Source organism: Apostichopus japonicus, chromosome 9 (assembly GCF_037975245.1).
Source record: "Apostichopus japonicus isolate 1M-3 chromosome 9, ASM3797524v1, whole genome shotgun sequence".
NCBI lineage: Eukaryota > Metazoa > Echinodermata > Holothuroidea > Aspidochirotida > Stichopodidae > Apostichopus > Apostichopus japonicus.
In genome coordinates, this window is record NC_092569.1 from 30076765 (window position 1) to 30137712 (window position 60948).

The window sequence follows — 60948 nt, forward strand, 5'->3', positions numbered from 1 at the left end:
TGGAGACTACCATACTCTTCTCATTCTGTAGGATGATACTTAGGGGCTAACATACTTTTATGCTGTTGGATGTTACTTGGAGACTAAGACTACAATACTCTTCTTTGCTGTAGGTCGATACTTGGAGGCTACCATACTCTTTTATACTGTAGGATGATACTTGGAGGCTACCATACTCTCCTATGCTTCAAGATGATACTTGGAGGCTATCATACTCTGCTTTGCTATAGTATGATAATGATACTTGGAGGCTACCATACTCTCCTATGCTATAGGATAATACTTGGAGGTGATAGATGTTAAGAATGTCTCGTTATACACTGAGTTGAAATGTAACTTATTAATTCTAACAACTTGTGTCATGCAAATATACACTAGACTGTACACAATATTTCACATAGATGGATAGATCACACATAACCTCCCTCCCAAACAAGGTAAAACAAAAGTTCCAAAAAATCGTTAAAGTTCACAATCAATTTATTATTTCACTTTATTGAATCTATATCAAACCAAAAGCCAATGTTCAAGGTATTGAAATGCAATCTTTCTGTTTAAGCTCACAATCAGAAAATTACTGCATTAGGGCCTAGATTTCACTCATACTGTAGCAGGTGAACCAAGGCAATGAACTGACTACAGTGTTTACAGTAAATAAAACAGCTCTTCTGGATTTTGGTTACCAATTTTTGTGACACAGTTTTACCATACTTGCCTTATTTAACTCAATATAATAGTGCAATATTGACCCTCTATGAATAAGACTAACGATACCACTAGTGTATAAAGCCTTTTGACTAACTGTACCACATGAATAAACGACTGCTTAGAGTCATCAAATCGATAGTTTGGGATTTTTACACAAAAAAAAACGTTTTTGCCTGTTTTAATGTTCCATGTGTTTTGAGCCTGGATATTGTACTTCAAGGTCATTCAATTCAATACTGTGCACTTTTTAATTTCATATAAAAAAAAATACCATTTGCAATGTACTTGTGTGCTCCTGGTTGAATTCATTTAATTAGAAGACAATATAAAATGGATTTCAACCAGTACATACATATGTATGTACAGTGTGTACAGTACATACACTGTACTGGGTGTACATGTACAGAGTGCCATGAGTGTCAGAAAACTATGTTTAAACCTAACACTAATATACATACTGTACATATACAATTGGTTGAATTAGAAGACTTTACTATAAAATGAATTTTAACCAGTACATACATGTATATTTACAGTACATACAATGTAATGGGTGTATATGTACAGTGTGTATAGTGTGTATATTAGTGTTAGGTTTAAACACTCATGGCACTCTGTACTTATACACCCAGTACAGTGTGTGTACTGTACACACTGTACATGCATGTCGTCCCCGTTTTAGCGTAGTAACGAATGTGCAAAAAGTGACTTTTGATTAAACGCGCTCTAAAGATTTCAAACATTTTGACTTTAGTATATCGTAGTTAATAAAGGATCTTTGTACCGAAAGTTGTCAACATATTCAATATTACAAATAGAACTTTGAGTTCTCATATTTGTTGCTGATCGGAAACTTACTTACAAAGTAGTAGTTTGAGTGAAAACATATTCGTCGTTATATGTCTTTTCACTTAATTTTAGACATTCGTTACACATTCGTCACACATTCGTCACACATTCGTCACACATTCGTCACTATGCTAGAACTAAATAATGAAGTTTCGTCCTGTCACAGACTAGTATTCGTCACTTTAGTGTGTAGTAGCCATAGGGTACACCGTGAATGTTCATTGTCACACGGGGAGAGGTGGTGGGGGGGGGGGGATTAACATAAGATAAAAAGAAAATAAGAAAATAAAAGGGGTGCTACAGTGGTCTTATTTTTTGGTATTATTTGGTCTTGTTAAAAAGAACGCCCAAGCTTTACTACAATGTATAAAATAGACAAGGAATTTGCACGTGTTACACGCAGGTATCAACATACGTCTTTTAGTTTGTTTTCTTGGGTGGCATGGATGGGGTCGGATATGGTGAGGGGAGGGGTTAAGAGGACAAGGAGAGCCGGCTGATGAAAGGGGTGGTATATGGGTCGTACTAATTTTTAAAAGAACGCCCACGTTTTGTTACAATGTATACAATATACAAGGAATTTGTGTGGGTTATGCGCGGATATAAGTTTTTTAGTATGTTTATCTTGGGTGACATAGATGGCGTCGGATAGGGGGATATTGGGGTAGTGGGTTAGGGAGGGCAAAGAGGGCTGGCTGCTGAAAAGGAGTGGTACATTGGTCTTATTTATCTTAAGAAGAACCCCAAGATGTTCTACAAGGGATTTGCATAGGTTATCCACATATATCAACATATGTGTCTTAGTATGTCTTTCTTTGTTTGCAGGAAGGGGCTCTGATAGGGTGAGAGGAGAGGTTAGAGAGGGCAAGGAGTGCCGGTTGCTGACAAATAAATGAAGTTGAAAAACATGGATTTAATTTAGAAATCATGTTGTTCGTGTTAATTTAATGGCGTTGTAAAATTCAGCTAGGGCTATACTTATGACAACTATACCCTAACATCTTAAAAAAAAAACCTCAGTACTGTATCATTGAAAAGAATCTCTGCAGGAATTCGTAATCACTTATGTAGGTTAATGTATCCATTACGAAATTAATGTACATATCCGAATGCGGCTCAATGGTGTTATGTAATCGTTCTCGACCCCATTCCCCACATCGACTGGATCTACGTCCCAGCTCTGGGCAAAACCTAGGTCTTAACCACACTGTTAATGAAATTGTTTCGGAAGTCAATTTGCATGACATGATTGGACGGATACTCTTTGGTATAGCGGTGTGGATTCTTAAAAAGCTCAGTAACCATTATATTGGCAGGCGTCGTGCCTTTAATGATGTATCGCAAGTCCTGTATCGTTGATATGTTATTAGTGTTATAATTTAAATAAAATAAAACTGTTATATATATATTAATATATATATATATATATATATATGTGTATATATATGTATGTATTATAAGATATATATATATATATATATATATATATATATATACATTCATCATACACACACATATATATATATATAATTATGTGTATGAATGTATATATATATTTGTGTGTGTGTATGTATATATATATTTGTGTGTGTGTATGTATATATATATATGTATGTATGTGCGTTTATGTATGTATGTATATATATATATATATATGTATGTACGTGTGCATGTATGTATGTATGTATATATATATATATATATATATATATATATATATATATATATACATACATACATACATACACACACACATATATATATATATATGCACACATATACACACATCAGACAACTGTTATATATATTTATATATATTTATGTATGTATGCGTGTATGTACGTATGTATGTGTGTGTGTATGCGTGTATGTATGTATGTATATATATATATATATATATATAAAGATATTTATATACATGTATATGTATATATATATATAAAGATATTTATATACATATATTTATACATACATACATAAACGCACACATACATACATATATATATATATATACACACACACAAATATATATATATATATATATATATACATACATACATACACACACACAAATATACATATATATATATATACATTCATACACACACATATATATATATATATTTGTGTGTGTGTATGTATATATATATATATATATTTGTGTGTGTGTATGAATATATATATATATATATATATATATATATATATAAAGATATTTATATACATGTATATGTATTTATATATATATAAAGATATTTATATACATATATATATATATACAAACATATACACACACATATATATATATATACACACACATATATACATATATATATATATATATATATATATATATATATATACATATATATATATATATATATATATATATATATATATATATATATATATATATATAAATATATAAATGAAAATCGTATAATAATATATATATACAAACATATACACACATATATATATATATATACACACACATATATACATATATATATATATATATATATATATATATATATATATATATAAATATATAAATGAAAATCGTAATGAGTTGGAAAATCAAGAACAGTGAAAAAACTTCCAGCCTCCACCGGGATTCGAACCCGGGCCTCCCGCTTTGTACGCGGACACCCTAATTAACTAGGCCATGGACGCTGATTGTATGTCCAGAGGTTCGAAACCATATATATATATATATATATATATATATATATATATATATATATATATATATATATATATATATATATATATATATATATATATATATATATATAATGAAAATGTATATATAGTATGTGGGTGCCATAGAAATCAGGAATCATTACATATCCACTTTCACGCAATTGTTGATTTCCTTCAAACTTTTTTTTTTTTTTTTTTTTTTGGGGGGGGGGGAGGTTGAGGGTTGGGATGCAAACAAATGGAAGAAAATTGGACAAGATCACTTTTTCATTTTATCCATTTATGAGACTCATACAATAATCAATTTGCACACTATCAAACAACAGTAAGCTGGTAAACATTCACAATTTGACATTTGTTTCTATTATTGTTATATATCTTCTCATTCCCTTAAAAATGAATTATATGTCGAATTGCTCTGGTTGGAAGTTTTGTCGCATTTTCTGCTTCTTTCTTGTCTTCAGCTCGTCCTGCTTTTCGACACTCAAAGATCTGTTTGGATTTTTCCCTACTTTCTAAGTAAAGACTGCACTGTTGGACACTGTGTTATACAGTGTTTTTTCTACACCGGTCGTATTTTCATGTCTGTGTATTGCAGGCTACATCCGTAACTGTCCAAAGTATCACTATCACTATAAGTATACCAGTAGATGTTAGTTCCTTGAGTAGAGCCGTCGTAGTCCCCGTTGAGGTGAGAATAAGCGCAATAAGCGCAGTTGTCTCTGCCATCGGGGAATAATTCACAATTTATACTCTGCTGACAGTAAGACCGACATTCAGAAGCAGAGTAATATTCCCTACAGTGATAATAATAATAGAACCACCAGGCTCCTCGATGTCTCTCTGCACAGTCGTATTTACTCCATCCATCGTTGTCCCGATCTTTTGTACTGAATTGTTTGTTGTTGCTATAATACAAATCATCATAACCTGCAACAAACGAGAAAGACTAATATAAACCGATCAATGTATGAACTTCGAACGAATCAATCATCGGATGCCAGTTAGAGGGCAGTGCGTTTTTTTTTCATACCAAGATTAACACGTCAGTTCCACGTATGTTTTTTTTTTACGTGTGTTGAATATTTAGGATACATGAGTAGGTATTTTGTCTTTACAAGTACGTTATTATACAATTTAGTTTTTGTCCCGTTTGAAATACAGTGCCACAATTAGAGCCACATACAGATGGGCAACCACTTTAAGCAAATGCCGGGGTTTAGTTACTATAGAGTCGCTAAAATCGCTCTTTATTTTACATTTATTTATCGGCATTGATTGGCAATACTACACATTCATTTTGTTTTAATTCTTATTTCTAAGTCCCCATCTGATTAGTCTTCTAGTCTATCAAAACTCGAGTTATATATATATTGTGTGTGTCGGTATTAAATCGTACAATTCCTTGAATAAAATGATGTGCAATTTAGTTTGCATAACCAAATTTCATTGTCTTATTCAATCCTGTGCTTGTACCACACAGGTTAACTTAGGCTTTCATCGAAGCTGGGCCAGGATGGGTTAATGCGGGGGGGGGGGGGGAGGGCTGTGTGAGGTAGCTAAATATATCCTTCAAGTTAGGAAAGCAAGGGTATCATTTAAAGATGTAGTCCTGAGTTATCCAAAGGTCCCTGTTCTACTGGGCAGGGAAAGAAGGGTGTTAATTGCCATCGACTGTTTACCCGATTTTTATATCACGTTGTAATCTTTGTATCTGTGTCAGAAATACATAGAGCCTGGCTACTTTTAGAATATTACTGTAATAGTCCTATATATTGTGTATGACGGTCCCTCCTATCATGTTAGGTGCTTGTCACGTGCAAACACGGCAAGGAGACCTATGTTACCAAGGATTAGCGAATCTTATCGTCTGCTTCTTATGTCTATTCGCATTGTATACAGTCTTGATAACCTAAGTGCGTTCCAACTGCAGTTCATGCGTTTGAAATTGAATATTGCTGTGAACATTAAAAACATATATCATTGCGATAGGATCAAGACATTAGTTGTTGTAGAATGCACATTCAAGGAGTACTACAAAAATTATTGCTATAGGGGAGCACGTCATATGATCCTTCATGGTTGGCATGTTTTTTAGGTCTTCACGCTTCTTCTAATTGACGTAATCGGTCCAGATTTATGTATGAGTCGATGATTAGAATATCAACTACTCACCTGTATTTCCTCTACTGTGTGATCCAATTGATAGTCGATACTTGTCTGCCTCGTTATTAATACTAAAAGTTGAATAGACGGCGTAATACGATGATGAAGCGGAATCCCTTAGATCAATACGAAGCTGGTACGTTTTCTGGTTGGTCAGAGAGTGGATATATTTGTTACCTAGCCAGTGGTCTTGATTCTTATTACCAAAACCGTTCTTGTAGTCCAACCAACCACGATAAAAGTCAACGGAGGCACTCGATCGTCGCTGGAAAACCTATAAAATGAAAACAAAAAAGTAATCCAACTGTTTCATCTACTTATCCTTAAGGGCATGCCATCCAAAGCCGTTAAAGGGTTAATAAAGATGAATATAAGTATAGTGTGATAGTGAGATAGTTCGCAAGAGTATTTTGCTTCTTGATTGGTCAAGTTCAGCTCAACGAGATCTTCAGTGCATCAGTTTGCAAAATGCAAAGTACATTGTGTAAAAGGTAACAATTCAAAGCCTTGTTTACATTACTCACCGTCCATCCTCCCCCGTTACTTTCCATCTCACAGTAAACCTGAATGCCGTGTGGCCAACCATCAGGGTAAATGGTGTAAACTCCATCACTGCGTGTACCGGAAACATAAAGCTCGTAGCAATCTTTTGGGATCAATGTGCACGTCACTCCGTCTCCTTCGTAGCCATCAATACAATAACATTTACGAACACCGTTCCTCTCATCACAGGTTGCGTGTTCACTGCACTGGTAACTCTGATCTATAATAAGCTGGTTGTTCCTACAAGTTGATTTTCGTGTACATCTTGAATTGATGTAATACTTGCCCTCCTAATTGAAGATATTCGGAGAAAAAACAAACAAACTAATAAATAAATTATGTACAGGATTTCAACGATGGATGACCAATGCAGACCTCCCCTCGATTGATCTAGGTATGGATATGAACCATCATGAAAATTTTATGAGGTTTATGACTCCGATTTAGGTGGCCTAGGGATCCGCTCTCAAGAACAAAGGTATCCGTCAAATGTTGCATTCAACGGCTTATTGCGACTTTACATTAGGCCTACAATTAGTTGTAACCGCAATACTGTGGTATGAAGTATCCATGAATTTTGTGTAAGGTTTATAATGGGATGCACACCCATAAGTCTTATCTTCCTGACTAATGTAATACGTCCCTCGACTGACAGTTTTGCCTGGGCTGGCGACGGAGGTCGGGTCCATGCCCCTTTCCCAACCGCGATGCGAGCGCTACTCGGTTATCTGTATATGTGATGTGGTAATCAACAAGTTTAAATAATAAAAGGTTTTCTTCTAATTGTATGGACAATGAATTAAGAGGAAAGCATTAAAAATATTCTGAAAGAACCGTACTGACCGTTAAAACACTTCCTTTTTCTACAACGAAGCAGTTACATTGGTTCAGATGGATGCATTGTTCTTGCTGTCTCAGATAATCACCGACACAAACACATTGCTCTGTTTCTGTGCGAGAGGTAGCCGAGATGCAAGTATCAGGGTCATCGCAAGTCCTCTCGCAGGTCTCATTGCTAAATATCTCATTAGCTGGACACCATTCAATCTTTGATTCTAGAAAACAGGAAAGGAGAACAATAGTAACCTGATACAGACACGACGAATATGACATGTGGCAAATAATACTTTTTTGTCATCACTTCAATACGTGGCTGTCAGAAGGTTAAAGGAAAGCAACACACATTCAGAAGCAGTTCGAATGAATGCAGAAAATTTTAAATTAGGTAGTAGTCTTTCCTTAGTCACATTAATGTTAATAGTTATTGAACATAACGAGATAAAACCCCATCATTTGTTGTACAACTGGTTTGCAACCAAATAATCATAGCTTCTGTTTCAGAGAATTTCCCTCGATGTAAGTATACTGCTTTCTGAAAAAAAATGATAATTAACAACAACATCAAATTTCTCTTCCCTTGGTTGCGCTGATGAAACTGGGAGACGTACCTGTTTTCAGTGTTAACTTTCTGTTGAACATATGTTAGATACGGTTCCTTGTTCAGAGCCAAGGTTAGTGTTGAGTACAAGGCAGTCTTGTAGTGAGTGCGTAATCACTCTTAAGCTTTTGGAGGCATTTTGGAAATCTAGTATAGATACTAACCCAAGATGAAGTATATGAACTCGCGCTAAGAGCTTGTACTCGAACTCATATTCATATCATGTTGCACCCGCCACTATATTTATTGTAGCGCCGTTGTACTCGCTGGTATACTATATGTATACTCGTTCTATATGAACTGTACCAGTTTCTTTAAACTAAGTAAACATATGTGACGTGCCAAGTTTAATTCCAAAAGATCCATTCGTTCTTAGAATAAAACTTTCAGTTTATGCACGTTTACTTTTGACATTTAATACAAAAAAATTGATATTATTTAGGCTTTAAATTGAATAGGAATGTAAAAGTCGCTTACCATCTGATATTACGAATGTACCTAAACTTGATATATAATATTTCCTCCATTCATCTGAGATACGAAAATCGTCGTATGTTACAAAGTAAGTTTCTCTATCAATGTTCTCAAAGTCCATTCTCAGTTGGTACCGTTTTTGATTTGTTAAGTATGCAATTTTCTCATTTCCGATCCAAAACTCACTCCTTAGAAAGCCAAATCCATTTCTGAAGTCTTTCCAACTTCTATTAAAATTGACGGAATCCAATCTTCGTCGCTGTAGTACCTACAACGAATATCAAAGAAGATAAACGTTAACTGGGACGTTATTAATTATGTATTATTCGTTCCATTCTGCATGCGAATTGTTGATAATAAACATTACACAGAAATAAGAACTTATATTCCAAAACTTCAGTTTGAAGTGTGTGGGCTAGAAGTTTACTGTTTTCTTGGGAAAAACTACACTGTTATTAAATTTCAAAATATATAAAACATTGATTTAAACACTAGTTTCGATAACAAATATCATGATTCTATTTCATATTACGATATTATTAAACCGATATATATTACTATATGCAAAATTGTAAAAAAGTAAACTTTTACAAAACTATTAAAAGTTGAAAAGGAAACATCAAGTAATCAGCCATACCGTCCATCCACCAGCATCAAGATCATTATCACAGTAAGCCTCAAACGGTTCCGGATAACCATCTGGTTTAATAAGATACACTCCAGATGTATTGTGGGTAGAGGAACATGCATTCGATACTTCTCTGCAATCTCGTGGATACGCAGGTTGTTGAAAAACGAAGTATGAAGAACCTGGATGGAAAGTAAAACAAAGTTAACATTTTATTGCGACTGAAAAATCATTTTAGTTAAGGAAAATATTGCCTTAGATTCTCAGCCAATTGTAAGAGAACTGGTTTCGTTACAATGCAAATTAAGGTAATGAATCAGTTTAAATACCAATTATTAATCAACTACTACATAGAGGAAGATATCGCGACTACACTTTTATACGTTAATTGTTATTGAATTCTCAGATGTAACTGTTTTGAAGTATTAGTTTTATTTAGTTTCAGCCTGCAATAAAAAATTCAAAGACAAAGTCAATTGAACTTATTTTTCATCACGCTTCCGTAGTTATCAATCCTATCTAAGTGAGATCAAAAGACTCATGAAAACAGCAAATCCCATTTGTTTAACGTACTTGAGAAATTATCGATGTAGCACTTACGACGAGAAGAGATTGGAAATATGCGACTCAGAGGAAATCAATCTCATCATAGATGTTTGGAAATTGTGACACGATTAAAAAAAATATCTAGAGCGAACACTATAGAGAGCCAATATTTTCAGCCATTTAGCTGGCCAACTTAAGTGTCAACGTTTATAATACATAGCTGATATTACTCACAGAGGTTACTTGTTATAATAATGCAAGTCGGATGGCATAACTACTACCCCTACCTGAAGACCGTACCTCGGCACTGACGATAATCTGCGTAATAAAAGAAGGACCATATGAATCTGTTTGATCGGAAGAAAGAACATTTAGGAAAACTGGTCCGATTATTTTTTAGTTTAAGGCAGTGTTTTTTTCCTTTTCTTCTACTAAAATTCATATCTAATCTGCAAGTCAATAAACAGAGAACTGAACGTCATATTACAACTTCCATCCAGGAAACATTAGATGAATGGCATTTTCCCGGTGTTACAGCTACCCTGGTACATGATATGTAAGCTAACGTGAAGGAACAAAGGCAATAGCTGGCTGCTTTCTTAAAGAGCTTTGTTGCTTAATGCAGACATATGTTCTTTGTTCAAGTTATATTTTGACATTAGAACATTTCAGACATGATATGTGACGCATCTGTGTTAACAGTCCTTAACAACCCATAGGGATCCTTAATATCGTCCCAGCTATTCTTGTTGGATTCCGATTACGGTGTCTTGATACTGACACAGCAAAGGGAAACTCTGATATTTAAAAGGTCTCATTTTACATGTAAGGTAAGTTCTTCGCCACAGACTTGTATATCTTACTAAATAAAAACCTCTATTCCAATTATTAAAGCACGAGATTGAGAGGGATGCATATGTAGTACTAAGCTGTAAGGCGTGAAATAGTAAAAATTTAGTCTGCGATCATTTAAAGATAATTTCTGTCTTGATTGTTTTGTCAGTTTCTTGCGAATTTCACAGCATTAAAAGCTAACATTTAATACAATATAGCAGTACGTTATGAAATAGAGAATATAAGACAACCTTGTTAAACGCTAATTCTACAAATCTACGTAATTTAGAAAAAAAGTAGAAATTTAACATTAAAGTTCTGTCTTCTATAACATGATAATGATGACAATTGCAAGAGATAAAGAAATTTATCAGAAAATGGACAAAAGATAATGAGGAAGTTTTCAAAGAAATAAGAAATATTTTCTTTCTCTCAAAAAAGATATTCAATGATAACAAATATATAGTCTCGTATTGTTCTGCTATATATTGTACAAGTATTCGGCTTTAAATATGTTGCAGTTAGAATGATCATTAGCACCATAGACATTTACATTTTGTCTTGTTTGGTAAATTCCGAATACTGACATGTCAGAACAGACGAGTATATGGGAGTTAATTTTTCATGAAATTATGATGTTTTCTGTCAAGACAAAAATATTGTATAGCATTTCTAGGAGATGAAGTGAACTTAGACAACACACTGTTTAAGCGAAAGGACACGCTTTAGTTCTTTCCTGAAATTTCAACAGTTCTCTGATTTATTTTTGCCTTCATCAAATGTTTGACTTTTTTAAGCAATGCCTGCACACTGGTCATCTTGTCAATATCGAATTAACACGTTCATCATGTCAAGAGTTACTTTATCTCGATTTGGAGGAGAATATGTTCAAATCACCTTTAACTTAAGTCATGACAAATAAAATCAATAGAGTCGAAATATTTACGAATGTCGATATTAGCTACTCTAGTGGTGCACTGTGTAAATTTCTGTTGCCAACAGAGTATAAAACAAAATGATACCATTTCTACAAATAGATTGACGCGGTCAAAGGCGATTATTTTGGGATATAGCCAAAGTTTTTTTTTTATCGCCGATACCGCTTTTGAGGAAGCAATGACTTAGACTGCGTGAGACGTTATACTGTTCTATCTGCATACATCATTGTTTTTATTATCACAGTAAATTGAGTGTCAAAAGTCGTGTTATTCATGTATCTATTGCTCGTTCGAACGATAGCCACATAATATCATATGGAGGAATTTTATTAGGTACCTTCCTACACATCAGTGAATCGAAAATGTTTATAGCCAATTATTACCATATATGGAGTTGTTAAGTGTTATGATATACTTTCTAGTTTTTGTAACATATGCTAGTAAAGCGACATTTAGTTGCATTTTAACAGATTTGATGAGTTAGTTTAATTCGTCAAAGTCTATCAGCCACATTTTTTTTAGGTATATGAACATTTTCCTGTTGTATACCGAATTAGTTTACATGTTACTTTATAACGACAAACGAAACGTTAAGGTTTACACTCCACCGACCGGCCGCATGGTATCATGACGGGCATGACGGGAATGTGTGAGTTGGGTAGGAGGGTGTGATGACGGGCTACTACACCCATCACATTTATATTAAGCATAGGCCTATGTATAAAACCTTTAATTTCTTAACACGATAAACTAGCCCGTTGTATTCCAAAGTTTGAAGAAAAATCATTGCGGATTGTCATTCAAATGTTGTTAAACTGGATTAGAAAGTAGGTTGTTCTCGATCAAAATGAAATAAATTTTACTTGTCGGTGGAACATGTCTATCTGCAATTATGTTGTCTAAAACTTGCTTCTGCATTGATGTTACTGTACAGATAACATCCCAATTTGAATTAAAAAAAAATATATTATACATAATGAATTCACAGGTTTTCATTTAGTGTTGAACATTACAATTATTTCAGGACAAACAACCAGAATAAGAATCAGGTTATATTTAGTGTTAATCATGGTTTCTACATTTACACGTCGCTATGCAGTTATTTTATGTCCTTTCATGTTTTTTATGATTGGTAAAGATGTACATTTGCTTGTCAAACTATGTCCAGAATATGGCTTGTATTTTTTACTATACCCCCCTAAAAAAAAAAATGAGGAAAACATATCCTTTTCCCTGAAATTTACTTTTTTGAGAAGGCACTTATATCAATTTTAAAACAATTTTTGGGTTTTACTTGTTGTTTGACAAAAATTCACACATACTAAAAAATTTTTGTCTTGTTAAGAATTTTATATTGTGTTTGATTTTATACGAAGTAGTTTTTATCCGCTTTTATCCGTATTTAGCGGTCTGTTTTAAAGGCTGGTTTTGCAATTTAAAGGGCTTAAACGAGAGATACAACACTAGCTAACATCTAATCTGTTATAACTGTTTTATTCGAAGGTTTGGAAGAAATAGTACAAAAATGTCAACTTATAACATCTTATAAAAGAAACATAAGTTATAAACAACTTATGCCTATGAGTAACGTCAATGTCATTGAAAATCGACTTTCAATCTTTTTAATCTTCCAGTTGATTTGATTGAATATCATGTTCGTTTAACAGTAGTTATTTTTTGCAATAATGCTTTTACATTACTACTAAGTTGTTATTATCATCAATACTACTTACTAGACGTTTTAGAACATTTTATAATAGCACGACACGTGAATTAGGGATATATAGTTAAACATGTCGTACACATTTTAAAAACAATACTTTATAGATGTTTCATTATAACTCATAAGAATTAAAACAGATATAAAAATAGGACAATCATCATATGCGTATTTTGAAGAAAAAATATTCTTTGGTTAGTTTTTAAATTGATTTATTGAATGAATGCAATATGAGCACTTTTTTAAAATATAAATCTTCGGTTTGGTAACGATATATTATAATTCAGATTTAAGTTTTCCGTTCTAAATGTATTTTCGTCATTTTGATTCCCCCTTACATTGGTATTGTAATACGACATTAAATCTGAGTTGCTATCACGCAGTTACTTTAGGTTAAGTTGTATTACTTATCTGTATGACTCAATTATTGAGGAAATACATGTTCTCTCTAGTTTGAAATCTATCTAATTTAACTGTCACTTCAAAAAGCAGGCGATATAATTTTTTTTTTAAACTTTATCATCTCTAATACACTAGATGGACAAGTCTTAAAGTTTTTCTACTCGTATATCCAGTATCTTTGCGAATGTGCGGTTATACGGTTTTATTGATCAATATCAAATAGTATCTATATTATATTTACTGGAAGAACAATATAGATGAAAAAAGAATCACGGAATCAGGGAAACACCGTTGGCTAGACACTAATATGGCCAGCGACATCTCTTATGATCGCATACCATTCTTTCGTGAAAGCAATTTAAAGTCATATAGTTGTGTCTGAAAACAGACGTAGCACTCACAAAATGGTTATGATCAATGTTTTGGCTTTGTAGCAGTCTTTTTTTTCTTTGCTAATTTTGTACTGCAATAAACTTGAGTTACCTAAGTTTATGATATTCAGCATTAATCCCGTCCATGTATTTATATTTATATCACCTTGTTAAATTCCTTCAAATTAATTTAAATCAGATTGACATGTGTACCAGTTAGTTTTAATGTTTATCAACTTTGTTTCCTTGAAAATGTGTTTAAAAAGAATGATCATATAACATATAACAAATATCGTTATTGTTTGTTGCAGACTGTTTGCCAAACATAGCTACATAAATAATGATATCTAAACAATTGATATCTTTGAGCATGTGAAGGATGTTACCATTTCGGCACTCTTTATACATTTTCGAGATGCAAAATTTTGCGTTTAGATGATAGTTTGTTGCAGCAATATCACCAAACTTAAATTGAAAATTTCTTCAAATTTGTTTACAAAGTATGAAACCTTCCACTTTTTTAAAGTTAAGATATCTTACTAAAAGAATGTACCATATCATTATAGTTGTGTTCACAGTAGCTATCAAACTGTTTACTATTTGAAATATAACGTAATTATCTTTGTACTGGTATTTTGACATAGAAATTTTGTCTTTGTTTTTAGATTAGCTAACGCCAATGTTGCTTTAAAATTTTCATACCGACAACTTGAAAAAGGACAATGAATAACATAACTGTTCGGAAATCAAATCAAAATAACAGAGCCGACAAGGGATGTTGCCTTTGTACAGATAAGACTCAAGTTATACGTATGAATACGTTCAGTTTATGTAAAAATAGCAAGGCATTATAAAACATCTGTTCAACTTTAGACTGCCTAGGAGAACATTGTATATATTTACCCATACAAAGAATATAGCACTGTTTCGATAAGGGAATCGCATGATTGAATTTTAAACAGGAAGAAATTTTTGAAATTATGAATCTTGAAATAACTAAATGTTACAGTTTAGCATTTAAGTTATTATACTAGAAGAGAGAAATAGGCCTATGAAACATGAATTTGAACTAGAATAAAAAACATGTGAACTAAAGCTTAATAATTTATAACATGTAATGAAGGATTGTTGTAACGTGTTGGTATGTATCGGTTAAACAGTGGGGTTGGATATTTGAGGGAAACATTTTGCGCTGACGTTCTGTACATGATATCGGAAAGCTACATACTCGAAATCTGAAAAAAAGAATAGTTTTTTCCTGGCCATATCACGAAACGTGATTGATTAAAAACTGGTGCGTAACAAAAAACTTTTGAGATGTATTATTGGCCTTTAGTTTTAGTTTTGTACATGGAAGCAAGTTTTAAAGAACAAAGTTTGTAGGCATAAAGGATTCAATTAGAACGTTTTGTTCTAAGGCGAAACACATTTGTCCATTCGCGAAGTTGAAAATACTCAGTATTTAAATTGAAGGCTTTCTTACTGAATGTCATTAAGTATTTTAATCCGTGTTTACCTACTTCTTGTGAGATGCTAACACTCAGTTTGTCTAAACATTTAACTTTAATAAGATTGGCGCAGCAGCACAATGATGCGACTTAGCTTTTAAAACTTGAAACAGTCAGAAGATATTCATTAGAGTAATATATTTGAAAAAAAAATAAAAAAAATGAAAAGACTTACCATTTCTGTTCCAAACAAGTTCCAAATCGTCAAAACACTTAAACAAACTTTGAAAAAATTCTCCATGATTTCTGGTTTGTAGAAATGTCACGCTGAAATATATTCGATGAAGGGCAAGATGACAAATGACACAGAGTATCCAGTTAGGGGTTACCAACACCTTATTGGAATGACGGTAGTAGTATGGATGTCCATTAATGCCATCATTTTATTTGAAAATGATTTGTTGAACAGCTTATACGAAACGTACTGCACATATAGAGTATTCTTTGGCTTGTATGTAAAGAAGACTATTTGAGATGCGTAATCCAACTTAATATTATTTACAGCTATTTATATCTTGGGATTTTAGTCAATAGTACAGTAAGCTTCAGTTGCAAAATGTTGAATTGTCCTTGCTGCAAAATAAAGCCAACATAAACACGTATTGCATAGCTAATGAATATCGTGTTTCTAGTTCCAAGGACAGCAATGGTATTGCAAATTCAATAACTGTCAATGTATTTAGTTCTTGAAACAAATATCAATTACGATGGTCATTTTGAATTTATATTACATTCAGCGTGGTTCACGTTAAAGGGTTTTGTAGTGGTGTACCAACCAGCGTTAAGGCTACCTAGTCGATGAAAAGAGTCAGAATGCTGATTTTGCTGGTTGTGGTTAAAATATCATTTTCGATATTCTTTAGAACCCTTAATGATTAAATTAATTTAGCTACGTTACAATGCTTTTGATTGGCAGGAAAAGAAGTGTCGACTGGATGAAAGGAAGTGTTATTAAAGTACATGGACTAGCCGGTACTTCATAACATGCATGAACCGGTACACTATATCTTATATATTGTTAAATGTACTGTATGAGTTATACTACACTACCAATCATGCATGGAATAATCTACAATTTACGCACTGTTTGAAATAGTGTACACTATACGCACTGTATGATGTAGTATATGATTTAAACACTACATTAACTAGTCTACACTATGTAATGTATGATCTAGTCTACAATAAACACACTGTATGAACTAGTTTACACTATTTACAAGGTATGATCTAATCTATACTATACAAAAAATATAAACTTTACCCGATGTGGACTATAGTGTACACTTTACACACTGTATTGACTAGTCTACACTATATGGAATTTATTACCTAGTCCACACTATACACACTTCACTTTAGTCAATGTATGATATAGTATATACGATACACACTGCACGAACTACACACAGTGTGAACTATAGTATACACTTCACGCATTGCGTGAACTAATCTAAAGTATACACATTGTATGACTTATGTCTACTCTATACACACTGTATGAACAAGCATATACCATACACTATATATGCATTACGGTGTACAATATACACATTGTATGAACTATTCCACACCATACAATTGTATAAACAAATTTATAGTGCATCTACACATTATCACCAATAACACACTATAGGGTTTTCTTTTCCATTTTTTTTTCATCATGTTATTAACATCTCTTAAAAATAGATGGTATTAAAGATAGCCCTAATTGTGCACCAAACCCACCACCTGCTCCCCATCTCTATTCCTCGTTTCAAATTAAATTTTCTGAGGTACTTCCAATTATAGCAGAACATTTTCTAACAATGTGTTTGTGTTTATATATATATATATATATATATATATATATATATATATATATATATATATATATAAATCTATATAGATATACATATATATATATACATATACATATATATATATATATATATATATATATATATATATATATATATATATATATATATATATATATATATATAAATGTGTACAAATATCTTATTAACACATTTTGAAATAGTTGTGAAGCGGTATACTATATGAACAATACTTCCTTGTTTATTGTGCCTACGTCACATCCTGTTTGTGGGATTGAGTATTCTCACATATCATTGAATAACAATGTCAGCTGTTTTATTGGACGATGAATTTGGAATGAACTATAGGATTTGCATCCATGCTCTGTATCTTCTATATACGATAGGTACATAAGGTTTATTTATATCATACTTTGCTTTGACATAAACCTCGTATGTATTGAAGGCGTAGCTATAGGTGGTTCAAGCAGTTAATTTATCACTGGCCCGCAGTTCTCAGGAGAGTCCTGAGGTTTGGTTCCCAACAGTATCAGCCAACGGATGACAACTGCCAGTGATTTTTCAGCATGAATAATTAAATGAGTGTCAGCATGCCTACACCAAAGTATTATTTCGCCGTCAGTGGCATAGCCAGAGGTAGATGGAATGTACCCCTCCCCCATACACACAGGATTTGCGGTGGGGAAACTGGGATGGCAAAGAAATTTGATAAAAGAATAAATAGCTATGACATATGATATTGGAAAGGCTACCTAATTTTACAGCACGGTGTGATCTGCCACTCAGGAGGTTTCCCTCTTTAGATATAGGCCTACTTAGCATATAAAGATATTTCCCTCAACAAGTTAACTTTGAGTCAGTAATTGATACTTCTAGTCAAAGTTCCGTGAGTCGTACGGCACTGGATTGTCGTCTTTTATAAAAGATCACTGAGAAATCAGATAAATGTGAATACCTACTTACGAGTATTTTTTACTATGTATAATTCTGTGTCAATTAAATTTGATTTGTCTTTCGTAGAAGGGGTTACAGGCTGTATTTGTTATGCAAAATCACTTCAATACAAGCGTCAACTTAACCTGCATCGTAATTATGCATTTCACGCACATTCCGTGAGCCGGTCTGATATTGTACAATAATTAATGAATTGAATTTTCTTCTTTAATGCCTGATATGCACATCATATAAAAAATAAATAAATAAAATTGATACTCTTTAAAGCTATGAAGGTGCAATCCATGGCAGTGCTAGATCGTCTAGCTCTGTCTTTGTACATTTCACATAAACAAATACGTAAACTGGTTGAACGTTTGGAATACGGTGGTAATAAGAAGTGGAACGTTCGTTAAAAGTCGATTCCTTTCATTATATGCCCTTCTTTAAGTTTTGAGCGCATGCAGTAGAAGTGTTTAAAAGTATGAACCAATTTTGGAAGTATTCCTCCTTATTTCTGGAGTGACTATAGTTGAAAGAAAAAAAAACAGGATTTCCCATGTGAGCTGTCCTTCTGCGGGCGCGGAACAGAAACTATAATAGTGCTGTTTTTTCTGTTTAATTTACACTTTACTATGAAGTATGAATTCTTCTAGACCTCCCCTTTGAATAGTGTATAGCCGATTTTCGACACGTAAAAGAAACATATTTCCCAATTCTGTGGGTAAAATTTGACATCATATTAAACCAATTGTTTCATGCGACAAAAATGTAACCGTTGAGAAATTGCAGAGTTGACAAAAATTTCGAACAAAATAACTTCAATAAATAAGTTTTACAATAAATTTCAAGAAATATCTATTTTTTTTTTTAAAGTACCTGTCAGAAGTAAAGAAGAAATGCGAGACTTGATACAATCATTGTCCATTTTAAAAATTTTAACAAAGTTTGCTATTTAAAATTAAAAGTTTATCCCGTCATTTTTTTTTTAAATTGCGTCATTATTTAACATTTTATATTAAGTTTTGGCTATCAGAGGGCAAAGCTGAGAGCAAAGCTGGCGAAAGAAGCAGAAGAGGAAGCAGGGAAGCTCAAGAGGCTAAAAAACAAGCCAAGAATGCAGAAGAATTGTAATTTGTTCCAATTTTATCAAAGCAAATGTGAACAAAGAAGAGACATTAATTCGTTTTTATTAGTTTTTGAATATGATATTGTTTATTTGTTTGCCGACAATATATAAAAAAATAGAAGAAGCAGATGATGGGATCCCGTCTTAATTGAGCAAGATATCCTGAAATAAGAAGATATCCTCGGAAAATATTTTCATAGAAATAAAACAGAAATAGAACCAAGGGTTGCTGAAGTCTAACTGGAGTGCTTAATATCTATTGTACGTTGTCACATGAGGAGATATTTCACCCTGATGACTGTAAGAATAATTATAATTTTGGTGATGTAAGAAGTTATCTTAATACCATACTCACATACTTTGTAAAAAATTAATAGAGGAAATACTAACAAAATGTTTGGAACAGAAAAAAGGAGTAAAGTTTGATCATTTTCTACCTTTTTCTTTTCTTGATAACTGTTTTCCATATTTTGTTTAAAATTAGCCAACACGGATTGTGACCTTAATAAAGTTGAAACCATTCTGAAACGGTTCAAAGTGACATACTTTTTATTTCCATGATACTTTGAAATAATGCTTTATGTTGATGATGGTTTGTTAATATGATTGACCTAAAATCAGGAAACAAAGGAAAATGAGAAGGAAACCAAAATTAACATGTTCAAAAACATTGGTTTTCAGTTCACAGTTTCTAATATTTGTTGATCCTTTTAGTATAACTTATTTGACTTTTTTTTACAATCGTTGTGCAATTTTTCTTTGTTATTCATCTATTATGTTTTATTCAATTGAATGTCAACTCTTATTTACAGCAACATATATAGTGGTGAAATACGATGGTAATTCATTAGAAACCAGACAATCTGGTATGGGTATCAAGTAGTGGAATGATGATGACTTCTTTACAATAGTTATTGTCTGAAAGACTGTGGCAAAGATAGCTACTTACCATATAGGCAACTTTTTGCAATGCTACTTGTTTAATCTTACTATGCATGTGTACTGAATATTGGTTGTATGTGATTGGATAATGACTCTCCATTATCATGAAAGCAACACTACATGAACAAGAATGAATTACATTGGTCTCATTTATAGACATAAAACCATTTTTTCTGGTATTTATAGGATTGGAAGGAAATGCAAGCACCGATAGGTAAGACTGAAAATGAAGGCTTGAAAAGACGAGTCATGGAAGCTGACCCAAATGAAATAAGTCCTGAGACAGCTACCAAAGTGAAAGGCATCCTGTCTGCCTTTGACTTGGAACAAGTCCGTGATGTAAGTGCTGGGGCTGCTATATTCTTTGCATGGGTGAGTTTCGTGTCCTGCAATGTTGTGTAATAGCACTTTGCGTTACATCATGGGGTTTGGTCCAAGGCATAGTGTTAATACAATGTAGCTATTTGGCTTAAACATTCAAATGTCAGTCCATAAATTTGTGTTCAACATAAAGTAATTTCAGTCCCCCACCTTCTGCATTCCCCCTCTCCAAATTAGTATTAGTTCAATACTCATATCCATCGTTGGTGACCATACTGATCAGGTCCAAGCTGTCCAGCTTTTGTAAAGTTCATGAAATTAAATAATGTCTTCCAAATCTTAACGACATGACAGACTGTTATCATGGAAATTGCTGTATAAATATCAAATGAATTTTCATGTGTCTAGTAATACAGCTTTTAACAGCAGTGTTCTTCTGGCAGAAGCCAGCAGACAGTAATGCCAATGCTTTGAGCAAAAGTGGCTTCATTATATTCCAGACGTTTGGGATTTAAAGTTTGTGTGAACTCATAGACCAGTAGCATATCTGTTACAAATGACTGTATTCTGAAACGCTTAGTTGATTGTACGTAGTTCCAGATTGAAGAGGCGTTGAAAACATAAACAAGAGGCTTCGCTATGTGAGGAATTACTCTACGGACAATAGCTGGTCGCAAACCATCGTATCCAGCAGATTTACTAGGTTTCAGACAATCGTATGCGATCTTTGTGAATTCACAGTAGCTAACTGGTGAGTAAAAAATAGAAAAAAGTTTCTGTCTACTAAGCAGTTCTCTGCGTGACCAATATTAGGAATGCCTCTAGCTAGTGACGGGCCGAGGTTGGTAAAAAAGTCATTGAATGCATTAGCAATGCTTAAAGGATTCGTCAAGTATTTGTTTGTCAGGATATATAGTAACGTTTCTCCTCTTGTGCAATATGTCATTAATGTGTTGCCAGGTGCGTTTTGCGTCGTTTTTTGAGCTATCAAAAATATGTTTATAATGCATTTATTTCGCAATACGAATGATATGAGTTAATTTGTTTCGATACCTATTGTAATGAGTTTTGTTTGTAAGTGTAGGTAGTTTGAGATAACGTCTGTAGAGCTTATTTTTACATTTAATCGACTGAAGTAGACCTTTGGTGATCCATTCTTGTTTTTTCTTCTTTCTCTGACCTATTTTAATCAGAGGAAAGCTATTGTGGTAGATATCATTAAAAGTAGTAAGAAATGAGTTAAAAGCTGAGTTCACGTCACTCTCCCTATAAACATGGTCCCAATTGACTTGGGAAATAGATAAAATAAAACACTGAACATTTCTAGTTGAATAGTTCCTCGAGAATGTTGATAGCGCTTTTGCACTTTTGAACTGTATATTAGTTCGAATAAAAATCGGAAAGTGATCAGTAATATCAGTTACTAAAAATTCCAGAGGTATCAACCTGAATCGACTCGTCAATACAGCCTATCATAGTAAAGATGTTATCAATCAAAGACTTACAATTATTGGTGACTCTTGTTGGTTTGCTGATGGTTGGACTGAAACCACACGAAGTGAAATTATTTAAGAAATCAGATGCTTTAGACTTACAAAGATCGACGTTAAAATCCCCCATTACAAAACCATATTTAGCGTTTGATGAGACATCGCTTAGTATATTGTACAAATAATCATTAAAATTTGCCAGATTATCCGTAGGTGGTCGATAAATTACTCCAATGATAATTCCTTTACTAACATTTGGAATGGACAACTCAATAAAAATACTTTCAATGTCACTGTCTAACATCAAACACGAAATCGTTCCTTACAAATAGGCAAACGCCACCTCCCTTTCGGACAGGGCGATGGTTTTCAACCAACCGATAACCTTCAAGGTGAACTAAAGAAGAAAAATTATCCTTAAACCAAGTTTCTGTAAAACTTAAGGCCGCAAAGTTATGGTTAAGGAGTGAAAGATAATCATGGAGACTAGAAAAAGTTCTAATTAAACTGCGACTGTTAAGGTGAAAAACGCTGAAGTCATCCTTTTGAAGAGTATTAAATTGATCAATGTTAATATAAGTTGATTCAACCTTACATCCAATGCCACATGTATTGGTAATGGTATCCAAATCATTGCCATGAGAAGAATATTTTTTACAATAAATGAACTCATGAGGAGAACTTAGATCACTAAAAGGAAGATTTCTCTCTGTACAGTGTGGTTTACAAATACCTCTAGGTGTGTCTAGATTTGTGGAACTAGAGCAGGCTTCATGGTAGAACATTTGACACTGATAACATGTTAGAAGATGACCCTTAGATAAATCCCCTTAACAGAAAACACAAAGAAAATCTAACATTTATAGGCCTACCTTGTGAAATATGTCGACATCTCGGGTATATCTTCATTTGTTTTTGCAATTAATCGCGTTTGCAGTTAGTTTCCAGTCAGTATATGCAATTTTAATCGAATCCATGAAATATAAAGTTTTGGGTGAGTTTCAGTCTAGCTGCCATAAAGTTAGGCGTTCAGAAAGTCACAACTCCACGAGAGTAGCTACACAAGGGAAGGGAACACCACAGTAAAAAAGGGCCTGATAGATTCCATATTCCATATACGAGTTTCAAAAGTTAAAAAATGAGAAAACTTTACCATCGCAGTACAATATATACATGCCTACAATGCATATCGTCCATAAACGTGTTAGTGTGCGTAGTGTCGTGTCGTTGGTTTGCTAAGAAAACTAAGTCACGCAGGGCCTATTGTGTAGAAGTGTACAACCTCTCTTTAAGTGTACAACCTCTCTTTGTAACATGATCTTGTTTCCCTGCACATATGGGGTAAATCACGGCTGGAGATTAACAATTGAGCATGCACATTGGAATAACACTTAAGCAATTGTGGCTAATGAGTTTAGGTATATATTAAAACAAATTAGAGACACTACCTTTAAAGGGCCTCTGCATAGACTATACTGCCTATAATACGTGTTTGCCTGCAGATGGTAGGAAACCACTCACAAAATAATCCCAAACCTGTGACGTTTTCCGTCGGTTTGATGACTGGGAAACGTAAAGAAACTTCAACTTAGGTTTTCTGAAGTGTTTTTGCAACCTCCTACTACCCAGTACAATGGCATTTGATAATAACAGTATGTCAGAGTGTCGTATCAGCCTAGTGTTAGTGCTGAAGTGAATAGCTTGATCAAACGTTTACCTCAAGAGGCTCGGCACAAGTACGTCAGGGGGTGACCTGCAGTCACGTGAGCGCTTAGGAATTTTTGCGAAAAGAGCAAATTCCTTGTACAAAAGTGCTAAGTTTGATCAAGCTTCACCGAGTCCCATAAGGAAATAATACAATGTGTCATACATCAATGGAAAGATACACGTGTAAATATTCAATGTAAAAAGTTTGTTTGACTTGGAAATTCCTAGAAATGTTTCAAACGATGTCTTTTTCAATAATACGAACAAACATATGGTGATCAACTCACGCTTAGCTATGCTACTTGAAGTACTAAAACTTATAGCAAGTTTTCTTGAACTAGATAGTACCGTTATGACAGTGACCTCTGTTAACTTTGTTTGTGATTAGAGAGCACGTTTGCTGTTGATCACATTCAAGACAAAGGTTTCATAATGAGAAAAATCTTGCATTTAATATGTTAATTTGTTACAAATTTACCAAATTACAGACTTGTTAAATTAATTCCCTCATTTTATTAATGTTAATTTTTATCATTTATGTACCTTTAATGATCCTATAATTCTCAGTATTATCATCTCAGTACTGTTTGCTAATACTTAACGTCCACCTTGATCTGGACATATTTCCTAACTTAATACTGTGTTTTATTTATATTAAGAGGTTTAGTAGTAAGATTACCATCGTATTTTATTTTTACTACAATTTGAGGGTATATTTATAAAGTCAATTTTTCATTCAGTTTGGTTGTGTCACTGATTTTGTATTATTTAATTAACAATATTAATAATTACATACATTTTGTGTAGTATATTGTATTAAGAACCTCACATTTTAAAATAAGCAACACAATCGGTCCAGTACCACACATATTTAGGAATGTTTATCAAAGGAAGCTTAGAGTAAAGGTGATAATTTTTATGATAAATCCAGTCAAATCAGGGGATGCCACTTTCTCGTACTAAAGGTAGCTTGCCTTTGCTGTTTTCTATCCAGACATACAATGCAATTAGTAGTTTGTTTTTGGACTTAGGAACATATGTTACTGTATATTTAATTTTAAATAAATGTTATTATTTTCCTAACAATAGGACTATTCCATTTAATGCGATTTGTTTCAGAAATCATGTTCAAATAACCATGGGCTCCTAAATAAAATGATTGCATGTTCAGGAACATGGCAACTTTGACCCCCCCCCCCCTCCAACTCACCTCTTCCCAAATAGAGAAACCAAAAGATTAGTATGATATAATGATATATTATACTGATGCTGTTAATTAATCACAAGGCTAAGCCCAATGTTGTGGGTAGGAAGAGAGAGCAGTTTTTTGGGGGAGAGTAGGGATAATGGATAGAGATAGAAAGTGACACAGATGAATATTACTTATATTACTACTATTATTAAAAATGATCAGTTTGAAGCTAAGCCCGTCGAGTGATCTGAAGGTTTGACACACCTTATAATCTAGTGAATGCAGGCATCACTTCTTATGTTCAATAATCCATTTAGACAAATGTCTTTCAAATGCAAATAAATGTGACAAACTACAAGAAGAGCTTCAAATTGTTTTCTGACCTTGATGATGCAATATTATCTCATATTTAGAATATTGTTGCAGAATGTTACACTAAATTTAATGTCAATATTTAATTGGTATCAAATTCACAATATTACAAACAGAAAAAAGACATATTGTTTGAAACAGATTGATAGGTCTCTCAATGACGAAGGATTTTTAGACTTCCTACTTTATTAATTTGCCAAAACAGACTTAAACAACACCCAAATTAAGCTCTGTTGCTTTATTCAAAGTTGATGATGCACATGAGCATAACAATAATAGAAGACACCAAATATAAATATATATATATATATATATTATGAATATTTATATATAATATGTGGGTGTCATAGAATCAAGAATCATAATGTATCAAATTTCACGCAATTGTTAACTTCATACATTTTTTGGAGGGGGAGGGGGGGGGAGGGTCGGGATGCCAAAAAATGAAAAGAAAATAGACAAGTTCACTTTTTTATTTTATTCTTTTGTAAGACTCATACAATAATCAATTTACAAACTATCAAACAACAATAAGCAAGTTAACATTCACATTTTGACATTGATTTCAATTATTGTTATTTATCTTCTCTTTCCCTTAAAAATGAATTATTCGTCGAATCGCTCTAGTTGGAATTGTTTTTGTATTTTCTTCTTCTTTCTTGTCTTTTGCCCGTCCAGCTGTCCAACGCTCGAAGCTGCATGGATCTTTCCCTATACTTTCTAAGTAAAGCCTGCTAATTTGGACACTGTGTTATACTGTGTTTTGTCTACACCGGCCTTACTTTCATATCCGTATATTGCAGGCTACATCCGAAACTGTTCAAACTTTCACTATACCAGTGGATGTTCGTTCCTCGAGTAGAACCGTCGTAGTCTCCGTTGAGGTGAGAATAAGCGCAAATCGCGCAGTTGTCGCTGCCATCGGGAAAATGTGAACAATATTAACCATAATTGGGACAGTAAGACCGACAGTGAGAAGCAGACTTATCTTTCCTACAGTGAAGAAATTCATAGAACCACCAGGCTCCTCGATGTCTCTCCGCACAGTCGTAGCTGCTCCATCCATCGTTGTCCTCGTCTTTTGTACTGAACTGTTTATTGTTGCTATCAGCCAAACTATCATAACCTGCAACAAACAAGAAAGAATAAATAAACCGATAAATTGATAACTTTGAACAAATCCAACATCAGATTCAAGTTAGAGGGCAGTGTTTTTTGTCCTGCCATGATGAAAATATTTTTTGATTTGGCGTGTGTGTTGAATATTTATGATACATAAGTAGGTATTTTGTCATTGCAAGTACGTTATTATACAATTTAGTTTTTGTTCCGTTTGAAATACAGTGCCACAATAAGAGCCACATACAGATGGGTACTATAGAGTCACTAATATCGCTCTTTACTTTCCATTTATTTACCGACATTTATTGGCAATATTATTCATTCATTTTTTGTATTTGATTCTTATTTTTTAGTTCCCATCTGATTAGTCTCCCACTATATCAAAACTCGAGATATAGATTTTGTGTGTGTGTGTCGGTATTAAATCGTTTAATTTCTTGAATAATATTATGTGTAATCTTAGTTTGCATAACCAAATTTCAATTTCCCCTCTTATTCAACCTAGTGCTTGTACCACACAGGTTAACTAAGGCTTTCTTCGAAGCCGGGCCAGGAGGGAGGGGGATGTGTGACGTAGCTTAATATATCCTTCCAGTTACGAAAGCAAGGGTATTATTAAAAGATCAAGTCTTGTAATATTTTAATAGATTACGTATGACGGTCACTCATATCATGTTAGGCGGTTGTTACGTGCGAACACGGCAAGGAGACTTGATTTGCCAAGGAACAGCGAATCTTATCGTCTGCTTCTTATGTCTATGCGCATTGTATACATCTTGATAACCTAAGTGCGTTCCAACTGCAGTTCAAACGTTTGAAAGAACATAGCCATGTTTAGAATTGAAATTGCTGTGAACATTGAAAACATATCACATAGCTATGGGATCAAGATATTAGTTGTTGTAGAATGCACATTCAAGGAGTACTACAAGAATTATTGCCACAGGGGATCACGTCATATGATCCTTCATGGTTGGCATGTTTTTTGCGTTGACGCATTCGATTTGTGTTTGCGTCGATGATTAGAACATTAACTACTCACCTGTGTTTCCGCTGTATGATCCAACTGATAGTCGATACTTGTCTGTCTCGCTGTTAATGCTAAAAGTCGAATAGACGGCGTATTTCGATGATGAAGCGGAATCCCTCAGATCAATACGAAGCTGGTACTTTTTCTGGTTAGTCATAGAGTGGATATATTTATTACCTAGCCAGTGGTCATGATTTTGATTACCAAAACCGTTCTTGTAGTCCGACCAACCAAGATAAAAGTTAACGGAGGCACTCGATCTTCGCTGGAAAACCTATGAAATGAAAACAAAAAGATAATCCAAATGTATAATCTACTAACCCTTAAAGTTATGCTGTATTGGCCCCAAATATACCTAGATACTCAAATTACCTTTCACACAATATACTTTGCTTTTTGCAAAATGATGCACTGAAGACCTCGTTGAGCTGAACTTGACCAACAGAAAAAAAAACGAGGAGGAAAATACTCTTGCGGACTATGTCACTTTCACAATATATATATATATATATATATATATATTATGATATTGAGATAATGTGATAATGAGACAGTTCGCAAAAGTATTTAGCTTCTTGACCTTCTTCTATTGATTGATCGAGTTTAGCTCAACGAGGTCTTAATTGCATCATTTTGCAAATTCAAAGTACATTGTGAAAAGGTAACAATTGAAATCCTTTTTTGCATTACTCACCGTCCACCCTCCTCCGTTACTTTCCATCTCACAGTAAACCTGAATGCCGCGTGGCCAACCATCAGGGTAAATGGTGTAAACTCCATCACTGAGTGTACCGGAAACATAAAGCTCGTAGCAATCTCTCGGGATTACCTCGCGGGTGCACGTCACTCCGTCCCCTTCGTAGCCATCATTACAGTAACATTTGTGGACACCGTTCCTCTCATCACAGGTTGCGTGTTCACTACACTGGTAACTCCGATCTTTAATAAGCTGGTTGTTTCTACAAGTTGAATTTCGTGTACATCTTGAATTGATGTAAAACGTGCCCTCCTAATTGAAGATATTCAGAGAAATAATAGAAAAAAAAAAAACGATTACATAAATAATGAATTTGCGGTTGTCACATGAAATGTACAAAATTTCAACAATGAGTGACCAATGCAAACTCCCCACCATTGATCTAGGTATGGGTATGAACTACTATGAAAGTTCTATGAAGTATTTGAAACAAACTCCTATGTTGGGGTCTAGGAATCCGCTATCAAGAATAATGGTAGCCGTCATATGATGCATTAAACAGTTTATTACGACTTTACATTAGGCCTACAAACTGCATGACTGTGGTATGAAGTATTCATTAATTTTGTGTTTGGTTTATAAGGGGATGCACACCCATATGAGTGGTCTTATGTTTCCCGACTAAATGTAATATGTCCCTCGACTGACAGTTTTGTCTGGATTGGCGACGGAGATGGGGTCCATGCATCTTGCCCAGTGCAATGCGAGAGCAACTCGGCTATCTGTAAATGTGATGCGATTATCAACAAGTTTAAATAGTAAAATGTTACTTCTAATTATATGGACAATGAATTAAGAAAAACATTTGAAATGTCCTGAAAGAACCGTACTGACCGTTAATACACTTCCTTTGTCGGCAACGAAGCAGTTGCATTGTTTCAGAGGGATGCATTGTTCTTGTTGTCTCAGAAAATCACCGATACAAACACATTGCTCTGTTTCTGTGCGAGAGGTAGCCGAGATGCAAGTGTCAGGGTCTTCACAGGTCCTCTCACATGTCTCATTGCTAAATATCTCATTAGCTGGACACCATTCAATCTTTGATTCTAGAAAACAGAAAGGAAAATAATAGTAACCTGATACAGACACGACGAATATGACATGTGGCAAAGAATAGTTTTTTTTTTGTCATTACTTCAATACGTGGCTGTCAGAAAGTTAAAGGAAAGCAACACACGTTCAGAAGCAGTTCGAATGAATCCAGAACATTTTAAATCAAGTAGTGGTCGTTCCGTAGTCACATTAATGTTAAAAGTTATTGAACATTACGAGATAACACCCCATCATTTGTTGTACAACTGCTTTGAAACCAAAAAGTCATAGCTGTTGTTTCTGAGTTTCCCTCGGTGTAAGTATACTACTTTCTAACAACAATGATAATTAATAACATCAAGTTTTTTTTTTGCGTTGGTTGCGCTGATGAAACTGGGAGACGTACCTGCTCTCAGTGTAAACTTCTGTTGAACAAATGTTAGATACGGTTTCGTGTTCAGAGCCAAGGTAAGTGTCGAGTATATAGCAGTCTTGTAGTGAGTGCGTAATCACACTTTAGCTTATGGAGGCATTTTGGAAATATAGTATAGATACTAATTTTCATTTCATTTCAATCCATTTCATTTATTTATTTCCACATTCAAAATATATAACACAATAATAGAAGAACATGTATGTGACACGTAGAGGAGGTCTGTGAAAGCCGAGGCTCTTACGAAGCAGACCCCCCGTACAAAGACAATAAGAAAAAAAAATGATGAACAATACATGCAATAAAACAAAGGTTGCACACAGAAATAAACCATGTAACTGTTCTTACGTTACATAAGATATCATTTACATATTAAAGAATTATCATATACGTAATTGACCCTAGTCCCCTAATGCAATAATAAGTATATGAACTTGCGCCTAAAGCTGGTACTCGCACTCATGTTCATTTCATCTTGTAACCGCCACTATATGTATGGTAGCGCCGTTATACACTCTGGTATACTATATGAATACTCGTTCAATATGTACTGTAGCAGTTTCTTCAAGGTAAGAAAACATATTTGACGTGTCAAGTTTACTTCCAATGATCCCTTCGTTTTTAGAATACACCTTTCAGTTCGTTTACTTTTGACATTAAATAAACAACTTTCTTATTTTGGCTTTAAATTAAAAAAGAATGTAAAAGACACTCACCATCTGATATTACGAATTTACCTAAACTTGATATATAATAATCCCCCCATTCATCTGAGATACGAAACTCGTCGTATGTTACATAGTAAGTTTCTCCATCAATGTTCTCAAAGTCCATTCTCAGTTGGTACCGCTTTTGATTTGTTAAGTAGGCAATTTTCTCATTTCCGATCCAAAACTCACTCCCTTGAAAGCCAAAGCCATTTCTGAAGTCTTTCCAACTTCTATTAAAGTTGACAGAATCCAATCTTCGTCGCTGTAGTACCTACAAAGAATATCAAAGAAGTTAAGCATAAACTAGGACGTGATTGAATAATCATTATTCGTTCCCTTTTGCAATGCTATTTGTTGCTAACAATTATTACGCATAAATAAGAACTTTCATTTCTAACTTCAGTTTGTAGTGTGTCTTCGTCTTCGTTTCGGTGACACATCCGCAAAAAGGGACAATATCTCACCACACCCACGTCAAGAGAGTAATTAGTTAAATCTGACCCGAGTACTGATATGCGTGACAGGTGTGGTTTATAGTTATCGTGGAAGAAGAGCTGCACTGCCCTTAAATGTCCAAAATATATAAAATCATTGATTTAACTTTCGTTTCGATAACAATTTCAGGATTGTATTTGAAATAACGATTTTATTACATCGCTATATATAACTGTATGTAGAATTGGAGTAAATTGTACAAAACTATCTAAAGTTGAATGGACATCAAGTAATCAGCCATACCGTCCATCCACCAGTATCAAAATCATTATCACAGTAAGCCTCAAACGGTTCCGGATAGCCATCTGGTTTAATAAGGTACACTGCAGATGTATTGTAGGCAGAGGAACAGCTATTCAATAATTCTTTGCAATCTCTCGGATACTCAGGTTGTTGAAAAACAAAGTATGGAGAACCTGGATTGAAATTAAAACAAAGTTAACATTTTATTGCGACCGATAAATAATTTCAGCTAACGAAAATATTGCCTAAGATGTTTCATCTTGGTTGCCTCTCTCCACCCACGGGGTAAATTGGTACCTGTAGAAGGCGGGGAGAAGGCGGGGAGGGGACGGGCGGTATGGGGGGGGGGCTGTAGCCACCTAACCATGTTTTTGGTGAAAATTCGGGCAATATGCTGAGAATTTTGCGGGCACCTACTGAAAGAAAAATAAATTGCAATGTGTTTTTCAATGGTTAATCTTATATTATTATTATTATCATTGTAACGACCCCCCCCCAAATATTACCAATATGGAAGGGTACAAATTCGGCAAATGATTGTATGGAATTGGCATGCGATGTAGTAACCGACTCATACCTATATGGTATGCACATGAACACGTTGAACGCGCGCGGAGCGCGAAAAGTGTTGGTTATATTTTTTGGGCAAGACGTTACAGCCCCCCCCCCCCCCTCAAATCAAATTGGGGACCTATACGCCTATGCCTGTGAGGTAGCTTGTCATTGGGCGCAGTTTATTACTATTATTATAATTTTATAACGTCTGTAAAGCGCTTTGAAACCAATCGCTGTTATAAAGCGCTACGTGAATCGATTTTCACCATATTACTAGTATCATAATATTCTGAGCCAATTCTAAGAGAAGGGGTTTCGTTATGATGAGAGTAAAGGTAATACATCCGTTTTAATGCCAACTACTCCTCAACAACCATATAGTGGAAGATAGCGCGACTAAAATTTAATGAGATAATCATTATTGAGTTCTCAGATGTAAATGTTTTGAAGAATCAGTTTTGATTATTTTTCAGCCTGTAATGGAAATACAAAGACGAAGTAAACGTCTCGAAGAAAACAGGCAAATCCCTTTAACGTACCTGAGAAAATATCTATGAAGCACTAAGGATGTGAAGAGATCGAAATTAAACGACTCAGAGGAAATCAACCTCGAAATAGATATTCGGAAATAGTGACACGATTGAAAAACAAAACGTCTAGAGCGACCACTAAAAAGAACCAACATTACCACCCCTTCAAGTTAACCAACTGAGGTGTTAACGTTTATAATACATAAGTGATATAACTTACAGAGGTTATTTCTTATTTTAAGATAAATCATATAATATAAATAATACAGTTACCTGCAGATCTTCCCTCGGCACGGACCATTACCTGTGTAATAAAAGACATTTACTCAATACATTGCAAGACATACAGAGTATTGCAGTAAACACTCAGCAGGATCAGATAAAATCTTATGTTAATGTCTGATAAATGCAGTTTCGCAAACTGGTCCAAAATATGTTAGTTCAATACAAGCAAAATCGATATAAACTTTGGTAAATTAACTGGATCACCACTTTTAATGATGTTTACCTATTGTTTATATTCCATATCTGATTTACAGGTCAATAATCACTTACAGAGTACAACTTTCTTCCAGGAAACGTTAGATTATTGGCATTTCCCGGTTTTACAGCTACTCTGGCACATGATACGTAAGTTCACGTAAAGAACAAAGGCAAAAGCTGGCTGCTTCCTTAAACAGCTTTGTTGCTTAATGCAGACAGGTGATCTTTGTTCAAGTTATATTTTGACATTAGAACACTCAGATATGATATATAACACATTTTTGTTGAACAGTCCTTAATAATACGTAAGGATCATTTACATCGTCCTAGCTATTCTTTTTGGACTAAGATTACCGTGTCTTGATCCTTACTGTGCACAATGAAAGTCTGAGAAAGGTGTCATTCTACTTGTAAGGTAAGTTCATAGCAATAGATTTTTAGATCTTAATAATAAAACAATTTTAGCAGCGCTGCAGAAGCTCAGCTAAGATTCTATTTGAAAAGTTTGTTTCTAGTGTTGCCGATATCGCCAATATCGGATTTGGCCGATATCCGATATTTCAATGCCAATATTGGCCCCATACCAATACCGATATTTTGAAAAAAAAAACCAGAATGTAGGTCAAGTTGCACTTTAATTCATGCATTAATACATAAAGTATCAAAATTGTTAATCGCAAGTTAATATCTTTTGCACAACTCACAAACAGTAACCACTTGATAACTCCCTTGTACATATCCTATAACACTAGCCCTAACCTCTTTTTTTTAAAAGAACGATCATATTCCCCACCAAGATGATATGCAAGAAACTTTGTGCTAGCATTTGTTTCTTGGAAAAATCAAGCTTATTACTACTTTTGAACGATTTTCTTAGCAAAGAAAGTTAAAAGATGACATCGCGCAATGAATAAAACTGACTTCATGTAGAAAAGACATTAGCGTATCCTAGCTAAGAACTTTCACTACTATTTGTTAACCAAAACCACAACATTTTCTCTACTTTTTTTTAAAACTTTCTTATAAAGTATATCCTACCATTAGCCTGCTATACTGACAACTAAGCCTAGCCAAAATAGCAAATGCCTCGTCTTTTTCAATTGTATAATACACCAGCCAGCCTGGTAAAATTTACATAAAGCGCGACAGAGACTGCTATGTACGTAACGTTGAGTGGTCTGGCTGGTCTGCTTACAGATCGTTATATCATTAGATCCGATACCGATATCACAAACGATAATCGGCGCAATACTAGCTTTGATTGACACTATTTCTGAGCAGTTTTCCCATCTCCTTCTTTTTTCCCTTATTTTTTATTCTTAGCAGACATAGTGTGTTGCAATGTTAGAAAGTTGAATTTCTGCAAAGTGGAAACACTATCACGAACTTACTAAATGCAATTGATCTATGTACTTATTGCTAGGAATAAATATGGGGAATATGCTCCATGGCAAAGACAAAGAACCAACTGTATTGCACTTCGTAATTTATGTTCTTGCAATAATAGAACGAAAACGTAAAACAAAAACTCCTCTGTCAAAGCTGCTAAAATGTTGTGGATATCACGTTTGAACTCTGCTGACCCAAAGTTGCTAACAGAAATTGAACACATACCATAATAGAACGACCTACAACTTGTTTACTATCGACGTACCACAGAAAAACTTTAAAGAGCAGAAATCGGAATCGACTACAACAATATAGGTTATTCTCACACTTATAACACACACACACAAGCTGTGGAAAATATCTAGTTGGAAATCTGTAGTCCTTTTACAGAGAATAACATCGAACCAGATTAAAAATATGAATAACAAGTACATTTTTGACTTGGTAAAGTTTCCACGGGTGGAATTTTGTCACAAATAACGGGAAATTAAGATGGAAGACATTTTGCTACTAACATCAATACGCATGCTGGTCATGTATACTAAAAGTTTGAAAAACAAATAACTCACGAATAAACTTCCCGTGTGTGATATTGCTGTGCCATAGGGGATAAAAATTGTTTCTTGTTCGGTAATTCCGAATAACACTGACATAGACATGTTAGAACAGCCGAGCATATAACAGTCCAAATCTTATGAAAAGACGATGTTATCTGTCAATACCAACCCGTATTGTATAGCATTTCTATGAGATGAAGTAAATTAAGAATATGCTCTATTTATACCAGAAAAACAAGCTTTAGATCAACCCTGAACTTATATCAGTTCTCTGATGTTTTTCGTCTCTATCATATTTGTAAAAATGCTTGAAAACAATGTTTGCACATGGGTCATAGTATAGCATAGTATAGTTTTAACACGTCGAACACGACAAGAGTTACTTTTTGGCACGATTTAGTATCCTTCTAGAATAATATGGCCAAGGGTACAGCAAATGGTATTACAGTAACCAAAAGTCATGAAAACTAAAATGTACATTTTATACTTTGCTGTTGCCAACAGAGTAAAGTACACAGTATAAAACTATATCCACAAAGAGATTGAATCGGTCGAGGCCATTTCTTTTGGATAGAGCCAATTTATTTTGTCGTCGATAATTTTACTAAGCAATGACTGTGAGCGACGTTGTATCTGTTTACAGCATTGTGTTTATTGCCACTGTGTGCTGATTACCCTGTACCGTTTCGTTAGGATTTAGTTACACATCTTTATACACAGCAGTAAAACGAAAGCTTTTTTAATCGTATTATTACCAAACAAGGAGTAGTCATAAGTGTTATGACAATACTTTCTAGTATTTGCAACGTGTTAGAAAAGAGACATTTAAATACAGTGTTACATATTTTATGTTGTTTTATTTGTTAAAGTCTATCATCCGTGTTTTTTTTTAATTATGAGAGTTTCCTTTCTTATACTGAGTTATTATACATGTTACTTTAAACGACAAAAGACAAACGAAACGTTAAGTTATTTACTACAACGACCAGCCACATGGTATAATGAAGGGCAGGTGTGAGTCGGGTAGGAGGGAGTGTTTGAGAGCAGCGAAGAGGGAGAGTATTGGTGGGGATCGGTGACTACTCCCATCGCATACATGTTATAGATGGGGTACATTTTCAGTGGTCCAATATAAGTAGTTTGGTCATTGAGTATGAAAGATGACATACATGAATATTTTCGCTTTGGTTTTACATTTAATTCCTGTTCTCAAATTAATACTTTGAAATGTTATAAGTAAGTTTGCATGATTGCCACGACTTTATGGAGCATCTTGTTTGAAAATCAATGTAAACTACGGTATTTGTGATTAGAGAATTAACAGATAACTTAAAGGATCATGAATATCTGCCTTTATCGTAGTAGCCTACTTCCAGGTTATACGTTAACACCTTATAAATTATATCGCCTAGTTGTAGTTAATATATGCATAAAATGTGTAAGTTTTTACACGGTAAACTAGCCTTTAAAATTCCAATAGTTGACAAAAACATCTCTCTGGATTGTCATTAGTATGTTGATGAATATGGTTGTGTTAAAAGGAATTGTTTTCAATAAAAAGGAAATGTAATTTAATTTTTGGTGCACATTTTCTCGCTCCAATTATGTTGTATTACTTGTTCTCTACTTAGTGTTACTATTATAGATTATTCCTAAGTAACAAAAAAGAAAAGAAAAAAAGCTATATATTGAAAAGTATAATTATTTAAAGACAAGCAACCAGAATGAGCATCAGGTTATTTTTAAAATGTTAGAAATGTTCTCTGCATCTGCACTGAGTTATTTCGCTACTAATGTGGTCTTTAGATATTTTCATGATTCGGTGAGATTTTAGATCTGCTTGTCGCACTATGTCCAGTATATGGCTACTATTTGAGGCTTTAATGTAACAAAACTGATTTAATAGAAGAAAAAAAGTAAAATTCTTCCGTGAAATTGATTTATTTAATAAATCATTTATACAGCTTTTAAACAGTTTTCTTTCTCTTACTTTTTGTCTGGATTTATGACACAAAGATTTAAGAAACATCTTACTACGCTTTTGTTTTGAGTATTATTTTATGAATATAGCTGTTATTCGCCTTTAGACTTCAAATTGCCCGTGTAAAGATTGGTTTTAAAACTTCAACGAGACAACCGAAACTAAGTACAACACTAATGATTATTTTAAATTCATCAAACATTGCAATATATAAGATCTTATTAAACAGCTTATAAGTAACGTCTATTCTATTGCAAATCGACTTTCAATTTGTTCAATCATCTATTTTATTCAATTAAAGATCGTGCAATACCAGTAATAATCTAAACAATGCTCTTACAATACTATTAGTTGTACTTTATCATTACCAAACCGCTACTGCTTACTAGAGTTCGACGTTGCTGCATATTGTATTATCATAGCGCGACACGTAAATCAGAAATACACAATTTAAACAAGTCGCACACTTTCGACAAAAACTACTTTATAGGTGTTTCATTTTAACTAAGAGGAAACTAAACATAAGTTAAGAAAAGGACGATGTTCATTCAAGTATGTTAAACGAGCGTTTTTTTTTATTGTATTCTTAAATTTATTTATTGAAGGCAATATGAGCATATTTAGGGATGTGCATATTTTCTGTTACTTTTTGATTGAGGTAAGGATGTATCAAAATATCTCAATTAAGTTTCCAATTTCCAATCACAATCTTATTTTCTTCCTTGTAGTTTTCCCGTTATATTGGTATTGAAATACGACATACATCTGAGTCGGTACCAATGAGTTACCTTTGGTCAAGTTATACTACTTCTCTTCATGACATAATCTTTGATAAAATAACTGTGATCTCTAATTTTGAAATCCATCTTTTTTAACTGTCACTTTAAAAGGCATGCGATAGAATTTTATTTACAAACTTTATCATTTCAAATAAAGTAAAAGAACATATGTTACATTTTCTGCTCTACTATCCATCATCTTTCAAAGAGCTGAGTATTGGGATTATGTTTCCTGGGTATTTCTAACAATATATTCTAACTGAAGACAAAAAAGGAAACACCGAAAGAGAGCAAAATTGAAAGCTAGCCACTCAAATCGCTGTACACATTACTAAAGATCGCGTACCATACCATTCTTTCGTTAAAGCAAGTTAAATATAAAACACAGTCCCTGAAAACAGCCGTAGCACTCAAAGAAATTGATTTGTTATTTTTTGACGTAGAAGAAATCATTTTTTCTTTGATAATTCGTTCTGCAATAAATCCTTGTAACTTAAGTTTACTATTTTCAACCTGATTTTCGTATATGTCATATTTTTTAAATTTCCATACATATTTAATTAGATTGACGTGTATATCAGTTGGATTTAATGCTACTCAACCTTGTTTCTTTGAATATGTACATGTACAAGACTAGTTATCATAATGTTTATATTTTCAAAATACATATCAAAATTACTTTATTTTTGTCGCAGGCTGTTTTCAAACATTGCTACACAAAAACGATATATGTCAAAGAGATCTCTATGAGCAAGTGTCTCCGTTTCAATTTCCATAAATTTTAAAAAAGATTGACGTGTATACCAGGTGGATTTAATGCTACTCAACCTTGTTTCTTTGAATATGTACATGTACAAGACTAGTGATCATAATGTTTATATTTCCAAAATACATATCAAAATTATTTTATTTTTTCGCAGGCGGTTTTCAAACATTGCTACACAAAAAACGGTATATGTCAAAGAGATCTCTATGAGCATGTGAAGGAAGTAAGTATTTAGGTGCTCTTTAGACATTCTGAGAATATCGCGTTTGGATGATATTTTACAGCAATATAATCAAACTTAAAACTGAGTATTGCCTCAAATTTGATTAAATCTGAAACACTCTTTAAAGTTATATATATGTAATTAAAAGGATGTACATGATCATTATAGTTTTGTTCACATTAGTTAACCAACTGTTGACTATTAGAAATGGAAGTTAACTAGGCATCTTGTGACTGAATTATGGCATAGAAATGTTTTGTTTCTAGATTAGTCAGTGCAGATGTTGCTTTAATATATTCATAAGGGTAACTTGAACAAAGACAAACAATAAAGTGTCTGTTCGGAAATCATATCAAAATAACAGAACTGATAAAGTTGCCTTCATACAGATGAGAACTAACTTATCGTATGCAATTTATGTTGAAAAATAAAATAAAAGCAAGGCATTATAAATAATGAAAACACAAAGAAATTGAAAATGTTTAACCATACAAAGAATACCGAGTAACGCTCTGTCTCGATAGGGAATCTCATGCTTGGATTTTGAACAACAAGATAATTTGAATTAAGAAAACATGAATTTTCTAGTTTAGTTTTTAGTTATCGCTGAAATAAATGATTTTTTTTTAGTTGTCGCACTCGTAACCAAAATTATGGAGCATACATTTATAAACTAGAATGATCTACATGTGAATTTAAGCTCACTAATTTATAACATGTATTGACAGAGTTTTATAACGTGTTGGTTTGTATCTGTCAAAGGTGTGGTGACTAAGGAGGGGTACTTTGTGGGCTGATCTACTGTAAAGGATATGCGGTGAGCGATAAACTCAAAAGTTTGAAAAGGTATCAAAAAATCAAAGCCATATCACAAAACGTGATTGATTTAAAAAAAATTGACGTGTTAAGAAAACCGTTGAGATGTATGAATTTGCTTTCCTTCTAAGTATTTTACATGTGAGCAAATTTAGAGAATACTGTATTTAGGCATAAGAGAACCAAATAGAACTAACTTATTTATTTTTTCTTCAATGTTTGTGGTAAAAGACGTTCTATTTTATTGAAACACTGTTGTCCTATCGCGAAATTATGAGTATTTTAAATTTAAGGCCTTCTTACTGAATATTTTCCTATTTCTTGGAAGATGCTAACACTTCAGTTTGTCACATCATTTAATATTAACAGAGTTAGCTCAACAACATACTAACGCAACTTATGTTACTTTAGAAACAGTCAGAAGATATTCAATGGTAAAATAAAAAATATATTAAATAATAGAAAGACTTACCATTTCTGTTCCAAACGAGTTCCAAATCGTCAAAACAGTCAAACAAACTTTGAAAAACGCTTCCATGATTTCGAGTTTGTATAAATGACACTCGAAAATATATTCGATGAAATGCAAGATGACAAATGACACAGAGCATCAAGTTAGGGTTGACCAACGCCCTATGAAATTACCGTAGTAGTATGGATGTCCATTAGTGCCATCGTTTTATGTGAAATGTGATTTGGTGAACAGCTTATACAGATGTACTGCACATCTATAGTATTCTTTGGCTTGTATGTAAGAAACACTATTTGACATGCGCAATTTAACTTAATATTATTTACAGCTGTTTATATCTTGAAATTTCAGTCAATTGAACACTAAGCTTCAGTTGCATCATGCTGAATTGTCACTGTTCCGATTACAATGTTCAGTTTTAAATTATATTACGTTTAGTGTGGTCCATGTTAAAGGTATAGTTGTTTGTCAAGCGACGTCTATGCTACCAAGCCGTCGAAAAGAGTAGGAATGCTGATTTGCCTGTTCTGGTTTAGCTGATATTATCGATCTGTTTGAGAACCTTTTATGAGTTATTATATTAGCTAAGTTACTAAGCTTTTCGCTGGAAGGTAAAATTAAAGAATAATCGAAAGGGCAGGAAGTGATACTATTAATTAGCACTATATAACATGCATGAACTAGTACCATACATATTATATACCGTGAAATGTACATTTATGATCTATTCTACACTACCAATATGTATGTACAAATATCTAATTAACACGGTTTGGAACATTCGAAGTTTTGCAGTGGTAAACTATATGAACAATACTTCCTTGTTTATGATGCCTACGTCACACACTGTTTACGGAATCGAGTATCCTCACATCTGATTGCATAAACATGTCAGGTGTTCACCAGGCTTCGACTGTTGATTTTATTGATGAATATAAATTATAAGGAAAATCGTTGTCATTTATAAAAGATATTGATCTGAGCATGTTTTGACCTATGAAAAGGTTCGTTGATATCAATTTTTTCCTTTGATATACATTTCTTAATGAAAAGAATTTTTGTTAACCAGCAGAGGCGTAGCTAGAGCTTATTTGGAGGCGTAAAGCTACTATATAGGCGTAGCTATATGTGGCCTCCAATTATCAGGGGGTCCTGAGGGTTGGCTACAAACAGTTTCAGCCAACGGAGACAACTGCCAGTCATGATTTTTGCATGAATAATTATATGAGTATCAGCACCTCTACGCCATACTATTATCTAGCTGATAGTGGCGTAGCCAGAGGTAGAGGAAAAGCTGTCCTCTCTCTCTCTCTCTCTCTCTCACACACACACACACACCCACACGCACACACACACAACATTTTCAGAGACGAAAACTGGGACGGCAAGGGAAATTAACGAAAGAAATATAAATAGCTGTCATATATGATTCTGGATCCGCTACTTTATGTTACAGCACCGCATTAAGTGCTTCTCAGAAGGTTTCTCTCTTTAGCGATATGCCTAGCATATAAAGAGATTTCTCTTAACAAGTTAACTTTGAGTCAGTAATTGACATTTCTAGACAAAGTTCCGTCAGTCGCATGGCGCTAGCTTGTCGTCTTTAATGAAAAAGATCACTGAGAAAGGAAATAAATGCGTATACCTACCCTTAGTACTATTATGTAATTTAAATGTTTTATATATTCAATATATACAAGGCCGTAGCCACAAGGACCACGGGAACACGAACCTGACCAACCGATCCCCCCATCGCCCTCGAAAGTTTTTTGCAAATGGTTAACATATGTTATAACACCCGAACGCAAATGTATTTAATATATAATGAAAATGATAGCATCATTGCTTCTAAACACCCTTACCGAGACACAAGTTTCTCAAAGGTGAGGGGACACTCCTCCCCTTAAGCCCCACCCCTCTCCTAAGATCTCTCCCCAGTACGGACCTCCACCTAAAATTTGAATTGAATTTCGTAATAGGGTGTACAGACTGTACATCTTAATGCATTTACATATCAGTACAGGCGTTAAGTCAACCTTAGTAGTTATGCAGCAGTACACGCACATTCTGTGAACCGTCTCAGTGATGTAGTACACTATTTAATTGATCGAAACTTGTATTGGCAATTCCAGACATGCCAGGCATATGAAATAAACAACATAAAATTTTTCCCCTTTCTCAAATATAGCGATGCATTCCACGGCAGTACTAAATATTTTAGATAACTCTTTTTATTAATTCAGAAAAAAATATATTGTTCAACTTTTCGGATACGTTGGAGGTAAGAAAATGAAACTTTCATTACAAGTGGGCAGTTTGAAATCAAATGTCGTACTCTAAGTTTTGAGCATAATCACTAGAAATTTATGAGATAATATAGTTGAAATTTTAAAATAAGTCTTGATACAATATGTCAAACCTTCGAAGTATTCCAAGTACTGCCGGGGTGACTATTGTTGCACGAAATAAAGAACCGGATATCCCATGGAAGTTGCGCGGAAGAGAAACTGTATATTGGATGTTACTTACTCTTCGATATATGAATTCTCGTAGGCCTTGACTTTGAATGCCATAGCAAATTGTGACAAATAAAGCAGGATACACATTTGGCAAATTCTGTGGTTAAAATCGACGCCCGCATTACATCTATTATTGCGTGTGAAAACAAAAAGAAACAAAATACACTATAACATTTCACAATCGCAGAGTCGACATAAATTTCGCCGGCCTAGTCGGTCCCGAATCCAAAAGGAAGGATTTACGCCCCTGTACTTACATTAGAAACAACCATATCACACGGTACATACTCTTTTTGCTAGATTAGAACTGGAAATTGCGCAACAGATTTCAGCTAACTTTACATTTAGCTTACTTGAATCTTCTATGACCATAATTCATTAATACACCTACATTAAATCACATCCAGTAATAAAAAGTCAATAAATCAAACTTTTATATCCATACTATCAGAGCATTGTCTATTTATATCCCCTGCATATCAATGAATTAACTTTTGAAGGAGTCTAAACTTGGGAAAATAACTGTTTAAATTCCAACCAGTAAAACGCAGATGTGAAATGGAATGGTTATAATAACATGGACTATATCATCTATGTCAAACTATGTTTTTGTTATATCATAAACAACAGCCCAACATTGTGTAGCCATGGAGTTAGATTAACATTATTCAATTTTAGTTTCATAGCCACTGTACATTGTCACATGGTTAGAGATTTAATCCTAAAAGCTCTAAGAATAATTGTAATTTTGGTGAAGATTTTTTATTCATAATTGCTTTTCCATGTATTTAAATTGTAGGAGAAAAACATAAAAGAATCAGAAGGGAATCGAAGGTTGCAATTAAAAGAAAAAAATCACCAAATCAGTGAAACAATTAGAGCAGCACAGTTCGCTGACACATATGGTGACCTGGAGATAGCTGAAACCATTCTGGAGATGTTCAATCTTCATATTCATTCTCTCAAAACCTAAAATGTATTTTAATTGGCTCGAACTTCAAATCCGCTCCTGAACGTAAACGTAAAGAAATCGATTGGATTTTTCGTATTAAGTCTCACATCACCAGCCTCAACAACGACTTGGGACCCCCCTTAACAACTATCAAAAAAATCAAATATATGCAATCCGTTATTTGCTCCTTAATCCGCTTCCTGTATAGTCATAGTTTATTTGGTTCTAATTCCATTTATTTTTTTATTTTATTTATTCGCATTTTGATCCAGGGTAGCTTTGCAGCAAAAGCTGGTTTCCAATAAGGCCCTGCAATTACGTAATAAGCAATTACGTAATTGCAGGGCCTATTGGAAACCAGCAATACAACCTACACTTATCTAGCGTCAAACTTTCATTGTGTTACATTTTGTACTTTTCATTCGACTGCCAAGTATTGCTGACGAAGGTCCCATGAGACCGAAAATTCCAATTAATTTTCTTAAACGTTACTCCTTTTCGTCAATTATCAGACATATCTTATTTCTCTGGTTTTCTAATGACATTTTCTTTGGAGTAAACGTGGATTTTCTTTATAATATATATATATATATATTATATACTTTATATACATTATATATATATAAATAAATATATATTTCCAAATGGTCTACCTAGCACAAAACTCGATATTAAAAAAATGAAAACACCACAGACTTTAACTTATACATCTATTTACCAAAATTAATACAAAAAGAACGACATGTTTTGAAAGTAGCGACTTTCATCATCAGGTTACAAACGCAAAATGAACAAGTAATAGCAAACAAATTTACACTAGCAATAACACACAAGGACAAGTAGATTAACTCAACAAAGATAACACTGGACAGTCAAGCTGTGTGTTGAGATTAGGTTTATCCCAATTGATATGTAGGCTTTCTTTGATCCTAAGCTGGAGTTTAGTGGGAGCTGGGTCGATAATTTTGAATGATTTGTTGTCGCATAGCCACTTACAGTTGGGAAATTTAGCTAATTGTTTGTAAATATGTGAATTCTTATAGGTTTTTTGATGCTCAGAAATCCGTGTAGAAAGGTGCCTATGGGTTTCCCCTATATAACAAGCATTACAGCTTGTGCAGATGAATTTATCATGTCTTTTACTACACACATATTTTAAGAGATTTGCCAACACCGGTGCTAATGGTGAACCCATTGCCACACCGTCCACTTGATCATAGTAATTTACCTCATTTAAAGTTCGAAATTAAAAGTTTCAAAACATGTTGTTCTTCTTGTATTAATTTTAATTTTGGTAAATAGATGTATAAGTTAAAGTCTGTGGTGTTTTCAATTTTTTTAAATATATATATATATATATATATATATATATATATATATAAATATATATATATATGTATATATATATAAATATATATTTATATATATATATATATGTTTATATATATATATATTTATATATATATATATATATATATATATATATATATATATATATATATATATATATATATATATATAATAATAATAATAATAATAACTGTTTAAAGTGAATAGCTGGTGATTTTCGACATTCTCTAATCTCTTCAAGTGTATGTTATATTGAATCTTTACACTTGTAATTTCCATTGATGTATGACAATATGTAGGTGTGTGGTCCTAGAAACCAAGAATCATTACGTATCCACTTTCACGCAATTGTTAATTTCCTACACACTATTTTTTTGTGGAGGGGGGGGGGTGAGGTTTGGGATGCACACCATGAAAAGAAAAATGGACATGTTCACTTTGATTTTTGATTTTATTCTTTTGTGAGACTCATACAATAATCAATTGTTAACTATCAAACAACAGTAAGATTGTTAACATTCACAATTTGACATTGATTTCAATCATTGTTATATATCCTTTCATTCCCTTAAAATATGAATTATTCGTCGAATTGCTCTGGTTGGAATTTTTGTTGCATTTTCTGCTTCTTTCTTGTCTTCAGCCCGTCTCGTTTTCCGATACTCGAAGATCTGTTTGGATCTTTCCCTACTTTCTAAGTAATGCCTGCACTGTCGGACACTGTGTTATACGGTGTTTTGTTTACACCGGTCGTATTTTCATATCTGTGTATTGAAGGCTACATCCGTAACTGTTGAAACTATCACTATACCAGTAGATGTTCGTTCCTCGAGTAGAGCCGTCGTAGTCCCCGTTAAGGTTAGAATAAGCGCAATATGCGCAGTTGTCGCTGCCATCGGGAAACAATATACAATAATCACTATAACTGGGACAATAAGACCGACATTGAGCAGCAGAATATTCACGTCTGCAGTCCCATCGATTGACGAACCACCAGGCTCCTCGATGTCTCTCAGCACAATCGTAGCTGCTCCATCCATCGTTGTCCTGGTCTTTTGTACTGAATTGTGTATTGTTGCTACCAGTCAGACCATCTTTACCTGCAACAGACGACAAAGAGTAAATAAACCGATCAATTGATAAACTTTGAGCAAATCCTACATCGGATACAAGTTGGAGGGCATTGCGTTTTTTGTTATACCAAGATGAACACGTCAGTTCCGTTTTTTTTTTGTTTTTTTGCGTGAATTCAATATTTACGATACATGAGTAGGTATTTTGTCTTTGCAAGTACGTTATCATACATTTGTTTTTGTTCCGTTTAAAATACAGTGCCACAACAGGAGCAATATACAGATGGAGAAACTACTTTAGGCAAATGCTTGGGTTTGGTCACTATAGAGTCACTTATATCGCTCTTTATTTTACATTTATTTATCGGCATTTAATTGGCAATAATATTCATTTTTTTATTTGATTCTTATTTCTAAGTTCCCATCTGATTAGTCTCCTAGTCTATCAAAACTCGAGTTACAGATTTATTGTGTGTGTCGGTATTAAATCGTATAATTCCTTGAATAAAATGATGTGGAATTTAGTTTGCATAACCAAATTTTCATTTTCTCTCTTTTTCAACCCTGTGCTTGTACCACACATGTTAACTTAGGCTTTCTTCGAAGCTGGGCCAGGGGTGGGGTGTGTGTAATGGAGCTAAATATATCCTTCAAGTTGGAAAGCAAGGGTATCATTTAAAGATCTAGTCTTGAGTAATCCAAGGTCCCTGTTCTACTGGACAGGGCAAGAAGGGTGTTAATTGCCATTTATTGTTAAATTTTTTACCCGATTTTTATAGCACGTTTTAATCTTTGAATTTTTCAACCCGTGAGTTCACATGTTGGAGTATAAACGTAGATTACACGCTATACATAACAGATCATGAAATAAGTGAGCTTAAATGAAGAATAGAACCGACATAAAGTGAATTGACTATAAATAGCTAATATTCTGGGTTTTGACAAAGTAACCATAAGTTGATATTCTACTTTTACGAAGATTCAGTGATATTGATCATTGGCAATTTATTATTTAATTCGTATCGACATGTGTAATCTAGTCTCGTACGTTTAGCTCCTTCGAACAGACTGATTGATTACATTTTTTACTTTTTAAACTATAGAGACGAATATATAAAAATATAACATCTGATATCTGTTTCAATTTGCTATGAATAATAAAACTTCGATGACTTTATATAACATGATTATCCTAAAATAATACCAACGTACTAGTACCAACGTTTGCACAGTACCAACGATTTTAATATGAGAATCATCAAATATACATACCACTGAAAGTCTCGCTACATAGTAACGATAAGGCACATGCGACATGCTTCAAGATACTACTAACATATTATGTATCCCCTTTTGTAAGTTTGAAATGTTGTGAGTTTCGTAGACAACAGCGCTAGGGCAACATACATTTACGTTGAATTTCAGGATACTCGTTTATGTTGGGATGATATTGATGTTGAGATTTAATTTCTCTGTGTCAGAAATACATAGAGCCTGGCTACTATTAGAACATCTACTGTCATAGTTTAGTATGACGGTCAATTCTATCATATTAGATGACTGTTACGTGCAAACACGGTAAGGAGACCTGTGTTGCCAAGGAACAGCGATATCTTATCGTCTGCTTCTTATGTTTATTCACATTGTATACAGTCTTTATAACCTACGTGCGTTCCACTGCAGCTCAAACGTTTGAAAGAAAATAACAATGTTTGGAATTAAAAATTGCTGTAAACATTGAAAACATATGTAATGTAGCTATGGAATCAAGACATTGGTTGTTGTAGAATGCACATTCAAGGAGTACTAGAAGATGTAATTGCTATAGGGGAGCACGTCACATGATCCTCCATGGTTGGCATGTTTTTTTTTTTTTGTCTTGACGCTTCTCCTAATTGGTGTAATCGGTCCAGATTTATATATGCGTCAATGATTAGAACTTCAACTACTCACCAACAGTTCCACTGGCTGATCCATATGATAATCGAAACTTGTCTGCCTCGTTATTAATGCTAAAAGTCGAATAGACGACGTAATACGATGATGAAGCGGAGTCCTGTAGATCAATACGTAGCTGGTACGTTTTTTGGTTGGTCAGAGAGTGGATATATTTATTACCTAGCCAGTGGTCTTGATTCTTATCACCAAAACCGTCCTTGTAGTCCGACCAACCAAGATAAAAGTCAACGGAGGCACTCGATCGTCGCTGGAAAACCTATGAAATAAAAAGAAAGGTAATCCAACTGTTTCATCTACTTATCCTTAAGGGCATGACATCCAAAGCCGTTAAAGAGTTAATAAAGATAAATTTAAGATATATATATATATATGTATATATATATATATATATATATATATTATATATATATATTATATATATTTATATATATATATATTATATATATATATATATATGTATATATATATATATATATATATATATATATATATATATATATATATATATATATATATATATATATATATATATATATATATATATATATATATATATATATATTATGTAAAACATTGGCTGTTTTACTTCCAATCACTTACCTAATTCAATTTTTGTATCTCACTCGAGATCCAGCCTTTCTCTAAATGCAGCATAGTTGTTTAACAGTTTATATATATATATATATATATATATATATATATATATATATATATATATATATATGTGTGTGTGTGTGTGTGTGTGTGTGTGTATTGTATTGTGATAGTGAGATAGTTCGCAAGAGTATTTTGCTTCTTGATCTTTTTCTATTGATCAAGTTCAGCTCAACGAGGTCTTCAGTGCATCATTTTGCAAAATACAAAGCACATTGTGTAAAAGGTAACTTTTTAATTCCTTGTTTGCATTACTCTCCGTCCATCCTCCTCCGTTACTTTCCATCTCACAGTAAACCTGAATCCCGCTTGGCCAACCATCAGGGTAAATGGTGTTAACTCCATCACTGCGTGTACCGGAAACATAAAGATCGTAGCAATCTTTTGGGATCAATGTGCACGTCACTCCGTCCCCTTCGTAGCCATTATTACAGTAGCATTTGCGGACATTGTTCCTCTCATCACAGGTTGCGTGTTCACTACACTGGTAACTCTGATCTATAATAAGCTGGTTGTTCCTACAAGTTGAATTTCGTGTACATCTTGAATTGATGTAATACTTGCCCTCCTAATTTAAGATATTCGGAGAAAAAATAAACAAACTAATACATAAATAATGCACAGGAATTCAACGACAGATGACCAATGCAGAACTCGCCTCGATTGATCTAGGTATGGGGTATGAACCATTATGAAAGTTGTATGTGGTTTTTGAAACTAACTCCGATGTAGGTAGCCTAGGGATCCGCTATCAAGAACAAAGGTAGCCGTCAAATGTTGCATACAACGGCTTATTGCGACTTTATATTAGGCCTACAATAAGTTCTAACCGCAAGACTGTGGTATGAAGTATCCATGCAATTTGTGTTAGGTTTATAAGGGGATGCACATCTATAAGTCTTATCTTCCTGACTAATGTAATACGTCCCTCGACTGACAGTTTTGCTGGGCTGGCGACAAAGGTAGGGTACATGCCCCTTTCCCAACCGCGATGCGAGCGCTACTCGGTTATCTGTAAATGTGATGTGATAATCAACAAGTTTAAATAGTAAAGGTTTTCTTCTAATTATATGGACTATGAATTAATAGAAACATTAAAACTATCCTGAAAGAACCGTACTGACCGTTAATACACTTCCTTTTTCATCAACGTAGCAGTTGCATTGGTTCAGAGGGATGCATTGTTCTTGCTGTCTCAGATAATCACCGACACAAACACATTGCTCTGATTCTGTGCGAGAGGTAGCCGAGATGCAAGTGTCAGGGTCTTCACAAGTCCTCTCACATGTCTCATTGCTAAATATCTCATTAGCTGGACACCATTCAATTTGTAATTCTAGAGAACAGGAACGGAAAAAAGGAATATAATAGTAACCTGATACATACACAACGAATATGACATGTGGCAAAGAATAGATTTTTGTCATTACTTCAGTACGTGGCTGTCAGAAGGTTAAAGGAAAGCAACACACATTCAGAAGCAGTTCGAATGAATCCAGAATATTTTAAATCAGGTAGTGGTCGACCCTAAGTCACATTAATGTTAACAGTTATTGAACATTACGAGACAACACCCCATCATTTGTTGTACAACTGGTTTGAAGCCAAATGTCATAGCTTCTGTTTCAGAGTTCCCCTCGGTGTAAGTATACTGCTTTCTGACAACAATGATAATTAATAACAGCATCAAATTTCTTTTGCGTTGGTTGCGCTGATGAAACTGGGAGATTTACCTCTTTTCAGTGTAAACTTTTTGTTGAACAAATGTTAGGTACGGTTCCTCGTTCAGAGCCAAGGTTAGTGTCGAGTACGAAGCAGTCTTGTAGTGAGTGCGTTATCACACTTTAGCTTATGGAGGCATTTTGGAAATCTAGTATAGATACTAATGTAAGATTAAGTATTTGAACTCGCGCTTAGAGCTTGTACTCGCACTCACATGATCATATTGTAATCGCTACTATATGTATTGTATCGCAATTGTACTCTCTGGTACACGATATGTATATTCGTACTTTATGTACTGTAGCAGTTTCTTCAAAGTAAGAAAACATATTTGACGTGTGAAGTTTACTTACAAAATATCCATCGGTTTTTAGAATAAACCTTTCATTTTATGCACCCTTCCTTTTGACATCTAATAAAACAATTTTGTTTATTATTTTGGCTTTAAATTTAATAAGAATGTAAAAGACACTTACCATCTGATATTACGAATGTACCTAAACTTGAAATATAATATTTCCCCCATTCATCTGAGATACGAAAATCGTCGTATGTTACAAAGTAAGTTTCCCCAGCAACGTTCTCAAAGTCCATTCTCAGTTGGTACCGCTTTTGATTTGTTAAGTAGGCAATTTTCTCATTTCCGATCCAAAACTCACTCCCTAGAAAGCCAAAGCCATTTCTGAAGTCTTTCCAACTTCTATTAAAATTTACAGAATCCAATCTTCTTCGCTGTAGTACCTACAACGAATATCAACAAGTTAAGCGTTAACCGGGACGTTATTAAATATGTATATTCGTTCCCTTAGGCTGCAATGCGATTTGTTGCTAACAATTATTACACCGAAATAAGAACTTATATTTCTAACTTAAGTTTGCAGTGTGTGGGCTAGAGGTTTACGGTTTTCTTGGAAAAGAACCACACTGTCCTTAAATTTCAAAATATATAAAATCATTGATTTAAACTTTCGTTTCGATAAAAATATCAAGATTCTATTTGAAATAACCTTGTATTACATAGCTAAATGTTACTGTATGCAAAAATGAAGTAAATGTGTACAAAACTATTTAAAGTTGAAAAGAAGACATCAAGTAATCAGCCATACCGTCCATCCACCAGCATCAAGATCATTATTACAGTAAGCCTCAAACGGTTCCGGATAGCCATCTGGTTTAATAAGGTACACTCCAGATGTATTGTGGGTAGAGGAACATACATTCACTACTTCTTTGCAATCTCTCGGATACGCAGGTTGTTGAAAAACAAAGTATGAAGAACCTGGATGGAAAGTAAAATAAAGTTAACATTTTATTGCGACTGAAAAAATCACTTCAGTAAACGAAACTAACGCCTTAGATTCTGAGCCAATTGTAAAAAAAACTCGATTCGTTACAATGAGAACTAAGGTAATAAATCAGTTTAACTACCAATTATTTCTCAACTACCATATAGAGGAAGATATCGCGACTAACATTTGATACGGTAATCTTTATTGAATTCTCAGATGTAACTGTTTTGAAGCATTAGTTTTAATTAGTTTTCAGCTTGCAATGTAACTTCAAAGGCAAAGTAAATTGAACTTATTTTTCATCACGCTTCCGTAGTTATCAATCTTATCCAAGTCAGATCAAAAGACTCACGAAAACAGGCAAATCCCATTTGTTTAACGTACCTGGGAAAATATCGATGAAACACTTAGTATGTAAAAAAGATGGAAAATATGCGACTCAAAGGAAATCAATCTCATAATAGATGTTCGGAAATGGTGACAGGATTGTAAAACAAACATCTAGAGCGAACACTATCAAGAGCCAATATTTTCAGCCATTCAGCTGGCCAACTAAAAGTGTTTACGTTTAGAATACATAGCTGATGTGACTCACAGAGGTTACTTGTATTAATAAGGTAAGTCATATGTCATAACTACTACACCTACCTGAAGACCGCCCCTCGGCACTGACAATGACCTGCGATATAAAATAAGGATAAAATGAATCTGTTCGATCGGAAGAAAGAACATTTAGGCGAACTGGTCCGCCAAATCTTAGTTTAAGCAGTAGTTGTTTTATCTTCTACTTAAAATTCATATCTAGTATGCAAGTCAATAAACACAGAACTGAACTTCATATTACAACTTTCATCCAGGAAGCATTAGGTTAATGGCATTTTTCCGGTGTTACAGCTACCCTGGTACATGCTATGTAAGCTAACGTGAAAGAAAAAAGGCAATAGCCGGCTGCTTTCGTGAACAGCTTTGTTGCTTATATTCTTGCAGATGTTCTTTGTTCAAGTTATGTTATGACATTAGAACATTTCAGACATATGTTGTAACGCATTTGTGTTTAACAGTCCTTAACAACCAGTAGGGATCCTTTATATCTTTCCAGGTATTCTTGTTGGAATACGGTATCCGTGTCTTCATACTAACATAGCAAAGAGAAACTCTGAGATTATAAAAGGTGTCATTCTACATGTAAGGTAAGTTCTTCGTCACAGACTTGTATATCTTACTAAATAAAAACCTCCATTCAAATTATTAAGGCACGAGATTGAGAGAGATGCATATATAGTATTAAGCTATAAAGCGTAAAATTGTAAAAACATATGGTCTGCGATAATGTTCAGATAATTTCTGTCTTAATTGCTTTGTCAGTTTCTTGCGAATTTAACAGCATTAAAAGCTAACATATACTACAATATAGCAGTACGTTATGATCTAGAGAATATAAGACAACCTTGTTAAACGCTAATTCTACAAATCTACGTGGTATAGAAAAAAGAATAGAAAACTTAACATTAAAATGATGTCTTCTATAACATGATAATGATGACAATTGCAAGAGATAAAGAATTTTATCAGAAAATGGACAAAAGATAATGAGGAAGGTTTCTAAGAAATAAGAAATATTTTCTTTCTCTCTTTCAGACCAAGACATTCAATTATAACAAATGCATAGTCTCTAATTATTCTGCTATATGTTATACAAGTAGTCGGCTTTAAATTTGTTATAGTAAGAATGATCGTAAGCACCTTAAAAAGTTACGTTTTGTCTTCTTTGGTCAATTCCGAATACCGACATGTTAGAACAGACGAGTATATGGCAGTTCATTTTTCATTAAATAATGATGATATTTGTCAAGACAAAAATATTTTACAACATTTCCAGGAGATGAAGTGAATTTATACAACTCTCTGAATAAACAAGAGGACACGCTTTAGTTCTTTCCTGAAATGTCAACAGTTCTCTGATTTATGAACATGCTAACGTGAAAGAACAAATGCAATAGCTGGCTGCTTCCTTAAACAGCTTTGTTGCTTAATGCAGACAGATGTTCTTTGTTCAAGTTATATTTTGACATTAGAACATTTCAGACATATGTTGTAACGCATTTGTGTTTCACAGACCTTAACAACCCGTAGGGATCCTTTATATCGTTCCAGCTATTATTGTTGGAATATGATTACCGTTTCTTGATACTTACATAGCAAAGGGAAACTCTGAGATTTAAAAGGTGTCATTTTACATGTAAGGTAAGTTCTTCGCCACAGACTTGTATATCTTACTAAATAAAAACCAGCATTCCAAATATTAAAGCACGAGATTGAGAGGGATGCATATGTAGTATTCAGCTTTAAGGCGTGAAATTGTAAAAACATAGTCTGCGATCATTTAAAGATAATTTCTGTCTTGATTGTTTTGTCAGTTTCTTGCGAATTTCACAGCATTAAAAGCTAACATTTAATACAATATAGCAGTACGTTATGAAATAGAGAATATAAGACAACCTTGTTAAACGCTAATTCTACAAATCTAGGTAAAGAAAAAAGCATAGAAAACTTAACGTTAAAGATCTGTCTTCTACAACATGATAATGATGACAATTGCAAGAGATAAAGAATTTTATCAGAAAATGGACAAAAGATAATGAGGAAGTTTTCAAAGAAATAAGAAATATTTTCTTCCTTTCAGACCAAGACATTCAATGATAACAATTCTCTAATTGTTCTCCTATATGTTGTACAAGTAGTCGGCTTTAAATTTGCTGCAGTTAGAATGATCTTGAGCACCTTAAAAATTTACAGATTTTTCTTGTTTGGTAAATTCCGAATACTGACATGTCAGAACAGACGAGTATATGGGAGTTAATTTTTCATGAAATTATGATGTTTTCTGTCAAGACAAAAATATTGTATAGCATTTCCAGGAGATGAAGTAAATTTAGACAACTCTCTGAATAAACAAAAGGACACGCTTTAGTTCTTTCCTGAAATTTCAACAGTTCTTTGATTTATATTTGTCTCTATCAAGTGTTTGATTTTTATCAAACAATGCCTGCACACTCGTCGTCTTGTCAATATCGACTTGACACGTTCATCATGTCAAGAGTTACTTTATCACGATTTGGAGAAGAATATGTTCCTTTAATACAAGGATATCAAATCACCTTTAACTTTAAGTCATGAAAAATAAAATCAATAGAATCGAAATAATTACGAATGTCGATATTAGCTACCTTAGTTGTACACTATGTAATTTGCTGTTGCCAACAGAGTATAAAACCAAATGATACCATTGCTACAAAGAGATTGACGCGGTCAAAGGCGATTATTTTGGGATATAGCCAAAGTTTTATTTATCGCCGATAACGCTTTTGAGGAAGCAATGACTTAGACTGTGTGAGACGTTATACTGTTCTATCTGCATGCATCCTTGTGTTTATTATGACAGTAATTTGATTGTCACAAGTCGTGTTTTTCATGAATATATTGCTCGTTCGACCGATAGCCACAGAATATCATATGTAGGTATTTAATTAGATATCTTCCAACACATCAGTGAATCGAAAATGTTTCAAGCGAATAATTACCATATATGGAGTTGTTGAGTGTTATGATATACTTTCTAGTTTTTGAAACATGTGCTAGTAAAGCAACATTTAGATGCAGTGTAACTGATTTGATGAGTTTGTTTAATTCGTCAAAGTCTATCATCCATATTTTTTAGGTATTTGGACATTTTCCTTTTGTATACCGAATTAGTTTACATGTTACTTTAAAACAACAAACGAAACGTTAAGGTTTGCACTCCACCGACCAGCCGCATGGTAACATGACGGGAATGTGTGAGTCGGGTGGGAGGGTGTGATGACGGCCAGCGAAATGGGTTGGGTGTGGGTGAACGTCGGTGACTATGCCAATCACATTTGTATTTAGCATATGTAAAAAACCTCAAATTTCTTAACACGATGAACTAGCCAGTTGTATTCCAAAGTTCGAAAAACAATTATTGCGGATTGTCATTAAAATGTTGTTAAACTGGATTTTGTAGAAAGTAGGTTGTTTTCGATCAAAATGATTTTGTAGAAAGTAGGTTGTTTTCGATCAAAATGAAATGAAATTTACTTGTCGGTGAAAATTTTCTATCTGCAATTATATTGTTATACTTTTTCTGCAATGTCGTTACTGTTACAGATAATATCCCAATTTGAATAAAATAAAAAAAAAAGGAAAATTATGTATTAATGAATTCACAGGTTTCATTAAGTGTTGAACATTATAATTATTTCAGGACAAACAACCAGAATAAGAATCAGGTTATTTTTAGTATTAAACATGGTTTCTGCATTAAAACGTCACTATGCAGCTATTTTATGCCCTTCGTATTTTTTGTATGATCGGTGAAAATGTACATTTGCTTGTCAAACTTTGTCCAAAATATGGCTTGTATTTTAACTATAACCCCCCACCCCCCCCCCTAAAAAAAAATTGAGGAAAACATATATTTCTTCCGTGAAATTGACTCTTTTGAGAAGGCATTTATATAGATTTTAAAACAATTGTTTTCGTATCACTTGTTGTTTGACTTAAATTAACACATACTAAAAAAATTGTCTTGTTAGGAATGTTATATTGTGTCTGATTTTATTCAAATAACTTTTATCCGCTTTATCCGCATTTAGCCTTCGCATTGATTTGTTTTAAAGGTTGGTTTTGAAGTTTAAAGGGTTTAAACGAGAGATCCAACACTAGCTAAAATCTAATGTGTTATAATGTTATGTATTCGAAGGATTGGAAGAAATAATTCAAATAGTACACAAATTGCAACTTATGAGATCTTATAAAAGAAACATAAGTTATAAAACAACTTATACGTATCAGTAACGTCTATGTCATTGGAAATCGACTTTCAATTTGTGTTTATCTTCCAGTTGATTTGATTGAATATCATGTTCGTGTCACAGTAGTTATTTTTTTCAATAATGCTTTTACATTGCTACTAGTTGTTATTATCATCACCAAAATCGTTACTGCTTACTAGACTAACGTTTTAGAACATTTTAAATTAGCGCGACACGTGATTTAGGAATATATAGATAAACATGTCATTTGACAAAGAATACTTTATAGGTATTCATTTTAACTCATAAGAATTGAAAAATACATAAAAATAGACAATGATCATATGCGTAATTTGAAGAAAAAAAAACATATCTCTGGTTGGTTTTAAATTGATTTATTGAATGAATGCAATATGAGCACCCTTTTTTTTAATATAAATCTTCGATTTGGTAACGATATATCATAAATTCAGATTTAAGTTTTCCGTTCTAAATTTATTTTCGTCCTCTCAATTCCCCATTACATTGGTATTGTAATACGACATTAAATCTGAGTTGCTATCACGCAGTTACGTTTGGTCAAGTTATAATACTTCTCTTTATGACTTAATTATTGAGGAAATACATATAATCTCTAGTTTGAAATTCATCTAATTTAACCGTTACTTCAAAAAGCAGGCGATATAGTTCTTTTCTTTTTTTACAAACTTTATCATTTCTAAGATGGACATGTCTTAAAGTTTTTCTACTCGTATATCCAGCATCATTAAGAAAGTGCACTTAAACGGTTTTATTAATCAAGATCAAATAGTATCTACATAATATTTACTGGAAGTTGCTAACAATATTTAACTGAAGCAAAAAAAATGACAAAAGAACAAGGAATAAGGAATAACCATTAGCTAGCCACTAAAATCGCCAGAAACATCTCTTATGATCGCATACCATTCTTTCGTGAAAGCAATTTAAAGCCATAAAGTAGTGTCTGCAAACAGACGTAGCACTCACGAAAAGGTATTTTCAATGTTTTGGCTTTGTTGCATTTTATTCTTTGATAATTGTTTTCTGCAATAAACTCAAGTAACCTAAGTTTATGATATTCAGCATTAATCCCGTATTTGTATATAAATATCACCTTGTTAAAGTTCTTTAAATTAGTCTAAATCAGAATGACATGTATACTTGTCCAGTTAGTTTTTATGTTTATCAACCTTGTTTCCTTGAATATGTGTATAAACAGAATTATCATAGTATATAATGTTGATAACATATAAAACTATCGTTATTGTTTGTTGCAGACTGTTTGCCACATACTGCTACATAGATAATGGTATCTAATAAATTAATATCTATGAGCATGTATAGGATGTAAACATTTCGGCACTCTTTATACATTTTCGAGCTGCAAAATTTCGCGTTTAGATGATAGTTTGCTGCGGCAATATCACCTGACTCAAACTGAACATTTCTTCAAGTTCGATTACAAGGTATGGAACCTTCCACTATTTTAAAGTTAAGATATCTTACTGAAAGAAGGTACCATATAATTATAGTTTGTTGACTATTTGAAATATAATTTAATTATCTTTGTATTGGTATTTTGACATATAGCCTAAATGTTTTTTTTTAGATTAGCCAACGCCAACTCTTCGGAAATCATATCAAAATAAGAGAGCCGACAAGGGAAGTTGCCTTTGTACAGATAAGACTCAAGTTATACGTATGCATATGATCAGTTTATGTAAAAAAAAAACAAGGTATTATAAAACATCTGTTCAACTTTAGACTGCCTAGGAGAACATTGTATATATTTACCGATACAAAGAGTATAGCTCTGGTTCAATAGGGGAATCGCATGATTGAATTTTAAACAAGAAGAAATATTTGAAAATGTAAGTATTGAAATAACTGAATATTACAGTTTAGCATTTAGTTATTATACTAGAAGAGAGAAGTAGGCCTATGGAGCATGAATTTGAACTAAAATAAATAAACATGTGAATTAAAGCTCAATAATTTATAAGATGAAATGAAGGACTTGTATCGTGTTGGTATGTGTCGGTTAAACAGTGGGGTTGGACATTTGAGGGGGACTTGTGCGCTGACGTTATGTACATGATATTGGAAAGTTACTCGAATTATGGAAAATATGAAAAAGTATATTTATTCCTGGCCACATCGCGAAACGTTATTGATTAAAGCTTGGTGCGTAACAAAACACTTTTGAGATGTATAATTGGCTTTTATTCTTAGTATTGTACATGGAAGCACGTTTTAAAGAACAAAGTTTGTAGGCATAAAAGATTAAAAAATGAGAACGTTTTGTTCTAAGGCGAAACAGAGTTGTCCTTTCGCGAAGTTGAAAATACTCAGTTTTTAATATAATTGAAGGCTTTCTTACCGAATGTTATTAAGTATTTTAATCCGTGTTTACCTACTTCTTGTGAGATGCGAACACTCAGTTTGTCTTAACATTGAACTTTAATAAGATTGGCGCAGCAGCATATTGATGCGACTTAGCTTTTAAAACTTGAAGCAGTCAGAAGATATTCATTAGAGTAATATATTTAAAAAAAAATAAAATAAAAAAATGAAAAGACTTACCATTTCTGTTCCAAACGAGTTCCAAATCGTCAAAACAGTTAAACAAACTTTGAACAAATTCTCCATGATTTCGGGTTTGAAGAAATGTCACGCTGAAATATATTTGATGAAGGGCAAGATGACAAATGACACAGAGTATCCAGTTAGGGGTGACCAGCACCTTATTGGAATTACCGTAGTAGTATGGATGTCCATTAATGCCATCGTTCTATTTGAAACATGATTAGTTGAACAGCTTATACAAAACATACTGCACATATATTGTATTCTTTGGCTTGTATGTAAAGAAGACTATTCGACATGCGCAATCTAACTTAATATTATTTACAGCTATTTATATCTTGAGATTTTAGTCAATAGTACACTAAGCTTCAGTTGCATAAATGTTGAATTGTCCTTTCCCCAATAAAGCTAACATAAACACGTATTGCATAGCTAATGCATATCGTGTTTCTAGTTCCAAGGACAGCAATGGTATTGCAAATTCAATAACTGTCAATGTATTTAGTTCTTGAAACAAATATCAATTACGATGGTCACTTTTAATTTATATTACATTAAGCGTGGTTTATGTTGAAGGGTTTTGTAGTGGTGTGCCAAACAACGTAAGGCTACCTAGTCGATGGAAAGAGTCAGAATGCTGATTTTACTTGTAGTGATTAAGCTCTCATTATCGAAATTTTTCGGAACCCTTAATGAGTAAATTAACTTAGCTAAGTAACAACAGGCAGGAAAAATTCAAGAAGTGTCGACTGGATGAAAGGAAGTGTTATTAAAGTACATGGACTAGTCAGCACTTCATAACATGTATGAACTGGTACACTATATCATATATACCGTGAAATGGGCTATACTACAATATCAATAATGCATGGCATCATCTACAGTTTACACTTTGTTTGAAATAGTGTACACTATACGCACTGTATGATGAAGTATATAAGTTAAACACTGCATTAACTAGTCTATACTATACAATGTATGATATAGACTAAAATAAACACACTGTATGAACTAGTTTACACTATATGCAAGGTATGATCTGATCTATACTATACAAAATATATATACTATACCCGATGTGAACTATAGTGTACACTGTATTGACTAGTTTACACTATATGGAAGGTATAACTTAGTCCACACATTACACACTTTATGAAATAGTCTTCACTATATTCAAGGTATGATATGGTATATACTATACACACTGCACGAACTATACACAATGTGAGCAATATTCTACAATTTACGCACTGTATGAACTAGTCTAAAGTATAAAAATTATATGAATTATGTCTACTCTATACGCACTGTGTGTGAAAGCATATACCACACACTATGTATGCATTACGGTGTACAATATACACATTTTATGAACTATTCTATACAAAACAATTATATGAACCAATATATAGTGCATCTACACAATATCACCAATAACACACTATAGGGTTTAGCTTGAATTGTGCATCAAACCCACCACCTGCTCCCCTACTCCCTTCCTCCTTTCCAAATTAAGTTTTCTGAGGTACTTCCAATTATAGCAGAACATTTTCTAACCATGTGTTTGTGTATATATATATATATATATATATATATATATATATATAAATATATATATATATATATATATATATATATATATATATATATATATATATATATAAATGTAAACAAACATCTAACTAACACCGTTTCGAATAGTTTTGCAGCGGTAAACTGTATGAACATTACTTCCTTGTTTTATTGTGCCTACGTCACATCCTGTTTGCGGGATCGAGTATTCTCACATCTCATTGAATAACAATGTTAGCTGTTTTATTGGACGAGGACTTGTGAATGAACTATAGGATTTGCATCCATGCTCTGTATCTTCTATAT

General features: G+C 33.5%; 1 protein-coding gene across 2 annotated transcripts; it reads right to left on the reverse strand.

The window, feature by feature from the left end:
* Nucleotides 1-4655: 4655 nt before the first annotated feature.
* Nucleotides 4656-59199, reverse strand: LOC139974296 (uncharacterized). Of its 2 annotated transcripts, none has more exons than XM_071981325.1 (8): nucleotides 40111-40195; nucleotides 10346-10376; nucleotides 9522-9694; nucleotides 8888-9152; nucleotides 7816-8027; nucleotides 6954-7262; nucleotides 6439-6703; nucleotides 4656-5193 (listed from the first exon to the last, which is right to left on the reverse strand). In XM_071981325.1, the coding sequence occupies exons 1-8, from the start codon at nucleotides 40174-40176 to the stop codon at nucleotides 4826-4828; spliced, it is 1689 nt and encodes a 562-aa protein (XP_071837426.1). In that variant the 5' UTR covers nucleotides 40177-40195; the 3' UTR covers nucleotides 4656-4825. The 2 variants fall into 2 exon arrangements, with proteins under 2 accessions (XP_071837426.1, XP_071837427.1); XM_071981326.1 differs by lacking the exons at nucleotides 4656-5193; nucleotides 6439-6703; nucleotides 6954-7262; ... (3 more) ...; nucleotides 10346-10376; nucleotides 40111-40195 and adding exons at nucleotides 26306-26863; nucleotides 27902-28163; nucleotides 28584-28898; ... (3 more) ...; nucleotides 52277-52307; nucleotides 59065-59199.
* Between the last annotated feature and the right edge of the window lie 1749 nt (nucleotides 59200-60948).

Bases quoted from the DNA above. Each gene is read 5' to 3' on its own strand.
- LOC139974296 (XM_071981325.1), bottom strand. From the start codon at position 40,176: ATGGAAGCGTTTTTCAAAGTTTGTTTGACTGTTTTGACGATTTGGAAC. The intron at 9,695-10,345 runs GTAGGGGTAGTA...CTTTCCATCCAG, and splicing joins TGCCGAGGTACGGTCTTCAG to GTTCTTCATACTTCGTTTTT. The intron at 6,704-6,953 runs GTGAGTAATGTA...TTCATTTTATAG, and splicing joins GTAACGGGGGAGGATGGACG to GTTTTCCAGCGACGATCGAG.